Consider the following 70,954-nt stretch of genomic DNA (forward strand, 5'->3'; position numbering starts at 1 on the left):
GGTCACAGAGCTATTAACTGGCAGAGCCACAATCAACATCCTGCTTCCACCACATTGCACCTGCCTCCTGTGTGCCAGGAAACACGCACAGGAGGGTGCTGTTCATCGCACCACTGTCTATAGTAACTAAACGTTGTTAGTTAGCCTATCAGCCCAGTGGTGAGACAATGAAGCATGAGGAAATATAGACCTGGAAGTGGTCACCTGGAGAGATCTCAAAAATAAGTGGAGACAAAGCAAGTGAAACCAAAACCACAGAAAATACAACCATGTATTTTTCATGGAGACCAGCACAGATCGTAAAACTGTAAAAGGATATACTGGAAAGATACCCTCCAAATTTATGATGGTGTTTATTTCAGGGGAGAGAAATGGAATTAGGGAAACAAAGGCAAGAATTTGTTTATCTGTGATGATCTATTAAAAACTCCCCTCCCCCACTTGTTTTTGTTTTAATTTTTTTAAATTGATTTCAGACAGGAAGGGAGAAGGAGAGGGATAGAAACATCAATGATGAGAATCATTGATAGGCTGCCTCCTACTTGCCTCCTACTGGGGATGGAGCCAGCAACCCTGGCATGTGCCCTTGACCGGACTCGAACCCGGGACTCTTCTGTCTGCAGGCCAACACTCTACCCACTGAGCCAAACCCGCTAGAGTTGACCCCCCTCCCCCAATCTTGATTATAAAGGAATCTCTAACCCAGAACATCATTTTATGATTGGATTTACACGTGCATTACTCAAACCTGACCACTGTTATTGTCAAGGCAATACTCAATCAGGGAGATCTCCCCAAAGAGATTCTCTCAAGCTCCCTTCTATAGTATAACTTTAAAGGTTCACAGGTTCCGCCTCCAGCAACAGCGCATCTCTTTGCTTAACCTGCAGGCCTCAGAGGCTGGAAAGAAGGGAGGGAGGCAAGGAGAATCAGTTCTGCTCTGTACTTAGTAATTGATTGGTTTAAGACAGTGTTTCTCTTTAGGATACAAGCTCCAAACAATTGAAGCATTTATTTAAAAAAAAAAAGTTTAAACTATTTCCTTGCTTCACTTTTGTGTGTGTCTGGGAGAACGTAGGGTAGGTTATAATAAAATGTTTAATTGCTCAGGTGGAAAGACACAGCGATTAAAACAAATTACCCCTCTCTAACCCTTTTAAAGCTGGTAGGCAAATTGGTTACTTGGAAACACATTGACCTACGACTAAACCCTCTTCCTGTGTTTACCAGAGTCAACAAATATAAAACCATAGGTCATATGTTCACTCATTTTCCTAGAACTATAATGGGTTTATAGAAAGAAGTTAATATTCTCAGATTAATGGGTATTAATGGCTCTGAGCAAGAGGCCAGGTCTGAGGGGAAAATTAAAAAAACATGTATTTTTATTGATTTCAGAGAGGGAGGGATAGAAATATCAATGATAAGAGAGAATCATGGGTCGACTGCCTCCTCCATGCCCCATACAGAAGATTGAGCCTGTAACCCGGGCATGTGTCCTGACTGGGAATTGAAATATGACCTCCTGGTTCATAGTCAATGCTCAACCACTGAGCCACACAGGTCAGACTGGAAAAAAATTGGCTTAGTACCAGCTTGGAGCTTTGGCAGCTTCATTAAATGCAGTCTTATTAAATGCATTAAGGAAGTGTAGCATTGCAGAATGAAATGCAGCTTTAAATCTAATGGACTATCTCAAAGCTCAAATCTATAAGGTTACCTTTTGTACTTCTGAAGTAACCCCTTCAGAAAGAATGAATCTTTGAAAATTTTTTAATTACAGTGGGGCCTTGACTTACGAGTGTCCCGACTAACGAGTTTTTCGAGATACCAGCCGTCTCTCTGCCGATTTTTTGCTTTGAGTTGCGAGCTAAAATTCGGGTTACTGGCCAGCATCAGATACCCCACCGCTAGTTGGCGCAGAGAACGTCACAGTGAACACATCAGCCCAGCATCACGTGTCTCACTTGTTCACTTTTTGATTTGACATACGAGTAATTTGAGTTACGAGCTCTGTCACGGAACGAATTAAACTCGTAAGTCAAGGCCCCACTGTACCTCAATTTGGAGACTCTCTCATTACAAATCTTGTTTCATTTCACAATTTCTTAGGGTAACAGGTAGCAACCAAAAACTAGTAATATACATGTTGATTCTTTTTTTAAAATATATTTTATTGATTCTTTACAGAGAGGAAGGGAAAGGGATAGAGTGTTAGAAACATGGATCAGCTGCCTCCTACACACCCCCAACTGGGGATGTGCCTGCAACCAAGGTACATGCCCTTGACTGGAATCGAACCTGGGACCCTTCAGTCTGCAGGTCGATGCTCTATTCACTGAGCCAAACCGGTTAGGGCTACATGTTAATTCTTAAAAAGTTATGACTCGTTTAGAAACTCAGATTTGGTTTTCTCCTCTTATACCTTAGTAGTGAAAATAACTTTTTTCCTTATCAACTTTTCCTTCCCAAAGGATTGAGATTTCTTTAATTGGTGAGATGTGAAATTTACCGGTGTAGTGAGAAATTGGGGTGCCCTTATGTGGTTCAGGGAAACCTACCTAGGGATTTACCTTCACTGTTCTACCAACCATATCTTCTTGATTAGACTCTAAGGATATTTAGCTTGGGTCAAAGGGAATTTACGTTAACCCAACAGAACTGTATTAAAATGAAGGCTTGTTGGCTCTGGTTTCCTAAATCCAGGGTGAAACTTATTAGAGCAGCGTGGAAAAAAAAAAAATCTGCTGGTACAATTTTTAATTTTCTCACTTGATTCCTGACTTTGGATATTACAGGTTACAGGAATATATGCTATTTTTAAAAATGTAGATGTGTATAGAGTCAATAAACGGTCACCCACAAGCCTCCTCTCTCCCAACTGAACCTTACTTTCCTTGACAGGTGACTGATTCAGGACACCTCCTTGTATTCATTTACATAAAACACACACCAAAGCTACTGGGCCAGTGGTATAATTCTGAATATAAAAACAAAGTCTAAACATTTTCCAGGTTTGTGAAATTAATCGATAAACACAGAAATTAAAAAACCAAAAACCTCATTATTTTACTCACATCTTGTATTTTATTTATAATTATGGCTAATGAAAGAAACAAATTAATTGTAGCATCCTATGATTTTAAAATGGTAACTGTAACTTAAATGCTAACCCACTCCATAAAATAGGGACCCATCCCCCAAGGCTATAGTGGGGATTTGTTTCCTAAACCCAGTGACAACTAATAGTTTTATTACTTATCAAACACCCCCCAAAAATATATTGTTTCCCACAGCTGAAAAATTCCACAAATGATACATTTTCTCTATGGACATGATTCAATTACTCAAACCAGAATATAACTACTAAAATACCTACAATTACTTCTCGGGGTTATTTGGTGGTATGCCAAGGGGCAATGCCAATGATATGGTGAATATGCTCTATCTTTCTCCAGAGCAATTATTTATTCGAGGCTAAGGAGTCACATATTTCTTTTTTAAAAATGTTAAATGGAAATTTTCGTTCCCAAAGAAATATAAAGAGAACCCCAATATATAAAACAAGTTCTAGGAAACTGTGTTGGCAGTAGTAGTTGGCTGATGTGAGTTCCCCCTCCACACACCCTGGGACTGCCATGCCCCTTCCCTTGTGGTGTAACCCTGGGGAAATGCTTGGCACACCAAGCCTCATTGCCCTCCAATTTTAGTTCAAAGACTGGGCAGGCTGCCCAGGACACAGAGAGGTTCCATGGGGTCCAAGAGCCACCAACACTGCCAATCCTGCTTGACCTTTTTTCAAGTAAATCATAGTCAGAGGTAGCATGGCTGATCTTTTGTATGCTGAAGTCCAGTTTTTTATATCTAAACTTTTCTGGCTTTTCAGTGTTTTTCTTTTTTATTGCAATAAATTTTAACAAATTAATATTTCTGTTTTGTGTTAAAGCAGCTCTCAGATCCTGTGGGACCTCCATCTTATGTCCAGTTAACAGCAATATATTTTCCCAAACTGTGAGAAAGAGCTGAATCCTTCCAAATAGCATCCTGCCCCTAATCTGGTTTCTGAATATTCTGGTTCTTTTCCTTTTTTGTATATTCTTCTAGTCGAAGAAGCCACTTTGTCCAGTACTGGGAACACAGCTCTGTGTCCATGAAATGTGGGTGGGCAGGGGATCCATCTTTGTAGGCCACCACAATTAAACCACACCGAACCTAGAAGAGACACAGTAGGATGAGTGAGTTTAGGTTAATTTCCTTCTTACTCCAGGGCAAACTCAGAACAATCTACAGTAACATCTGCTAACTCAATTTCTAAGATGGGCTGATGGAAGACTGCTCCAGGATACACAAGAACACAAAGATGACAGATAATACTTTGAAGAATGGACTGTCATCATTAAAGAACTATTAGCAACAACAGCAAAAAGCCGCAGAAGGGGAAAAGTGCTTTTTAAAGTGGCAGGTAGACAAGGAACAAAGTAAGCAGTGGGCTACAAACAGAATAAGAGCCATAATGAGTTAAATAGCTTTAAACAAGTGTTGAGCAAAGCTTTGAGCAGAGGCTCAGTGTCCTGACCTGAAAGCTATAGTTGGCATCATGGTTTATGGCACCCATGTATGCCACAACCTGCAGCGGATTGTCAAATGTATTTCGGATAAGAGGTTTTGGTTTTTCCGATGTTTTCCAATCAATCACACACAGGTTGCCTCTAAAGAGAAACCAAAGGAAAATCTTTGTAGGTAATAGTTAAAACCAAAAAGCTCTATTAGGTTAACCCTCTTACATGTAATTTACTACTTGTCACTCAATGACTGTTGCTTCTATTCTCCACTTGCCAAAAAGACAGCTCCTCTGAGCTTTACCTCTTAGGATTAGAAAGATCTGACCTTCTCTTTGCTTTGAGCCCTTTATTCAGTAAATGAGCCTGTCAGGAGTTTGATGAAAATGTTTCCTAAATTGCACCGGTGAGACCTACAGGTGCAGACCCATGGTGGGAGTGCTGGGAAACGTTTCCACAGTTCAAGTTCCTATACATTCTCAAAATGCCTTGGAACATCCAAGGCCTCCTTTCCTTTAACAAGTGACAGGGGAATTGAAGCTACACCTATTATTACCTTAGTTGATTTTGCTTCAAATGTCTATCAGAATGAACCACCATAGACCAGTAGCAAAGTCCTCATCATAAAAGACTAAACATCCTGGAGCTTTAGAAATTCTCTTGCTCATAAACCAAGGCTGGGGCTCAAATCTATCAACACTTCAAAAAAAAAAAAAAAAAAATCTTGGCCCTAGCCGGTTTGGCTCAGTGGATAGAGAGTCAGCCTGCGGATTGAAGGATCCAGGGTTCGGGTTCGATTCCAGTCAAGGGCACATGCCTGGGTTTCGGGCTCCATCCCCAGTAGGGGGCATGCAGGAGGCAGCCGATGATTCTCTCATCATTCATGTTTTTATCTCTTTTTCCCACTCCCTTCCTCTCTGAAATCAATACAAATATATTTTAAAAAAATCCTGCCACTTTTTTTTTTGTGTGGCCCAGCTGGCGTGGCTAACAGATCAAGATGCTATTTTTAGGGGAACAGGAAATAAAATCCAGGAATCAAATTTGATCTCATGGCTGGTACCTGGCTTGGGGGAGGGGAGGAGAACATGCTGGAAAACAGGCCATCCTAGGGATATTGAAAAGTTATCTTCAAAAAAAAATAAAGAGGGAAAAAGTTATCTTTTCTCCACCAAACATTTTGATTTTGGAAAACAGATTTACAAGGATTATGTGGCTCTTCCCTCTGTATCCATCCTTACCCAATTCTCTTACCTATCACACAGGTTTTGACTTAACAGAGGCTGTACCTTGAAGTAGGAGTTAAGAGGAAAAAGTAGGCACCATCTGTCCCACCCTGCATTAATGCACCTACACACTTTCAAAAAAACAATCTAATACTTACTGATACTCAGCCACACAGTCCAGCAGACCTACATACTTTAGGGTCTCATGTTGAACAGCACTTTCAAGAGCTTGAACTCCACTGACATCTTTCAGAATATGCTGGATGCTTTCGATGTAGCCAGACTCAAGATTTTCATCTCCCTCTTTTAAGTTCCCCTGAGGTGAAAGTATGCTTTCCAAGGCTTCATGGAACTGTTTCCCTTGTAAAAATAAGTCTAAAAAAAAAAAAAAGTCAAGGGAAAAGAAAAAAACAAAACAAAGAACAGATCAAACTAGTACTAAAAAAACAAATACTCTAAAAAACTCTGAATAATTAAATTTAAAATTACACAAGATTTACTTTTCTTTAAAACACATGTAACTAGCCGAAACCGGTTTGGCTCAGTGGATAGAGTGTCGGCCTGCGGACTGAAAGGTCCCGGGTTCAATCCTGGTCAAGGGCATGTACCTGGGTTGCAGACACATCCCCAGTAGGAGAGGTAGCTGATCGATGTTTCTAACTCTCTATCTCTCTCCCTTCCTCTCTGTAAAAAATCAATAAAATATATTTTAAAAAATAAAACACATGTAACTACTTGTTTAACATGTGTGCACACATGCACTTTTTTTCTAAGATGCTTCAAAATAACGGCATTACTCTTAAAAAAGTGCTTGTGTACCACCACTTGGGGTAGATATACTGCTCTCTGGGAAGCACAGTTTAAGGCAGAGGTCGGCAACCAGTGGTCTGCGGACCACTGGTGCTCAGTGAGGTCTGAAAGGTTGGCGACTGCTGGTCTAAGGAATGATCAATGTAAAACTTAGCTTTAAGAAAAGACAACTACACAGTCCTGATGAGGATCAGTTAATTCACCTGTGCAATGGTCTTTCTTTTTATCTTGCTTTTGAATGGATTCTGTTTAAAGGAAGTCAGTCTCTTTACTTATCTAGTAAGTTAGGAGTTGAAGGCTAAAGTTTATTTATTCTCAGTTCCTAATCAAGAGCATCTGATTATCTCAATTTACCAAAATCTAAATACAGATGACGTGTCTGGCTTATTGTTTTAATTTCATTAGTCTGGTTTGTCAGTCTACGTTGATAAGTAGAACAAGGGTTATGTACTAGATTCTGAACAGAATGCCTAGCAAACAACTATAATTCCATTATCAGGTGATTGACTCTTTTCCATAAACAAAGAAAACAGGCAATTCTAATACTTAAGTTTGTAGCTTATAAAATAAATTTTACACGTCATTTAGTCAAAATACTTGATCTCTACGCTTGTTTCTTTTGTGAAATGGGGACAATAGTATCTATGCTTTATAGAGTTGTCATGAGGATTAAGTGAGTTAAACACTCAGTGCTATTTAAAGCTAATTATTATCTGAAAGTAATTCCTCACTAGTTAAAGTTTAAGAAAAAAACTTAAAAGAATGACACGAGTGCTGTGTATTCTAGAAAACACAGTAACAATATAGAACCAGGATTAAGAAAATTACTTGAAGTATATTCTGCAAAGCCATCCTCTCCCAGTTCCAGAATCATCCGCTGCTTCCACCTCTCCAAATAGAAAATCTGTTCTGATGTCATGGTCTGCTGAAGGACCCGGGTCACACTTGGTATCTTATTCCTTTGCAAAGGGATTTTCAAAGGAACTGTCGCAGCACTTGTTGCATTTGGTTTGCAGCTTCTCTCTGGATTGAAGAGAGGAAACCAGTTTCCTGGAACTCTTGCTTCCCCATCTTGCTTTGGGGGTTTACACTTACTCACAGGTCCATAGAGTAAAGAATCTTCCTCGAACAACGATTCTGGAGTCTGAGCAGGGCCTCTGGATGACAAGACAGACTGTACTAAATCAGAGTACTTTTCTTGGTTCACCTCTTCATAAGGGTTCACTTTTTTCTTCCGGCCACATGAATAAGAGGACGTGGAGAAACCCAGATAGGGGGAGAGTTCTACAGAAAATAGCTTTGAACTTTTAAGCTGCCTGCAGATGGTCTGAAATGCCTTCATCTTTAGACTTTTCACTTCCCTCTAGTCTCCTTGCAATGCAGAGGGTCTTTTTAGTTTTTTGCATTCCTATTAAAGAGAAAAGTGGTGTTAGGTGCCAAATGTGTTAAATTATTTTAACTATCAATGGGAAAGCTGCATCAGTATGATATTGCACATTTAAAAGCCTATTCAAGAAGCTTTTGCAACATGCTCGGACACAGCTATTTCCAAAGAAAGGTCCTGGTCAATACCAGAAGGACCAGCACCTACTAAATTTGAAATAGCAGCTTGGGCAAGACGTCCCGGATATTCTCTCTGAAGAAATGTGATGCCTAGGAACAGAGGGAGGAGTGTGAGACTAGAGGAAAAAACAACTCTAGAATCCATCCTGTAATAGCCAGGAGTCACAGTTAACAATTAACCACGGATCCTTAAATACCAGGTTGTTTGCTAAGTATTCTGTGTGGAGATTTCTCATTCAACCCTCACACCCTGTACTTCCACCGTTTTACAGATGTGGAAATCAAGCTCCTAAAGGACATGTCAGGTCCCAAGTGGCAAGCAGGGCAGTCAGCAGGGAGCACCACTGTGACCCCCATAAGTCAGCCCCAGGTACCTACAGTAAGGGATAGTCTATTGTAGGTTCCTCGTCCCCAGGGTGACTTTCCTTCCCCTAGCAAAAAGCTGATCGAGCGTTTTGACCCTCTGACCTTTCCTCCCTAGAGATAACATCTGTGCCTCAATTGTATTTCAGTTCCAGGTCGAGAAATGCAGCAAAACCAGACCAGCGACCTCCCCGCCCCCTTGTCCTCAGAACCAGCTGCATTGCAGAATGACCCCTGCCCTGAGACTGGCCAATCGACCAGTGAAGACCACAACCCTGAAAGGACACACCTAGAAAACTGATGAATATCTATCTATTGAGATCTTCCCTTAAAATCTCCACCTTAAAACCATGAGCAGACTTGGCTCAGTGGATGGAGGGTGGGCCTGCGGACTGAAGGGTCCCAGGTTCGATTCCGGTCAAGAGCATGAACCTTGGTTGCGGGCACATCCCCAGTAGGGAGTGTGCATGAGGCAGCTGATCGATGTTTCTCTCTCATCGATGTTTCTAACTCTCTATCCCTCTCATCAATAAAGTATTTTAAAAAATAACAAAAAACCAGGAGCAGGAGGACCTAGTGTGCTCTCCCTCCCAGAAGCGGCCCCCCCTCCCTTGCCATTAGTTCCCTCACTCCCAAGCGCCAAGGGCCCTTTTTATTTTTTTGTTTTGTTAAGCCTCACCCGAGGATATTTTCCCACTGATTTTTAGGGAGAGTGGAAGAGGGAGGGAAAGACCACGTGAGATTGGTTGCCTCCTGCCTGAGCCCCGGTCAGGGCTCCGTGGGGGAGGAGCCTGCAATGAGGTACTGCCCTTGACGGGAATCGAACCGGTCGACCGCAGGCCAATGTTCTATCCACTGAGCAAAACCCGCTAGGGCCAAAGGCCCTTCCTTTACCTCCATAACAAATTCCCTCAGGCCATATCTTCTACCAATTACTTTTCCCACCTCTGTGATTTACCAAGTAAAAATCCTCTTACAGTTTGGGTCTTGGCCCCGAATTCTTTCTAGCCAGAATCCAAGTACCCAGGTTGCTGAAGGAGGGTCGGCCTGACCCCATGGGTCAGACTTCTGGTGCCATTACAGCCGCCAACAACAGAACCATGTTGGCGGTCAGAATGCAGGGGCCCTTACGGTGAGAGTCAGGACTAGGGAGAAGACGGCTTAAGGAGAAGCCTAGCTCGGGGCAGGGGTAGGTACCTCAGCGGCCACCACCCCGCGCTTAGCTCCCGCGTAGCTAACAACCTCTTCGGGCGCGTAAGCTCAGCGTTCCCGCGCTTTGGTCTCGAATTAGGCTTCCGCCCAGGCAAGGCGGTCCCAGCATGCACTGCGCTCCGCGGCGCGCACGCCCCGCCCCTAGCCCTTGGTTCACCTCCGTAGACACTCACGCGATCCCTGGAGAGTCCCGCCCCGCCGGCAGATGCGCGGGCGCCTGCAAATCGCGCCCTTCCGCTCTCACGAGATCTCGCTGACGTCACAGCTCGTGGCCATCTTGGACTCTGGCTAGGTAATAAATTTCGCCGCGCGACAGCACGCTCTTCCTTGAGACGCGCCTGGCGGGGAGTGTTTCTGCCTTCGCGCGCCTCTCGCTGCCCTGTGGTCTGCGGCTCCCGCGTGGCCCGGAGCGAGGGTAGGCCCCGCGTAGCTTCTTTGCCCGGCTCCAAGATGGACGGGGGAGGCAGCTGTGGGGGAGCACGTGGTGTGCCGCTCGCCTTTCCTGGGGCTTCTGGGATGGTGGCGGAGTCCCGTGGCCTCCTGCCGCCGTGGGGCAGGGAGGCTAGCGGAGGCGGGGCCGCGGCCGCCCCTCTAGGCGCCCCGGCGGCGGCGGCCCAGCCTCTTCTTTCCTCGCACAGCCCGGCAGCCCGCGCTCGAGACCCGCGTCGCCATGGCCGCGGTTCCCGAGGTGCTGCAGCAGCAGGACGAGGACCGAAGCAAGGTGAGGCCTTACACTTGCAGGCGCCCGGCGGGAGGCCCGCCGGCCTCGCGGGGCCCCACATTTCTTCCCTCGTCGCAAGGGGGCTTTGGGGCCGCTCGCGTGCCCACGCGGGACGCACCTGCCGGGCCCCGAGCGCCCTTTGTTCTTCCTGAGGCTGAGAACAGACGCGGCACCGTGCCCAGCGGCCCGGTGTCCGGGGCCGAGCGGGCGCGGCGAGCCTCTGGAGCCCCGAGAATGGGTTTTTACGTAAAAAAGTTTTTTAAAACTGAACTTGGCTTCACGAAGACTGGACGGGGGACTTGAAATCCCCTTAATATGCAACTAAATGCTTCCAAACTGCTCCCCCCCTCCACCTTGGTAAAACTCTTTTTTTTTGGCCTAAAATTTAGGCCCTAAATACTGAGGAAATTTCATCAAGTCAGAAATCTGAAGCCTGTTTCTTACAACTTTAAACGCTAAAGGCGTCGCTGCGGGAGTTGTGTGATTGTTCGTAGGTGCTCTAATAGTTGTTGAATTCGGCTTTTATTTTTAAAATGTGGATGTTTATGTAAATTACCCCCATGCCGCTTAAAGCTTGAGGTCTGGTAGGTAACGTGCAGTAAAATTAGTTTGCCGTAGCCAATTAAAGATTTAGAAACAAGCCTCTGCTCTTTTTTATTGACCCTTTACATTTGAATTAGTGTCGCACAATTCGTATAAGTTGCTAATGAACCACAACGTTATGTGCAGAATCGTTAACACAAGTTTTTCTGACAGAAAGGGGGGGAAAACTTTAAAGATACAAAGCATTCTTAGATTTAACCTGGAAGACGTCTTAAAATGCCCCGTCTGTGTTAGCCGCCTTTGGGGAGAGACTCTCTTATCCAGTCCAAGTCCCACACTGTTCCACCGAGGGCCTCATGCTGTGTTGGTTACTCAAGTGCAACTTGGTGATGGGGGTAGTCAAGTCTTCCTGGGAGTATTTTTACTTGTAAGTTGAAAGAAGGAACTTGTTCTTTTTACTAAAACTGAAAGTGGGAACTTGAGACTACGATTCTTACCAGAACCTTCCAAAGGTAGATTTCTTCCTACAAGTTTAGATGCTGAATAGGAATTTTGATAGCAATTTAATACACACACACACACACTTCGTTGACCCACTGTTTGAGAGTCTAAAACATTAGCTGTTTAAAAGTGCTCGACTGCTTCAGCGGGCCTTCCTGTTTGTTAGTATGGTATATGGTAGCTGGAATTTAAAGTGCCCATCATTCTAACCCTCCAGCAAAATTGGAGGATTATTAAGGCTATTTCCTGCCTCCCCAACCCTTGTGGTGGCTACAGGAAAAGGATTTATGTAGAATCATTTTCCTTCTATTTTTTTTTAAATGAAGAAATAAGGGAATAATAAAACTTACTAAAATATTGCCCTAACACGTGGCTTCATTTTGCTTCCTGATCTAACTTTCATCCTGTGCTGTGTATCTTTAGATGGTTTTTACTGTTTGTTAACTTAAAGGACGTTTTTTATAGAGAGGACGGGAGAGAAACTTGATCAGCTGCCTCCTGCATGCCCCCTATGGTGAATGGAACCCGCGACCTTTTGGTCCATGGGAGACTGCTCAACCCACAGCCAGAGCCCGGGCAAGCCTCATAGATATGCCCTGACTGGGAATCGAATTATGACCTGGTTCAACTCTACTGATGGTTCTCTACTGATGGAAAAGATTGTATTTTGATCTTTAAATTTGGAAAAATGGGATTTTTACCAAGTGTCCTCCATGAAAAAGTTAAGGCATTAACACCAGTGGCTCCATCGTTATAGTTACCTAGTACTGTGCCACCGTCCATGGGACGTTCTCGGGTGTCTGGAGTTTTTAATGGGTAGGGGGGAAATGAGATCACGCAGAACCTCGTTCCCATAAAATAAGTTACCCTGGTCTCTAGTCATTTTGCACCTTACAGGTTCTCCAGGCCTTCTGTTTGCCAAAAAGCCACTTAAATAGCTGGCATCGTGGTTAGGTTCCCACTCCCAGATTCAGTGTGTATCCTCTGTGGTGATGAATCTCTTCAATATTCCAGCAAACCCACCGCAAATAGAGTATGGGTCCTGATTGCCTACCAAGACTTTTTTTTTTTTAATGATTCTTAAATTGCTAATAGACTGAAGTAAATTTAGCAAGTAGGAAAAGTTTTGCAAGGACACTAGATGGTAGCCCTTCCTAGCCTCGTGGATGATGTCACCTTGGAGCCACATTAATTATGCTGCTGCTTTGGTTTGCAGTTTTTTTGTTAACTTGTGTGGAAATTGTCTCTAGGGACACTTGACTCCCAGCTTGAGTGGAAAAATGTCCTAAAGTTTGTTAGTGTAGGAACAGTACTAAACTTTGACTACTATGACAATTTCAAAATGATTAATTTTTGTGGACTTTCTTAATTTAATGGCTTGACTTCGTTTTTCTTTTTAAACTCTGGAAGTGTAGGACTTATCAGAACTGCCCACATCTTAGTTCTGGATCAGTAACTTGTACACAGTGTCTTAAGATGCCCATAATCTCACATTTTTGGGGCTGTAGGAAGAAATGGCCAAGGGAAACTATTACAGAATTTTCTAGGTCCTGAGATCTAAATTCTCATTTGGTGTGAGACCTGGTAAATAACCAACATCTGATGTAGAGTTTGAGTTTAAACCAGGGTTTTACAGCCTGAGCATTACTGACATTTTTGGCTTTTGATAATCTGTCGTGGGGAATTGTCTTGTGCATTGTAGGGGTTTAGCAGTATACCAGGCTTCTGGGTGACAGTAGGTCCCTTTCCTTCAGTAGTGATAGTCAAAAAATATATGCAGCCATTGTTAAATGTTCCTTGGGTGGGAATCACTGGTTTAAACTTTCCTTTCAAAAATGATGTGTATGAGTGGGTGAAGGTTGTGTTACAGAGGCTGATCTTCAGTGTGCCAGTTTTTTTTTTTTTTAATATATTTTATTGATTTTTTACAGAGAGGAAGGGAGAGGGATAGAGAGTTAGAAACATCGATGAGAGAGAAACATCGACCAGCTGCCTCCTGCACATCTCTCACTGGGGGTGTGCCCGCAACCAACGTACATGCCCTTGACCGGAATCGAACCTGGGACCTTTCAGTCCGCAGGCCGACGCTCTATCCACTGAGCCAAACCGGTTTCGGCCAGTGTGCCAGTTTTTACATTTTTTGCAAATCTATGATTGATAAATTAGAAAATACATGCTGTATCGTTGACTTTGGGGGAATTAGCTCTCCCCACCCCAATATTGAGGAACCTTATCAAAAGATGGTAAAAGGGTTTCTTCAGTGGGTTCTGGGGGCAATTTAGGATTGCAGAGAGGCAGCTGTGTGTTCACTCTTGAAATGTAGTGCCTGCTTTGTATTGTGGAAACCTGAAGCTCTGATGTTACAGCACTCAAAACGTTGTGGACTAGAATTGAAGTTCACTAACAAACGTGCTGCAGAGTAGAACTTAGTTTAAAATCTTAAAAAACATTTTGCTCTATTTATTATCAGGGCCTGGTTGTTCGAGGAGATAAGGCAAAAATATTTCTGTAGCTTAGTACCCTTGAGATAGCCATAGCCATTGATGAAAGGGCATGAGTGAAGTGAGGTGGTAGGGAAACAACCCTTTAATGAACCCAATTTGAGGACAGTTGTTAAGTTCTGCCTTTTAGAAGCAGTGAAGGAAGATGGCTGTGGAGGACATCTTGTCTCATGCATGTGGCAAACTTTACAAGTATAAATGGAAAGTTTCTCTGCCTGATCTCTCTTTCTAAAAAGCCTCCCTCCGACATCTGTTTATTTTCTGATTGGCCACTGAGTTAACTCTTAGGAGGTAGCCCTTCTAAAAGAGGGACATGAAATTCATCAACTGTTTCATAACCAGAAGGCAAAAGCCAAGAGGGAGGAGAGTGTAAGTGCAGTTAGAGGCACAGAGGAAGGACTGCACTTCCTCAGTTCAGATACGGGATTGTTGGCTTGACTCTCCCCTCCTTCCTTCCCTTTTACAAATTTGGTATAACTTTTTCAGGCACTGCTATGTGGTCTGGAGAGAAAAGTGTAATGTTCTCAGAATAGCTACTTGTGGTATGCATTTTCTGCTTGAAGAGTATAGTTTACTTGTTTTTGAGGGGCAGGCCTCTAACCATTCTAGTCACTGTTAATGGTGAGTACAAATGCAGAAGCCAACTTCTTGGGCTTTCACTTTATATTTCTTTTTTTAAAAAAATATATTTTTATTGATTTTTTACAGAGAGGAAGGGAGAGGGATAGAGAGTTAGAAACATCGATGAGAGAGAAACATTGATCAGCTGCCTCCTGCACGCCTCCCCACTGGGGATGTGCCTGTAACCAAGGTACATGCCCTTGACCGGAACCGAACCTGGGACCCTTGAGTCCGCAGGCCAACGCTCTATCTGCTGAGCCAAACTGGTTAGGGCTCACTTTATATTTCTTGAAGAGCAGTACAAAGCTACTGGTGAGTGATGAAATTAGGTAATGGAATATTTACATCTAAATGACTTGGGAAATGTGTGGTACCTTTGACTCAAAGCAGAGGGAATCTCATCAGGAAGCAGGCAGCCTTCTCTTTTCTCCATGCTGCCATTTGTGTCTCAAACTTATATAAGCTTAAGCTCAGATAGCTCTCTTGTGTTGCTGAATAATCTGGTGGTGGTGAAGGTAAATTTGTGTATTAAACCTATTTCCATTCATCTTGGTTTGATCATAAAGGTCAGGCAATGAATGTTCTTAAATATCCTCATCGACATGTGTACTAGTAGTATGTAACATGTCAGGCTTGTAGCAGAGGGCTGTGGACTTGATATATCAAGGAACTTTGGGGAGGGAGCCTTGATAGAATTGGGTAGTAGTAGATAAAGGGCTTTAGCTTTGAATGGAAGAAAATTAATTTTTTATTTGTTTAGCTGCTTCCTCCGTAGCACCGCTGTGTTGATTCCCAGTAGAATTTCTGTGCTAGGAGTTCCTTAGATCATACAGGGTAACCCTTTCATTTTGTGAGCTCATTTGAAAATAATCCAGGTATCTAGTAATTAGATTTCTTGTAATGAATGTTAGTTAAGCCAATAATTCAACTTAATCTTTCTGGTTCCATGTTGGATTTGACTAGTTCATGGGCTTTGCAGCCTTGTGAAATGATGATTGAGTTTATCCATTCGCTGAGTACGCTGCACTGACCTTCTTCCAAGCCTTGGTTCCTGTTCTAGGAACTCAGGGTTCAGTAGCCTCCAAATGCCCTGCAGTCTGTGGTGTTCTACCATGGACAGCTTGTGTGTTGGTAGACTACCCGTAAGAATGGTTGGTGTCAGCAGGGATGGGTCCCTCTTGGGCCCATCTCACCAAGATGAGTGGTGGAAATCTGATCACTTGCTGTGGCCCTTTATCTAGTTTTTTTTTTTTTTTTTAAAGCTTATGGCTAACTTCCATAACTTTTATCTGTATTAGTATACTGAGATCTAGAAGACTGGTTCTGTTATGATTGATACTGGTAGACCAAAGTTATATGAAGAAGGGAAGACTCTATTGTAGGTTGGGGAGAGGGGCAGGAAATGAGAAACAAATAGGTTTAAAAGCAGAGCTCATTGCTTATAGTCAGTTCAGTTGTTTTCATGCACCAGTGCTATAAGGAAAAGCTGGGATAGAACAGATAAGCAGGTTTTGGAAGAAAATGGTAACAAAAAATTTGAGTACCAGTACTTAGAACCATAAAGGAGGGATTTGGAGAAGGACATGGCATTAGAATTTCTTATAGAGCACTTCTTTCCTGTGACTTGAAACAGTAACAAAGTAATATATATATCTGCTGAATGTATCTTCTCTGTTCTCCCTTGTAGGTTCTGAATTTCAGAATCTAGCCTTCCATGTTGTCCAATCACATAGCTGCCCTTTGCCACCTGTGAACCATTAAATCTTTTGAAGAGTGAGCTTTGTAGATGGTGGTAAGCCTTGCACCAAAGTGAGTCAAAGTGAGATTTGGATCACAAGTGGTCTTTAGCTCTAAAGTCTGCAGAGTTGTCCTGCAGCCAGTAGTATCATGTTCCCCAGCTGGGTTGGCTGATGAAGGGGTGAGGAAGTGCATAGGGATTCTGTATCAGGTTTTCTCCTTTTCAGGCTCTTACCAAGTATTTAGAGTTTTTAAAACAGTTAAAATTTTGCTTTCTAAATAAAGCAGTGCTGTTTATCTTCCCCTCCCCTTCCGCCCCCCCCCCCTTTTTTTCTTGTCACAAGATCATTGTAATCCTTACTATAAGGATTAATCAGGAAGGAAAGTACATTGGGGGCTGAAACTCCATCTAAAACTTTTGGGTATATCATGCAGTGGTTTCTATAGAAATATACAAAAGAAAGTCAGTTTTAAAACTTACATTTTGTTGTTTGAAGATAGGTGTTTTAAATTTGATTCTCAAGTGACCTAAGGGAACTGGGAAATTGAAAAAGTAACATGACTTGGCTCTGAAGCCTGCTTTTCTCCATTGATTTAAACAGCCATTCTTGGCATTTTGACATCAGTAGCCCAACTTGGTATTGGCCATCAGTGCTAAGCAGTACTCTGGATGCTTATTTAGGGTAGGGGATAGAGCTGGGTGAATGGGGTACAACCCAGTTCTTATACTCTACATCAGTGGTTCACAAACTTATTTGGCCTACCGCCCCCTTTCCAGAAAAAATATTACTCAGCCCTTGGAAATTAATTTTTTTAAAATTTTAATAGCAGTTACTCATCGCCCCCAAATGCACCTGTCGCCATCACTGCCCCCCTGGATCGCTGCAGCGCCTACCAGGGGGCGGTAGCGCCCACTTTGGGAATCACTGCTCTACATCCTGCTGATTTATTTAGCAAGTACTATGGCGGAAGGCTGTGGGGTTTGGGTTTTGTTGACTAAGCAGGAGAAAGAATGCTGAACTTTTAATCATACTTGATGCTTCCGGAGTAAGGATTCTGTGCTGACTTAGAAGTTTTAAGCATTTCACAACTTTTTATTGATTTATTTGCTTCATTTTCTGGAGGATTATATGCTAACTGTAGGTTATGTGTGTCTTCATTGCACTCATACCAAAAACCATATTTCTATGGTAACAAGAAAGGAAGATAGTAATATAGTAAATAATCTAGGCTATTAATTATATGGTTAGACTTGTGGGGAAAGAGATGAAACCAGAAGATAATTGTTCGGTGGGATAAAAGCAGCTGGTAAAGTTCATTTTAGCTTTGATGCTTAAATAAACTATTTCTCTATTACATTCACCTTGGTCCTTCAATACCTAATTCTAAAGCTAGTCCATGTGGAGATCACAGGCTCATTAAGTTTGTCTTATAGTGAGCTAAAATGGAATTGTCGGCCTGTTTAGAAATTGAGAGATGGCTAGAAACCAGGATTTGAGACTTCTTTAGGAAATGGAATCTCAGGAAGCATCACAGTTGTTGCTGAGCTCAGGGAAATGTACCTTAAACCTGCCCCGTCTTTCTACCAAGGTCTGTTGGCCCTTTTACACCTGCCCACTTTGTTCCTGTTCTGATTGACAGATACAAACATAAAATAGTATTCTCTGCAGTCAAATTTTAGTGTATATTTTGAGGTCTTTTGAATTTTGTATTTGCCCAGTGGTAAGTTATCGGAAGGAAGCTTTTATCAGAAATACGTCAGGAGAGTCACAGTTATGACAAAATGAAGTACCCCTGACCTTGAGTCTTATCTTTGTTTGTAGAGATCTCATAAATGGACATAGGAAAATTAAGTCAAAATAAGCAAGTATTTCATAGGAGTCATCAGGAATTAATTTGGGAGAAGTATTTAGGTTGAAATGTCAGGGACTTAAATATATTGTGATCTTACTAATATACCTGATGTTAAAATCAAGTTCTGGCAGAACTTGAAGCTTGTTTCTTATTAGAAAGCCATTGTTACAGGACTAACTCTGGTTTTTGCAATTTAAATTTTTTCTTAGAGCTTAAGGGAAAATGGGAGGTAACTGACAGTTTCTAAGATGTAGAAATAGAAGTTATGCATTTTTTTAGTGGATATATTTAGTCTTTTTATACCTGATTGAACCCGTTTTTCTAGTTTCAAAAGTTGTTTATCAGTCTTAGGTCTTGAACTTTTTATTTTGAAGAAAAGAATTCAAAATGAAATTTAGGGGGAAATATCTCAGTATTCCTTGTTCCCTCATTCTCTTAACTCCAGTCTTCACTTGGCATTCTTCCTGTGTGCAATAATCGAGTGTTACGACATCTTTACTTTAGCTCTGGGGGGTGGAGGTGGGAAGACAGATGCTTATTTCATGCAGTTTAATGCCTTGTTTGTGTCAGACCTTCACATTGACCTTTACTCAGCTTGTCTGCTTTAAGAATTAGGGAATTTATCATACTTTAAATTCAGGACAAACACCATTTTAACCACTTCTTTTTCTTAACAGTCCATTTCTTCCAAAAATTTTTTTTAAACGGACAGACATGGAGTTGGGTGTTATTTTCCTCTGAATTCCTCTCACAAAATCTGTTGCTCTTGCTTCCAGGGCAGTGCTCACACTTGTCCCCTATGTGTAGCTAACGATGAGATTCTGCTAAGTAGGGCCTTTGTTAGTTTTTCAGTTCATTTCTCGGTGTCTAGATGAAACAATCCCTGGTAAGTAGCTCTACTCTTGAGCCAGGTTTTTCTTATCTTTTTGACCTAGGATCCCATACCACATAACTGTTCTGTTTTACTAGTCTGGTCTTTCATATGAATGATCTGGTTAATGCCACTTGAGTATTCCTTGTAGTTTAGGCATTTATGTGAGAAGTTCACGATTTCATCCTGTCTAGTTCAAGCCTTCTTAATAATGGTTCTCTAGGTGTTTGATTAAAGAAATTTTTCATGCTGATATAAAATGAGTAATGCACATGATATTAAAATTATAGTTGCTTTTTCAGATCACAGGAATACTTTGTACCCATCCATATATTTAAGAGAAGATTTCCCTACAGTGTCAGATAAACTTAGATTTATCTCAGCTGACTTTGTTCTAAATGATCTCGTACAGGCTGCTTTTTAATTACTAGCTCCCATTTTTGGAAGGATACTTTTTAGGACTAAGATGAATTTGAAACTAATGACCAAAAAATGTATTTCAGCTGAGATCTGTATCTGTGGACTTGAATGTTGATCCCTCACTTCAGATTGACATACCTGATGCACTCAGTGAAAGAGATAAGGTCAAGTTTACAGTACACACCAAGGTAAGTGGTGGAATGGCTTCAATAATACAAACAGTGCTAGTTTGCAGCCTTGTTTTTTACAGTGGCTGTGAGAACAGACTTCCTGAACTGAAATGGTTGCCATTTGTTTGCAATGTAGCACCACTGCTAAGTGAGCACCTCCCTCATCTTGTAGTGAGCCTCTAAATAAGTGCAATTGCTGCAGTGTTTTCCACTGTGGTGGAACCCTAGGGCATTGCTGATGTTAAATGTGGCTTGTACACTGCTCTGTGAGGAAGGTAAATCAAGCAAAGTGAAGTAGGCTGAACCATCTTCCTACACAGCTGAAGTCTTCCACCTTTGTTTTTTGTTTTTTAATTAGATTTTTTATTGATTTCAAAGAGGAAGGAAGAGGGAGAGAGATGGAAACATCAAACAATGAGTGAGAATCATTGATCGGCTGCCTCCTGCACACCCCCTACTGGGGATCGAGCCAGCATGTGCCCTTGATTGGAATCGAACCTGGGAGCCTTCAGTCTGCTGGCTGACGCTCTATCCACTGAGCCAAACCAGCTAAGGCCACCTTTGTTTTTAATTTGCATGTGTGGGAAGTGCTTTCTCATGTTTACCAAGTTCTTGGCCTTTGTCCCACTTATTTCTTGTGATTCAAAAGAGCTTTTTAATTTTTTTGCCGCCAAATTTTTATTTTTATAAATTTTAATTTTTTAAATTGATCTTAGAGAAAGGGAAAGAGAAACATCAATTTGTTCCAATTATTTATGCATTCTTTGTTCCACTTATTTATTCCTGACCAGGGATCAAACAGCCTTTGGCATATAGGACAACCAGCTGACTACCAGGCCAGGCCTGTCTCCAATTTTTTTTTTTTAATCCTCACTTGAGGATTTGTTTTATTTGTTTTAGAGAGAGAGAGGAAGGGAGAGGGAGGGAGAAATATCAATTAGTGGCCTCCCATACATGCCCCAACCAGGGATTGAACCCCAAACCTAGGTATATACCCTGACCAGCAATCAAAACCACCACCTTTTTGGTGTAAGGGAAAAGACTCCCAACTGAGTCATCCGGCCAGGCTTGTTTCCATATTTTTAATTTGACAAAAAGCAGTATCAGTTCTTTCAGGAACACTTCCAGCCTCCTTTTCTCCTTACCTAGTAGTTAAAATGTGTTGAATACTTTTCCTATCCCATGTGCTGTTGTAAAAGGTTTACATGGATTTGTTTTTTTATAACAACCTTATCGTGGTGTTTTATTATCCCCACTTTACAGGGCAGGAAACAGGAACTGATTTAAATAAAGCAAATAAGTATCTATAAGGTCTTTTCCCATGTCTTTTTTTCTCTTAATACCTTGGTAGCTTGATTGGCTTACCTCAGTTAATCAAAAGGCAGTGTGAAGACTACATAATTATATCTGAGTTGACGTACAAGGTGGAAATTTGTGAAGAGAATTCCTTAAAGAACATGTTTAATCTTGGCTATGGCTTTTCATAGTGGTGGAGAGATTGTGTGTTGCTGCATTTTGTTCTTTAGTGGATCTCATTGTGATGTTTTATTTAGGATTTTCCCTTAGTGCAGCTCAGGAAATTCAAGCCACTTTATCTAAAATAAATGGTAGTTACCAGTTAACTTCTCTTTTATTTACAGACCACACTGCCCACATTTCAGAGCCCAGAGTTTTCTGTTATAAGGCAACATGAAGACTTTGTATGGCTACATGACACTCTTTCTGAAACTGCAGACTATGCTGGGCTTATTGTAAGTGCATTTTGGAAAATAAAATAATTACTGAAGCATGTTTCTTCTACCTTGCTGTTCATTCTGTTTAAAGAGACTTTTACCCATTTTTCATCATGGATTATGAAAGTCTGATTTCACCTGCCAACTAGAGTATGTGCTAATCATTACTGTTAAAATCTAAAATATGAGAATAGTGTTGTAGCTGTGAATGAATGGAAACATACAGTCTTACATTCTCAAATGTTGTAGTCTGCTTAAGGGATAAAGGAGGCAGTTCTTGTGTTCACCTCTTTAGAGTTAATGTATGGCTGCAGGAAGAGACCTTCTGATTTTATAGGAGTGTGGTTTGTACTGTCGGGCAGACTGAAGAATCTGGCAAAATAATTAAAATTAGTACTGAAACTTATGTTTTAGAACGTTCTGTTCACTCAGTATTAGAATGTATTTGTCCTCTGGAATTAAATTCTTTTTAAAGTCTATAGACTATTATCTTGATGTTTCCTCATCAGCTCTATTTTAGTACTGATTGTTAATGTTTAAATTTTAAGCATAAACACTATTGTACCCTACCAATTGTTCATAATGGATAAACTGAACAAGTGAGTGCCCATTTTTTGGGAGGACACTTTTAAACGGCCAAAACCAATAAGGTTAAAAGAAAGACAGGTTGACCACAGGACTGGTGGCCCGTGTATAGGCCCTAACTAGAGAATGTCACTGCTGGGACAAGAATGCTCACGAGTTACCTGCTCTGCTGCAGATTCCACCTGCTCCTACAAAGCCTGACTTCGATGGCCCTCGAGAGAAGATGCAGAAACTGGGGGAGGGCGAAGGGTCTATGACCAAAGAAGAATTTGCCAAGATGAAGCAAGAGTTGGAAGCGTAAGTGGATCTTCTTGATGGGATGAGTATAGTAGTTACTAGTGCTGTCCTTTAAAACTGCATTTTGCAGAGTGTTGGGCATAGTCTTGAGCTTTAGACCTTGACTTCCTTGGGCCACAAGCACTGGTGAGAGTAGTTTTCCCCTATGTAGACCGTACTTGTTATGGAATGCTGGTCTGGCATGGTGAAGTAAACCTTTGTGTTTTCATATATAATTTTTTCAAGCTGCTGATAGTGTACAGTTGTTCTCTGAAGTTTGATTACTGGAAACATAGTTGAAACTAGATTGCAGTGAGTGCTGTTACAGAGAAGCATTCTGAATGATAACCACATTGCAGGATCGGAAGAAGTCCACAGGAGGTTTATTTTTCTTTGATTGTAATTTAATCCAAACAAAAATGGTTTTTTAATTCTGTATCATAGTTGGAGATTTGCACTAAAGTTTCTTGTGAAAACATCCTTGGGCTTTATATTGACTTCCTCCCCTCTTCTACCATCAGTGTATTGAACTTAGGTGCTCATTTCAGCACTTCCCATTGATGCTCTGCCCCAAGTCCATATTGTCTAGGGCCAGTGCTCCTAAACATCCAGGTCCTGAATTATTCATGCATTTCAGTGACTATCATGACCATTGATGAGGGAAAGTACTGAACACAGACTCAAGTTCCCCTTTGGGAAGTTTAGAGTGATCTTTAATGTCTAGATTGAGATAGATCCACTTGGTAATTTTTTGTGTATGTGATTTTGAGAGTATGTTTATTAAAGCTGGGGGACAGTGCTCTGGCAAGTGTGGTTCAGTCGGTAGGAGCATTGTCCTGTACACTAAAAAGTCAGGGGTTCAATTCTCGGTCAGGGCACATACCTGTCCTTTCCCCAAAAAACAAACAAACCATGAAAATATCCTTGAGTGAGGATTTTTTTAAAAAGCTGGGGACAGCGAAACGAGGGGCTTAGAAGAAACAACAGGAGAGAGCCAGAGCCTAGGTGGGGCTGCTCTGGCTCTAGAAATGTTATGGGAAAGAAATAAGCTGCTTTGGCTCACTGAGAAATAAGTCAGTGCCAGAAGTGAGCCAAGGTGGGGCTGCTATTGGCTCACTGAAAAGTCAGAAGAGGGCCTTGGAGACAGGTTCAAGGGGTTAGCCTTGGACAAGCTGCTACAGTTAGTTGCTCCCCTGGTGGCAAGTCTCATGGACACCTTTATCTTAGTTTATTTTTTAGAGAGTGGAAAGAGAGGGACAGGGAAAGAGACATCAATTGGTTGCCTCCCACAGGTGCCCTGGTTGGGGATCAAACCTGTAACCCTTTGATGTGGGGGCTTATGTTCTAACCACTGAGCGAGCATACAAGCTAGGGCTCTCTGGGACCTTTGGATAGGAGATGTATGCCTTAGTGGGAAAGAGGGGTGGGGGAGGGTTGAGATGAGGGAGAGTGCTGGGTCCTTTAATCTTGAGGGCTTTTAAAGGCTGGGAGTTTAGGGGAGGATCTCAATAGTATATTCATCAGTTGTATTATACTGATGCACCAAAATGAGATTTATTCCCTTAACTTTATCTGTCCTTAGGTGTCGTATAATTTCTTATGATTCTGAGCCTTTTTAGTCTCCATGCTGTCTATATAGCTGCCAAATTAAAGGTTTTTTTTTTGTGTGTGTATGTGTGTGTGATTTTAAAGAAATCAATGTTCTGTTGGCTGCTAAATACCAGCAGTGTTTGCATGTAGATTTCAGGCTTTGTAGACTTGCTCCATCAACCCCAGTTATAATACCACTTTCCCTCTTTTGTTCATTCCATAGATTTCAAAATAGCAACTATCTTATTACTGAATTAGATATTAAGTTACACCAAAATGTTTAGGCCTTATTCAGATATTTTACTTTGTGGCATGAGCAGTAATTGGGTGGGGTAGTGCTTGCCAGTTGAGTGGTGCCAACTAAAATGTCTTGTATGCTTCTTTTAGTGAATATCTAGCTGTCTTTAAGAAGACTGTGTCCTCCCATGAAGTCTTTCTTCAGCGGCTTTCTTCTCACCCTGTTCTCAGTAAAGATCGCAACTTTCATGTTTTCCTGGAATACGATCAGGATGTAAGGCTTTTTTTTTTTTTTTTTGAGATTTCATTTCCATGATCCAGGAAAAATGTACAAGACTATTCTTTAAAGATATATCTCAGTGATTCCCAAAGTGGGTGCTGCAGCGATCCAGGGGGGCGGTGATGGCCACAGGTGCATTTGGGGGCGATGAGTAACTGCTATTAAAATTTAAAAAAAATTAATTTCCAGGGGCTGAGTAATATTTTTTCTGGAAAGGGGGCGGTAGGCCAAATAAGTTTGGGAACCACTGATATATCTCATGCCCGGCTGGTGTGGCTCTATGGTTGAGTGTCTATCCATGAACCAAGAGGTCACCAGTTGGATTCCCAGTTGACACGTGCCCAGATTGCAGGCTCCATCCCCAGTAGGGAGTGTGCAGGAGGTACCTGATCGATATTTCTCTCTCATTGATGTTTCTATCTCTCTGCTCCTCTCCCTCTTTCTAAAATCAGTAAAGACATATTTAAAACAAATAAGCTATAGCCTTGTTAAAAATAAAAATACTTGATACATATTGTCCAAAATTGACTTTTAGTGTTCTGAATTTCTTACCAGCACAATGGAAACCTTTAGTATATGCCACTTCCTCTCCCTGGCAGATCAATTATGTAAGACATTTTTATAAAAGGCTAAAGATTATGACCTTTTTCCCCTTCTGAAGAATAGTTTTTCTCTCTCAGTTAAATTTGGGATTATTAGAAGAAACTTAAATCACTCCAAATTTGTTTTTTTCTAGGCTACCTTTTTGTTGACAAAAGACTTGTATATTTGTTTTTTTAATGTTTCTGTTAATATGTATGAAGCAAATCCCAACTTAGAAATTTCCTCAGTGTCTTCTAACCAGTGAAGTTTAATAAACATAGAACAGAACAAATTTTACCAAAAATTTAAAAGCCACTGGGATTTGGTGCCTGGCCAGTGGATGCCTAGCTAACGTGGCTCAGTTGGTTGGAGTGTCATCCTGTACACAAAAGCAGCGGTCGCCCACCAGTGTTCCCTGAGGTCCAAAAGGTTGGCGACCGTTGCACTAAAGGATCACAGTTCAACTCCCAGTGAGGACACATATCCAGTTGAGGATTCTATCCCAGGTCAGGGTGCATGTGGGAGGCCACTGATTGATATTTCTGTCTCTCCCTCTAAAATCAATAAAAAAGGTAAGGGGGGGAAAAAACCTATCTTGTTGCCCAGATAGTTTTCAAAATATCTATTACATCATACTTTTAGAATTGTGACCTGGATTTAGGTTTAGCTATATATTCAATATCTTAGATCTGGTGGTTAAGATGGAATTTGTCTTAATGTCTTTATCTTATGCGTGTGCCTATACTAGTAAACAGTCTTATTTGGAAAGTATTTAGGACTTACCCAGAAAAATATATTTACCATAAACTTCCTTTGACATTCTCTTTCTTCAGCTAAGTGTTAGGCGGAAAAATACCAAAGAGATGTTTGGTGGCTTTTTTAAAAGTGTGGTGAAAAGTGCTGATGAAGTCCTTTTTTCGGGAGTTAAGGTAAGTGGCTTTTAGCTGTTTAAGAAAATTCCTGACTTTGCATTGATAGGTGACCTTTTATTTCTTTAGAAAAGATATTTGTGAAATGAGTTTTTCCAAAATATCCTGTTCTCTCCCTGGAGAAGGGATAAGAACCTTCTCACACTTAAGTCTTCATTTTCTTCTTCTTTTTTTTTTTTTTGTAAGGAGAGAAGTGAAATTATTTAAAAAAAGAAAATTAGCCACAAGGGCAGTTGTTCATGACGGTCTCCAGAACTACCCAGCCCATTTTGGTAGGCCCAGACACTTGACATTTTTAATTTTATTTACATGCTGGATTCCAAGGACTTGATGTGAAGAAAAGAATGTATTATATCTCACTGATAGTTTTGTTGTAGATAATACTGAGTTAAGTAAAATATTTAAAGTTAATTTCACCTGTGGCTACTAGAAAAATTTTAATGGCACATATGGCTTACACATTTATACTATTAAGTACTATTCTAGAAAATCAAATTAATATACAAGTCTCTCATTAACCTCATAGGTGTGATTTATTCCTTTATTCCCCATCCACCCTTTTAACTGTGTTACCTTAATAGCTACTATTTGGTATCTAACTTTGTCACTTGCGGGCTTGAGTAAGTAGCCTAGAATATAGGTGCTGAGTACCAGGGGCCTTGTTAGAAATTTGGAAGCTCTTTGGTGATCTCAGTGGCACAGTTTAAGGTGTGTGGGACTTAATCTGTACCTACATATTGCAGGGTGTTTAGTGTCCCTGGCTGGTGCCCACCAGATTCCAGTATTGCCTTTCAGTCTGAAAGCAACCGAATTCATCCCTCTACACACACAGTATCTAAAGCTAGGTGGTAGCAAATCACTAAGCAGAACTATTGCTCTCGCAGAATTGCTAGATCTTAGGATACCAGAGTGTTACTTGGCTTTGTTAAATGGTTCTTCAAAATGGTTCTCTGTTGACATTTCCTGCCATCACTTGACTTCTGCTGGTCTTAAGTGTGAAATGGTATTTTATCAATTTGTATTTCCCTGGTCTGTAGAGCTTAAGCTTATGCATGAGTTTATTTCCTTAATGTTTCTTCTAATTCAAAACACATATTCATATTTTTAAGTTTTGCTTCTTAAATTTTTCCCCCCTCTCCTTTTAGGAGGTAGATGACTTCTTTGAGCAAGAGAAGAATTTCCTCATTAACTATTATAATAGGATCAAGGATTCATGTGCAAAAGCTGACAAAATGACCAGATCTCATAAAAGTAAATATCATTCACCCACTAGCCACCTACATTTGCTAATGTGCCAGTTCTGTTCATATAAACAAGGCTATTCTTGTTTCTACAGATGTTGCAGATGACTATATCCACACTGCAGCCTGCCTGCATAGCTTGGCTTTAGAGGAACCCACAGTCATCAAAAAGTAAGTTTTTGTTGAAAAAGCTTTTCCCTAAATTCTCTAATCCAAAACTAGTAGGTGGTATGATTGAAACTATAGTGATTAGTGACTACATAATTTCAGTTCTCTTGAGTACAAGCTTATCAAAGGTAGATAAGATAGTTTCTAGTAGCTAAAATCTTACACACTCTCTGAACACACAGACACTTTGTAGCAGACTCAGAGGGCACTTCTGTACCAAACGTGATTATTGAGTCTGTATTACATGTCTCTACTACTTTTTGTTTTCTTTTTTTTGAAGTTTGCCTTGTATGTTCTGTTCCATATAGTTCTTGGCACTTTACTTGACAATATCTTGGAAAGAGATTTGATGGAAGTGGTCATAAGGATAATGTAATGATCCCAATCTGATCTTGAGTTTTTTTAAAATTTATATTTTTCAGTTTCTTTAGTCTGGCCATTTTTGGTGTGATACAGTATTCTATTTAACACTTGGAGTGCGGGAAACGAGTTAAGTCGGCTCGCGTGAATTGCGCGTACTCCGCGGGAGCCGTCTTAACTCGGTTCATATAGATTTGCGGTGGAGTGCGGGAAACGTGTAAACTCGGGCCGATTGTAACTGCGTATTACCAAATATTTGTTTGTTTGCCGTTCACAAAGATACCTACCTGCGTATGCGAACCGTTTCATACCCATTGGGGTAATAGGTATCATAAAAATCCCTTGTAAGTAGAGAACACTTTATGGCGCTGGTCGAGTACAATACCGTTAGGGTACCAATGTATTGTTTTCTCATTTTATAACCGATATCCCTGGATATCTCACCATGCAAAGAGAATAGTTATTGAGAAATACTTCTTGTGTCCGGACGTCTTTAGTTTTGAGTTTTGTGAATATTATTACGTGTTTAAACTAACTCTGATTTTGCGCGGGAAACCTAAATAATTGCCCGCGCCTTCTTATATTTTGGCGGGAAATTCACCCGACACCGTAGTGTTAATACCTAGGCTTAGTATAACACGTGGCAGTATTTCTGATTTGAAAGTGGAAGTCAGCTAATGGCAGAACCAAGATGAAATAGTTTATACTTAATGGCTTTGGGGCACACCTGATGGTTCATTAGAACCTGACCTTGGTTAACACAGATTTAGCATTAGATAAAAATTGGGGACACACCCTGGCCAGTGTGACTCAGATGTTTGGGGTGTCATCATGTACACCAAAAGGTGGTGGCTTCGATTCCTGGTCACAGCTAGATTGTGGGTTTGATCCCTGATAGGGGCTCCTGGGAGACAACCAATTGGATGTTTCTCAATCTCTCTCTCTCTCTCTGTCGCACGCACACACATAATATCAATAAATACTGATAATTAAAATTGGAGCACAGGTTCTTCATGGCAATATGGCTGAAGGGGGGTAGTGTACCAACAGGTTAATACCCATGATTGCGACACTATAAATGTGTTGAACTTTATAGTCATCTTCTCTACTAGAATGGGCCAAGTCTAGTGATGAAAACAATACTTTGATATGTTAATTCTAAAGCACCAAAGGCTAAGACTCCTGAATTTACCCATTCCTGTATATATTTTAGGTACCTGTTGAAGGTTGCTGAGCTGTTTGAAAAACTTAGGGTAAGGATTTTATTTTGGTTTTCATTATATATTTTATAATCTGTTGATATCTACTCTGATGATGATCTTTATTTATTCTAAAAGAAAGTAGAGAGTCGAGTCTCCTCAGATGAAGATTTAAAGCTGACAGAGCTCCTTCGATACTATATGCTCAACATAGAGGCTGCTAAGGTAAGTTCTTTACGTCTGCCTTGCCATGACTTTTAAGAGGTGTGATGTTAGAGAGGTATTCTTTTTGTTAAAAATGAAGGAAGATAGGAATTTGTCAGGATTGTTATGTAAGTGATGAGGATCTAAATAGAGATGTAAATTGAGGCAAGCTTGAGTTATCAGAAATTGAGTTTATTGAGGAATGGCAATTTGGAAAAGGCATACAACAATAGTAAGCTACATGTGAGGGTGTGGAGCGGACTTATGGGCAAGGAGGGTACAAAGAGTGGGAAGTCCATCCAGAGTTCAAGCAGTAAGTTCATGGGTGGATGGATGTTCATTGGTCAGGAGATTCTTCTGTAAATCAGGCATTTACAGGAAAGTAGCCTGTTAGTTCTTAAGTTCTGTTCTGCGGGCACATGCATGAGGTTCTTCATTTCATGTCTTTCAGTCTCGTTTTAGATTGAAATTTTCCCACAGTTATGTATCTTTTTGTGGCATTGTATCCTTACCTTGTATTACTTGAGATCAATAGCGGTTGTACTTGAGAAGACAGATACATAAATAGATTGGGGGTTACGAGTTATTTGATGCAGTGCATAACTGAAGACTTTCTGAAGGGGCTATTTCTGAGGCAGAAAAGGTTTTAGGATTTCTGAGTTTTATTGAATTGCAGTTGTCATTAAGCATTATTTATTAAAAAAGCAAGACTAATTGGGAGCAGAACGACCTTTTAGAATGAAACATGCATTCTCCACTGTCTTCTACATAGCCCTGAACAAAAATGTTTAAGTCATTTTTGTGTGAAATAATGAATCAGACATAAGATTAGATAGGGAAAATATGTAACAGAAAAATGCTGTCAGGATGTAGAAATTCATTATTTTCCCCTTAGTTTAGTTTTATTTAAATTAATTTGTCATTTGGCATGTTTCTTTAGTCTTATATTTGGATTTTTTTTTTTACACATTCTTGACTCTCTTTATATGAATTTAAGTGCTGATGATAAAAAAGTTTTTTTGCATATATACAAAGAGGGACATAATTGAATCTTAGATGTCTGTCATACATGCATACCTTTCCATTTTATTATAATTATTTTTAAATATATTTTTATTTCAGAGAGGAAGGGAGAAGGAGAGAGATAGAAAGATCAATGATGAGAGAGAATCATTGATTGGCTGCTTCCTGCATGCCCCCCAATGGGAATTGAGCCCGCAACCTAGGCATGTGCCCTTGACTGGAATCGAACCTGGGACCCTTCAGTCTGCAGGCTAATCCACTGAGCCAAACCGGCTAGGGCATAACTTCCCATTTTAGATACTAAGGTAACTTTTACTTTGCTGCAACATTGCAAAGAATATTTCAGATTAGGTCTTCAGGGTAGACTTCCAGAGGCAGGGTTCTCTGGATAGGGTTATAAGAATGTTCTAACTACCTCATTGCCCACTTTGCATTCTATCTGCATCATTTGACTCACCTTGCAGTAATTGCACATGCTCAATACACAGTGATTAATTTTCTGAAATTACTTTCCTAGAAAAAGAAATCCTTCAGTTTTCACTTTTTTTTTTCTTTTGACTCACATGAACAATTCGGAAAAAATTCTCTGTAATGCCATAAGAGTTCTTCCAAGACTGATCTTGGAATTAAAAAAATAATGGGGGGGGGGGTCATGAAGTAGACTAGATGTTGACATTTCAGGTAGTGCATTGGCACTAGAGTACTTGGGATATTTTACAATGTTTTTATCTGTTAATTTTCTTCTCAGGATCTCTTATACAGGCGTACCAAAGCCCTCATTGACTATGAGAACTCAAACAAAGCGTTGGATAAGGCCCGGTTAAAAAGCAAAGATGTCAAGTTGGCTGAGGCACACCAGCAAGAATGCTGCCAGAAATTTGAACAGCTTTCTGAATCTGCAAAAGAAGGTAGAGCAGGGCCACTCTTTACCTTTACCTTTTACTTGTAAACTAGAGGCCAATGCACGAAATTCATGCAAGAATAGGCCTTCCCCCAGCTGCTAGCACCAGCTTCCCTCTGGCACCCAGGACCCGGGCTTTCTCTTGCAGCCCCAGCTTCCAGAAGGATGTCTGGTCTAATTAGCATATTAGGCTTTTGTTATTATAGATTATTTCAACCTCACTGAGAGAAGTTGCACAAATAGTGCAAAGAACACCATACATACATCCTTTAGTTGTGGACACCTACCTGTCCACAGTTTGTTCTTTCAGTTTTCTAACTTGGCACACTTGCTCCCATGTGTGTGTTTTTATAACTGCACTAGAGGCCCAGCACACGAAATCACGCGAGTTCCAGACCTAGCGCTCTGCGGGACCCATCAGTGCACCTCCTGGTGACCGGTCTTTGAGCATTATGGCGTTTTGGCCACAGGCCAAATATAGATTGGTGCTTTTGTTTTTTTCAACCATTTGAGTTTGTGGTTAAGTTTTATGTATTATGGTCTTTTTTTCCTAAAAAAATGTTTGTGCATTTTTTATTTTATTTTTAAAAAAATACATTTTATTGATTTTTTACAGAGAGGAAGGGAGAGGGATAGAGAGTTAGAAACATCGATGAGAGAGAAACATGGATCAGCTGCCTCCTGCACACTCCCTACTGGGGATGTGCCCGCAACCAAGGTATATGCCCTTGACCGGACTCAAACCTGGGACCCTTGAGTCCGCAGGCTGATGCTCTGTCCACTGAGCCAAACCGGTTAGGGCTGTTCATTTTTTAAAAAGATAATTTGCCTTTTTGAAGACCATAGTCTCTTCTTAACAATAGAATGCTTCTTTTTGGTTGGTTTATTTTCTCGTTAGATTCCAGTTACCCATTTCCAACAGAAAACTATATAAATAATGTGCTTCTTAGGGTATGGTATCTGAGGGTATTAATTTTTATTACCTAGACATGTGTTGTTACATTTCTTCACTGTATAGTTGATATTTTTTTTTCTATGCCACTAATTACTAATTCATGGGGAGACAATTTAAGACCATGCATATATCTTATTCATCAAACTTTCCCCCTTAAAAGCTTATGTTGGTTCTTGCCTGAACCAACCTCTACCCTTGTGGTTGTATGAGATTTGGGAGGTGATTTCCCCCTCCCTCCAATTCTAGCATTCCCTTTCCAAATTAGCACTTGACATCAATTTTTTTTTTATTGCTAAATTGACATCAATTTTTAAAGTATAAGCCTGCCCTTTTTCCCTATTTCTTCTTTAGATGGACTCCTATATTCTAAAATAATTTTGAATTTTATTATACTAGCTATTTTGGTACTCATTGTTCAGCCAGCCAGTGAGAAAGTGCTTTTAAGCTGACATGCTCTTATGACATACCCCCCCATTCTTTTTTTAAAATTTTATTGATTTCATAGAAGAAGGAAGAGGGAGAGAGAGATAGAAACATGAATGATGAGAGAGAGTCATTGATTGGCTGCCTCTTGCATGTCCCCTAGTAGGGATCGAACTGTGACTTCCTGTTTTATAGGTCAATACTCTACCAATGAACCATGCTGGCTGCCCTCCCCCCACCCCCCATTCTTTTGAACAGTTAGATGTCCTATGTTAATCCTACATCTTTTCGTCTCCAGGCCTGGAAACTGCCATTTCTTTCAGAAGCCCAAGCTCTTGTTACTTAAAGAATTAGTAACAAGATTGGGTGCTAAATATGCTCATTGATTCTGGAGAATCTCTGCTTCGGGGCCCTTGTGCTGACAGCGAGGAAATAATAGGGATGTGTGCACACATCCCTATTGGCTTCTTTCTCCCCTCAAAATTCATAAATCCATGTTGATGATGTAGTTCCAGTCCATGTCCACAGGGCTTTTCTTGCCTTCCCCCATTTTTGCTTTGAGGGGAGATGGTGCACCATGTAGTCTTTTCCTTAAGGGATCTCATGCCCTATAGTTCTTAGGGGCCATGGATACATGCCAAACCAAAAAGTAAAGAATGTGTCTTTTAGAACAAACTTAATTATAGTGAGTCTATACTTGACACAACCTCAAAACATGTTCCTACCCCCCTCAAAACTCAGGTTCCTTTGAGAAATCCAAATCTCATTTTAAGAATTTGTTTTCTCAAAACTTTCCTTTCCTGTGGTTTAAAAAATCTAGGCATATTTGGAAGTGTCCTGATAGTAGCTGTCCATGAACGGTAGTACAATTCTCCTTTGTCTTGGCTCATACGTATTCAAGACTGTAATGCCTTAACTATAAGGAGCAGAACCTCTCTGTACAAAAACTGCAGATGGCATGCAGACACACAGGTGGCTGTCTTTTAAATTCTTTCAAAAGGAACCTCCTTTAAAAAAAAGTTCCATTGATTTTAGAGAGAAACAGCACTGATGGGAGAGGATCATCAAACCTCCTTATTGCCCTATTCTTCTTGCCCATTTTAGCAGCTAATTTAAATTTATAAGGAACACACTTTAAAATGACTTGAGTTAAAATCTTAGATTATTATATAGGCCAGTGATGGTGAACCTATGACATGCGTGTCAGAGGTGACACGCGAACTTTTTTTTGGTTGATTTTTCTTTGTTAAATGGCATTTAAATATATAAAACTAGAGGCCTGGTGCACAAAAATTTGTGCACTCGGGGGGGGGGGGTGAGGGGGGGGTCCCTCAGCCCGGCCTGTGCCCTCTCGCAGTCTGGGACCCCTCAGGAGATAACGACCTGCTGGCTTAGGCCTGCTCCTGGGTGGCAGAGGGCAGGCCCAATCCCTAGGTGCAGCCCCTGGTTGGGCTCAGAGCAGGGCCGATTGGGGTGTTGGGGCACCGCCCCCTGTCACACTCAAGGCAGGGTCGATGGGGAGGTTGCGGCGCCACCCCCTGTCACAGAGCAGGGCCAATCGGGGTTGGGGCGCTGCCCCCTGTCACACACAGAGCAGGGCAGATAGGGAGGTTGTGGCCCCGCCCCCTGTCACTCACAGAGCCACAGGGCGATCAGGGGGTTTGGGCGCTGCCCCCTGTCATGCTGATCCGGTGCCAGGAGGCCTCGCGGCTCCGCTGATCCCGGTGCCAGGAGGCATATTACCCTTTTACTATATAGGATAGAGGCCTGGTGCACGGGTGGGGGCTGGCTGGTTTGCCCTGAAGGGTGTCCTGGATCAGGGTGGGGGTCCCCACTGGGGTGCCTGGCCAGTCTGGGTGAGGGGCTGAGGGCTGCTTTCAGGCTGGCGATTGACTGAAGCTCCCAACCGCTCCTTTTTTTTCTCTTTTTTTAATTTTATTCTGGGCCAGCTTTAGCTCTGGCTCTAGCTCTGAGGCTTCCGCTGCTGAGCGTTCTATAATCGAAACAATGTATTAGCTTCTATATTTGTTAGAATGTTTCAAACTGCCAGCTCAGAGGCCGGCAAGTCAGGCGGGGAACGTTGGAGCCCGCAGTCACTGGAGCAAGCAAGCCTTATGTTCACTTCCAGCTGCCTGGCTGCCGGCCGCCATCTTGGCTGACAGTTAATTTGCCTAAGGATATGCTGATTAGCCAATGGGAAGGGTAGCGGTTGTACGCTGATTACCATGTTTCTCTTTTATTAGTGTAGATAAATATCAAAAATATAAATCTTTGTTTTACTATGGTTGCAAATATCAAAAAATTTCTGTATGTGACACAGCACCAGAGTTAAGTTAGGGTTTTTCAAAATGCTGACACGCCGAGCTCAAAAGGTTCGCCGTCACTGATAGAGGCCAAAGTTTAGCGGCTCTGAGAGTTTTCGAGAAGGGGATTAAAGAAAAAAAGTTTTTAAATGGTGCCAATTGAGGCCTGTCCTTATTGCCTAAGGTTGTTTCTGTGTTACAGATTTTATCCTCTTTATTCAAATTACTAGTGGCCTGGTGCACGAGGGGTTCCCTCAGCTCAGTCTGCACCCTCTCCAATTACACCCTGTGGGATTGGGCCAAAATGGCGGTCGTACAGCCCTCTCGCAATCTGGGACCACTGGCTTCTAACCACTCACCTGCCTGATTGCCCCTAACTGCCTCTGCCTGCCTGCCTGGTCACCCCTAACTGCCCTCCCCTGCTGCCTGATCTCGACTGTCCTCCCCTGCCATCCTGGTTGCCCCCAACGGCCCCCCCTGCTGGCCTGATAGCCCCTAATGGCCTCTGCCTTGTCCCCTACCACCATGGCTTTGTCTGGAAGGAAGTTGGATGTCTGGAAGATGGCAGGTAGACCCGGTCTAATTAGCATATTACCCTTTTAGTATTGTAGGTAGATTATATAGGATAGGATTGCTTAAAAAGGGGGAAAGCCTTTAAAACCCTCAGCCCCCACTACCTTCGCAGTTTACCCAGATTTGGTTCTGATTGGTTGGTTTCTATGCCAGTCGGCATCTCCAGGCATATCAACGGGCCTGATCAGAGAGGCGGGGCTGATTAGCAGCCCCAGCAGAGGCCTCAGAAAGAGGCTGTGTGGCTGCTGGCCAGGCCTCGAGAGAAAGAGAGGCAAGGGCTGATCAACAGCTGCCACAGAGGCCTCTCTTTAGGCCTCTCTCTGGGCCTGATGCGCAGCCCCTCGGCAGGCAGTGCTGGGTCGCAGCAACCGAAGCAGCGCAGTCAGTGCTGGGTCACCACAGCAACCCAGCACTGACTACAGAACTGACTTCCAGTTGGTCGAGCCTTTCGTCGTTTTGGATGTTACGGACCCTGGATTTTTATGTATTAGGATAAGCCTGGGTGTATGATATTTAAAAGTACCATATTACAGACCATTCAGAGATGAACGGGTCTTAACTTTGGTCCCAGTTCTTTGTAAGATTTGTGGCTGAATGGATTTGAGTTAGTTGAATGAGCATACAGAAACAATGGTGTGGGGAGACAGAAGGGTTAGTGTGTAGAGTCTTGGTCCTGGGGAGCTTATCTTGACATCTGGGAAGACCCATTTAGCCAAGATGTGTCTATTAACACATCAGTATAAAAATTGTGTGTATGAGTTTTTAGTTTTTAATGTGGCTGCTTGCATTATATTTCCGTTGGACAGTGCTGTAAAGACATGGTACGAGAGGATAAATTTGCTCCTAAGTACCCTACCGCACCAATTTGAGCAGGGAAGGGTTTTCAGAATTAAAAAAAAAATGTCCTTACACCCTAACTGGTTTGGCTCAGTGGATAGAGCATCGGCCTGCGGACTCAAGGGTCCCAGGTTCAATTCTGGTCAAGGGCATGTACCTTGGTTGCAGGCACATCCCCATTGGGGAGTGTGCAAGAGGCAGCTGATCGATGTTTCTCTCTCATCGATGTTTCTAACTCTCTATCCCTCTCCCTTCCTACTCTGTAAAAAATCAGTAAAATATATTTTTAAAAATGTCCTTAAAAAAGCCGTTGGTTCAAGTATGTGTGGCTCAACACCTCCCAACCCTCTGTCTACAAACTTTGGTTAAGGACAGAGCTGCTCATCTCAGAGATTCTCCAATAGTCCTCTGAATTTTGATTCTTCAGTGATTGAGTGGTGTTGCTTATTTAAAGGTAATGGCAAGCATAATACAGTGTCCATAGAATGGGATGTGTACTAATTGCAGAGATAATAGAAATGTGAGAAAATATGGCAGTGCTTCAAAGCTTTGGAGATCATTTATTTGTAAGAATGATATTTGGAAGTTAAAGATGAAAATTGTTAGCTTTTTTTGAAACTTTCTCTTTTGTAGAACTAAGCAATTTCAAACGAAAAAGAGTGGCAGCATTTAGAAAGAATTTAATTGAAATGTCTGAACTGGAAATAAAGCATGCTAGGGTAAGTATTCAGATTAAGCCAACAACTTTTTCGGTTTTTTTTGTTGTTGTTTGTTTGTTTTTAATTATTTTCCAGTTATCCCAATATCATTAAGCAGGTGGGGTTTGCTTTGTGGCTTTAATCCCCTGTAGTGTAGGTGGGAGCCAGTTGTTACAGTATGTTTATTCTACTGCAAAACAAATTCATAATGTCTTGGTGAAACACTGCTTTTGAAAAGAGCATTCTTGATGGTGGCTACCCTGCCTCCTTCTCAAAGTTCTGTGGACCACACTTTGAAGAATCTGTTCTAATAATTTGTGAACACACCTATCATACCATTTTACAGCTCTTAATTATCTGGAGTTTTCATGGAAAACAATTTTTAAAATAGTCATCTAGTTTTGCTAAATGTCTTCTGATACTCCTTTTTGGTTTAGAAAGGAAGAAAAATATATATTGATATCTAGCTTAATTTGCACAGAAAAGTTGGAGAACAAAGGTTTTCAATGGTGGGTGCACATTAGACTTTACTAGGGAATTTTAAAGACTTTTTGCTGCTCAGGCCCATTCACTCAGAACTTCTGGGTATGGTTTTCTTGGGAGGTTCCGGGGTACAGCTGAGATTGGCCCCCCAAAAGTGCTGTCTGGTCCAGGGCCCCCTGTGTCAGCCCTTGGGGCAGTAGGGAATTGGAGGAGGGAACTGTCACTAGCCATCAGCATTGGTTAAAGCAAGAAGACTTTAAAATTCGACCCATAACTAATTTTTAGCAACGTTTAAAAAAATATATATATTTATTTATTTAAAAGTATTTTTTAAAAATATTTTTATTGATTTTAGAGAACAAGGGAGAGGGAGAGATAGAAGCATCAATGATGAGGGAGAATCATTGATCGGCTGCCCCCTGCATGCCCCCTAGTGGGGATCGAGCCCGCAACCCAGGCATGTGCTCTTGGCCACAATCAAATCTGGGACCCTTCAGTCCACAGGCCTATGCTCTATCCACTGAGCCAAACCGGCTAGGGCTGCAACTTTTTATCTAGTCTTCTCAAGGCCTTTATCTTCAAAGAACAACTTATTTATGTAGTAGTTAGGTTAATTCACTTAAGCAGAATTAGCATGACTGCGTTTGGTGCAAACCTGGGGCTGGGATGGTGGAAGTGCTGGAACTGCATCCACTAGCTCTTTAGCTGTGATCAATCCCAGACCTCTAAGGGAGAGGATCTTAACAACATGAAATCGGGCGAGAAGGACTGTAGACTAATTCATTTGTGATTTTTTAATTTTTTAAAAAATTGATTTTAGAGAGAGGAAGGGACAGAAAAATTGATGTGAGAAAAATATCGATCATTTACCTCCCACATGCACCCCAACTGGGAATTGAGCCCAGCACCTTTTGGTGTATAGGACGATGCTCCAACCGACTGAGCCACACCAGCCAGGGCTGATTAAGTTGTGATTTAATGAAGTAAAACACCAACCAAGTTTGACTGGCTTTAAATCTTGTGAAAACCTAGGTCGGTGGGTTTGAGTTTAATTCTTACAGACGTGTAGGAAGTCTTGGATTCGATTGGCTCATTGGTCTACCTTGACTTGTTTTTCTTCCAGAACAATGTCTCCCTCTTGCAGAGCTGCATTGACTTGTTCAAGAACAACTGATCTGCCTTTTCTCTGAATGAAGGATATGAATGTGAAAGCCAGCATCACTTGCACTTAAATCATTACCACAGAAGATTTATTACCTTTGACTTTACTTTAAAATTATGTTAATAAACATTTTGATTTCTAAAAATCTTAACACTTTAACCATGTTGGTTTAAAAATATTTCTGTTACATGCTCCTTCAACATAACTGATCTTTTCTTTACGCAGTTAATAACTCAAAATGGGCAGAATCTAAAAGTGGGTTCTCTAATTTGTCTTTACTTATGAAGAAAGGGTGCAGGAAATATGTGCCTTCTGGAAACAAGTATAAGCAATTGCCTGGCACATGTAGTCTCACTATTTCATGTGCCCTTGTCCCTACAAACCAGTTATTTTAGGGTAGGTGCCAGTTACAACAAATAATTCAGCTATACTTGTCCTAGGTAACAAACATTCCATTCTTTAATTAGGTAACTTTCCCCCTTACTCACTTCTTTAGTAGTCATGTTTGTGCTATAACCAGCAAGAATGCCTCATTTATCTTTCTGTACCCTTTGCAGCACCATTTTTGTAGTTGGGATATAAATATTTGAGAGAAATATCTTAAGGGTATAAAAATCAATTTGGTTTGCTTTAGAAAAAGGCCAGATCATCTTGTTACGAAAGATGTGGGCGGTGGATGTTTGTGTTTGGACATTTTATAAAGTGTATAATAAAATAACAAACTATGATATATGGAGTGTTTTTGTGGAAAATAAAGCCCAAGATTGCAGTTGCAGCTCAGTCTTGGCAGTGATGAGGGGCTTCCGTGTCTGTCTAGTCCTCATGGCCTCCGTTCTAATCTTAATATCAACAGTTCTGAAGACTTAATGTGTCAGAAGGTCCCCAGATCTGGGTTTGCCTGCTTTTGGTTTGCAGTTTTGACAGGCTGTATATGATGCTGTGTCCTCAAAAAGGATATGCCTGGCTCATTGGTGGTGAATGAGCCCTAAAGGTGGTGCTTTCCAGGTTTTCTCTGAAGTTTATTTTTTTGTTAATCCTCACCTTAGGGCATTTTCCAATTGATTTTTAAAGAGAGTGGGCAGGAGAGAGAGAGAAACATTGATGTGAGAAAGACACCAATTGGTTGCCTCCCACATGTGCCCTGACCAAAGCTGGGGATAGAGCCTGCAACTGAGGTATGTGCCCTTGACTGGAATCTATCCACTGAGCCAAATGGGCTAGGGCTCCTGGAGTTTTACCTCTTATCTATTACTATTGGAAAGATACTTTGAGACAGTGTAAAAAATACCCACCCACCACTTTTAGCCTCTATTCTTGACTTTAATCAGTTGTAACTGGTTTGTAGGGTTTCAAAACATTGCTAGTTGAATACCACAGGTAGCATTTTTTTTCCCTAATGGTAAACTGCTTTGAAATCTTAACCTCCCCAGCCAGTTACACGTAGCTGAAATTTACTGAATGAGCTATACAGTAGCTCCTACTTTATTTACATATTTTTGGAAGCATGGTGCTGGAAATGAGTGGATTTAAATGGTGGTCTGGGTTCCTAACATTTCCGTCTTGCTTACCTGTCTCCCCCGCCCCCATACTATCTATAGTTGCACGAACATTACGTATGGTTGGGCTGGGTAACTAGGTGGGCTGCAACTGGTCCAAGGAGCTCTGACTATTGGACCACCTTGCCTCAAGGCCTGACCGGCTTTGTTGCACCTTGTTCTAGATGTGCTGTGTTCTGAGTCCTGGCTCTGCTTACTGCGTGGTCTAAAAAGGCACCCCCTCTGAGTCAATTGCATCTGTAAGCTGCCACAATATTTCAGGTGTCCTTCAAATTATTTTAAGTAACTAGGTCTGAAGGTCATTCATGAAATTTCATGTGGCTCTTGGTGAGGGAGGGATGTTTGTAGACCTTTTCCTACTCATGCCAGTTAACAGCGATGTATATAGCCCTGTACTCTCTTCCTGAGAAACCATCAGAGGGGAGGCAGTGGGGGAGTAGAAGCTGTGTTGTTCTACATGCCACCGAGCCTGTGGGGATTGTGGGGGGAAGATAAAAGGAAGGCAGCTTCCCTGTGGGCTTCAGCAGGAGGAAAGCCAAGCTGCTGGGCAACTTCGCAAGAGTGCAGGTGGGCTTGGGTAGAGCATTTTGAAATGTTTTCTCTAAAGCCAGTCGGTGAATATGGGCCATCTCAGAACGATATGGGAACTTTTGTAGGGGTGTCTGTTTTAAACCTTAGAGTGCAGTTAAGTGGATTGCTTTGAGAGACTTGACAGCTCTCTCAGGAAAGGTGCATTGTAGCACAGAACCACAGTTCTTAGGTAAGGCATTTTACCTAAAGGAAGTTAAGGGATGCAGATCAGCAAGGGAAGGCCACCTCTGATCTGTAAAGCTTTGGTGGAAAGTGAAGGTTAGTGGTGGCAGCCATGCAGTGAGCCAGCATTTGCCTTGCCTGCCTTTGAGGTTGTGAGGTTTGAGATAATGCCTACAGCTCTCTTGAGTTGTGATTTCCATTTGGGAGCTATTTCTAGCAGACAAGTGCTTTGCACCATCAGCCTTCCACCTATAGGTGGCAGAGGCACCAAGGGCAGCTACAGGCACTCAGCTTCTGGAGCCTCTTCAGGAACAACTGAGGGGGTAAGCCTGGCATTCTTGCAGGGTTGCTCAAACGATCATCTCGTAACAGAAATGTCCTGGGATCTAAGATTCCAAGTTTTTTTTTCTGGATGGTGTCTTCCCATTCCAGCAGCGCTCTCCAGGATTCATGAGGGCCTCCGATGCTTGGTGACCCAAGATAACCTGTGTTGCTGAGGCTGCGCCTTCTGTTCTGGGAACTTAACCTTTTCTGGCACTTAAATAGCTAGCTGCAAGGTCCTGGGGGTTCAGACCAGGGCCATGCAGCATGCCTGGAAGGAATGTGGGCAGAGCAAAGATTCCTCATTGTCATTTGGTTTGTTGTTATTCAAGGACATTTTAAAAAATCTTTATTTCTGACTCTAAAAGCAGTACATTTAAGGAATTGAAACAATGCCGATTTATAAACTAGAAAGTAAAAGTCCTACCACATTCCATAAAAATCAGTTATTAGAAAACTTTTAAAGGGAAAAAATAAAAATCAGTTATTGTTTCTTTTTCCTATCCTTAGGTATAGTGTATTTTATAGAAAACTTCAGGATGCCAGAGTTGGGGGTGGTATCAATTTCTGGAGGTTCTTAGTTCTTGAGTGTCTCTCCTGGAATGGTCTCCATGATCCAGGGGCTCGAACACTTCTGCACCTCGTTCTTCCACCGCCCATCCCACTGGAAAGGGCAGAAGACTGGAGGGAGGCGGGAGGCCCTCCCAGCCTTGTCTTCCCTTCAGCAAATCTGGCCACCTGCAAAGGTTTCATTAGTTTGAATGACTTACATAGTTCTTTTAGGAGGATTTTATTTACAATATACAAATTAAATCTATTACCAGATTGTAGGTACAAAATAGCCATTTACATGCAATAAACTAACATTTCAAGAAAAAAAGATTTTAAACATATTACCAAAACACTACTAACATAGTATACCACAAAAGTTGTGGGAAATAATAAAAATCTGCAAATAACCGGTTTACTTCTAAAATATTTTTCCCCTCTGGCTCTTTTTGTCCCATCAGTTTATGTTCTTTACATTCCACAAATGAGTGAGGTCGTGTGATACTTCTCTTTCTCTGACTCATTTAACAATGCTCTCCCGCTCCATCCATGCTGTTTCGAATGGTAAGAGTTCCTTTTTTTTTTTTACAGCAGCATAGTATTCCATTGTGCAGATGTACCACAGCATTTTTATTTATTTATTTATTTTTTAAGCAAATCTTTTTTTTTTAATATATTTTATTGATTTTTTACAGAGAGGAAGGAGGAGAGATAGAGAGTCAGAAACATCCATCAGCTGCCTCCTGCACATCTCCTGCTGGGGATGTGCCCGCAACCCAGGTACATGCCCCCGACCGGAATCGAACCCGGGACCCTTCAGTCTGCAGGCCGACGCTCTATCCACTGAGCCAAACCGGTTTCGGCAAGCATTTTTATTTCTGATGGTTGCCTTTCAGCTCTAGCCCACAAGCATTAATTCGTCTGGTACAACTCAGCTAACGGGGAGTTTGGGGTTCAGGGTGTAGGATTTCCACTGAACCTTGCTGCAAAGGTTACACAGTGGAAGTCTCGCCAGCTGCTTATGTTTCAAGAACTGTTTATTACTGGCCTTATTTTTTAACTGCCACATTGTAGATCCTTTCCTGTCATTTTGGTGTAGTTTGGAGATGGAATGGAGATCATATGTCTGTTCTTTGCCATGTTGCCTCCAAACTGCAAAGCACAGGAGGGGACTATTCATGCCTCAAAGATCAAACTAAGACAAGGCAAGATTTGGGAACAGAAAGTAAAAACTGCTGCTGGGGTATGAGGCTAGTACTAATTACTCTGGATTTGGGCCTGATACTCATGGTAATTTGGGGCCTAGTTGATGGAAGTTCCAACTCCCCGTTGCCTTGTCCTGCCAGAGTAAGTTTTCTGCAAAGCTGTTGAGCTGTTGAAACTTCAAGCTAGAATCAGCCTTTGAGATTCCAGTTGGCTCCAGCTGCGGCCCAGGCCTCTCTGCTCGTGTTTTTATTTTATTTTATTTTTTAATGCTTTGATTTTTTAAAAAATGTTTTTATTGATTTTTAGAAAGAAAGGAGGGAGAGGGAGAGTTAAAAACATTGATCAAAGAGAAAACATTGATTGGCTGCTCCTGCATGCCATACTCCTTATTCTGGGGACTGAGCCCACAACCCAGGCATGTGCCGACTCAGAATCAAACCTTTGACCTCTTGGTGCATGGGATGATGCTCAACCAACAGCCACACCAGCCAGGTTCCTTGGAATTGATTGCATCATGAGCCCGCAGTTGAGCTAGGAGGTAGTGTGGGGAGGCAGGCAGCCTGCCCCGGCATGTATTTGGGGGCAGAAAAAGTGGCAGAATGAAGGGTACAGAAAAAGGACCCTTGGGATGAGAAGAGGAGGAGCCAGTGAGCAAATAGGTGATGCAGGAAGCCCCACTCCCTTCTGTGAAGCTGACCTGGGCCTGCTCAGCAAACGCCCTGTCCCAGAAGAAATCCCAACTGGGTGTTCAAGAGGGAAACAGTCTGATGGGAAGGCAGAGGCCTGGGGCTGAGCCCCCTGGGCTTTGGGAGGGGCGCTCTGTCTCCCAGGAGACACCGTCTGCAGGGCCTCTTACCATAGCTCATCAGGCTAATGAGAGCTCTGGCCTCGCCCACTCCACCTCTGTAATTTGCTCACTGCCTTTCCCCTCTCATTTTATTGCCACCTCAGCAGTTTCCCAAGACCTGGGGGTGTTGGGGTCCAACCCCAACGGGTCCAGGGGTCCCCAAAGGTGTGGACGGAGTCGGCGAAGAAGGAATGACATGGAGACAGCCTTCAGTTGATCAGCAGCCTAGCCAGGATCTCCAGCCAAGTTCTGGTCAGGATCTCCAGCGAAGTTCTGGTTAGGATCTCCAGCCAAGTTCTGGAGTCAGGTTCTGTTCAAGTTCTCCAGCCAGGTTCTGTGTCCATGTTCTCTCGCTAAGTTCTGTCTCTAGGTTCTGTCTCTAGGTTCTCCAGCCAAGTCCTGTCTCTAGGTTCTGTGTCTAGGTTCTGTGTCTAGGTTCTGTCTCTCTAGGTTCTGTGTCCTTGTCTTGTTACATCTGTATTTATACCAGTTGATTTTAATCCTGTCAATTTCTATTCCAAAGGTTAGGGCGTTTCTTATCTCCATTCCAGGGAGTAAAGATTATGTAGCTTAAGCCTGATTGTTTGTAGTTAAAGTGATTAACTACCCGCCTGGCACTTAGTTAAGGGGTTTTATTCCCTCCCTAACTTCAGGGAAAAATCCCTACCTGGGGAAACAACCTTTCTTGGAGAGGTGACCTTGGTTAAAACACATAGCGCCAAGAAGGAGAGCAAACATATTAAGAACAGTATGCCATATACGCCAGGTCCCTTGAAACATATGCTGTGCAGATGTTTCTTCTCAGCAGCGACTGTGTCAAGCAGCAAGGATGGACCGGCTCCCGGCATGGGGGCTCATTTTCAGTGGAAGTCCCCGCCCTGGGTTAATGAAAGGGGCTGCTTTCCTGCAGCTAGCCAGCTCTCCTGGGGGTGGGGTGGGAGAACAGCTTCTTTGCAGAGCCCCACAAGGGGTGGGAAAATCTGTTGGCAAATGTTTTAGAGTAGGAGGTAAACCCTTCTTTTCACCAAGTGCCACTCGGTACTTTTTCAGACACTTTTAGAAACTTCACAGTAAAGAGGCAGAGGACAGACCACAAGAGGAGGAGCGGGCAGGACACCTGGGTGCCCAATGTCCAGCTCGAGGTGGCAGCCTCTCTGGTGTCACTGCCTTGTGTGGAGTTAATGTCTGTTCAAGTTCCTCTAGCCTTGTTTCCCCATGGACTGTGGCTACTGTAGGAAAGGCCCGTGTTTTGGAATCATCCAGGCCTTACAGGCGCTGGTTCCTATCTCAGTCCATGGACAGATTCCTGAAGCTCATACATTCCTATATTTGTAGAGTTGGGCGGGGGAGGGTACCCTAAACACAAAAGGAGGGTGTAGTTGTTGATGCTTTTGCCTCCCTGCACCTAAGAGGCATTTGGAATAGCAGTCCCACCTAAGATGAGAACGGTTCAGACTGCTTCTAGGGGCTGTGAGGACCAAGGGAAGCAGTCTATGCAAAGCCTTCATGCTCACCACAGAGTAAGTCCTCAATAAAGTGTCATGTCATTGGTCCCTGCCTCTCTCTGGGCTGTGCACACTGTAGACTTAATGTTTGTTCCATTGGTTTGGAGCCTTTTACCTAAGGGCTAATTCTAGGAGTTCCATCTCTGCCAAAGAGTTCATATCTCAGGTGTCTACAGGGTGATAGGTTGTGGCTTTATATGGCAGGCAGGCAGGCAGGCTGATCCTGCAGCAGCCTGGACCTTGCTCCCCCTGAACCTGGAGCTGTCCTCCAAAAGACCGCATTTGCACAGATGCCTTTGCCGCAGCCCTTAGCCAGGTGGGCTGGGAAATTCAGTGCCCAGCCTAAAAGTGAGTCAACAACACAAGTCCTCTCACTCAGAGCCACTCTTTGATCTCTGTCCCTTGTAGATTCCTTGGTTTACACAATGCTTTATCAGTTGTCCCTAGGGCCCTGGCCACTAAGGCCACCTGCCGCTCCTTCCCAAACACACACACACACACACACACACACACACACACACACACACTGACCCTACCCCAGGACCTGCCTCTGGCCCAGGGCATGTGTGCCTGTAGGGGCCACTGCCAGCCCAGGAATACTCTCAGGTAGTGCCCAGCAAGGGACAGGAGCTGGAGGGATGAATAGAGGTGGGTTACACACAGCCTGTTTAATGACCCCATTTCACTCCCACACCCCCTGCTCCCGCTTCTTGGGGCCACCTCCCAAATAAAACCCTATGCACAAATCCTCAAATTGGTTCGCTCTTGGAGGAGCTTTGACTAAGGCAAACATTATTGAGCAGTCAGCAGTGGACTCCAGAGACTTGCACTGTGTTTTTTCTCCCAAATTATCAAAAATCTCCCCAGCGTCCCTGGAAGGGAGGGAGGGCAGCAGGGAGGTGGAGGTGCAGATGGGAGCACCTTTTTGCCCACACCCTGAGTCTCCCGATTCCCTATGCAAGTCACAGCCTCTGACTTCTCATCTGAAAAATAGGGGTGGGAGTATCCCCACTGGTGGGTCCAGGGAAAGGAGGATTCAGTAGATAAGTGTGAAAGTCCCTTTTACACTTTAAAGGGATTATTCAAATGTAAGGACCACCAGGATTCAGGGGAGTGAGGGCCCAGAGCAAGGCAGGCAGATGGTGGGATGCCTGGAATGAATCTACCAAGTGGTGGTCCATGACCAGCTGGCCAGGGATCACTAGGGTGTGAAACGAACTCATTTATTCATTCCACAAACGGCTAAACCCCTCTAGGTGCCAGGCACCGGGGAAAGCAGTAAACAGAATGGGCAGTCCTTGCTCTCATGGAGCTTATTCTGTGGGACAAGAGAGACAATAAACAAATTAGTAGATACATAAAGAGGTAAGGTGAAGAATGCTTTGGGGAGATGTATATCACAAGAGCAAATGGGAGTGGAGGTGTTATTTTTATATAGACCATCCAGGGATGGCCTGACGGAGCAGAGACCTGGGAGCAGTGAGGGAAAAAGGCATATGGATGTTTGGGGGAAGAGGGTTCCAGGCTGAGGAAAGAGTGAGGACAAAGATCGTGAGGTAGGAACATTTTAGTGTGTGTATTAGTTACATAACAAATTACCAACACTTAGTAGGTTAAAATATCAGTTATTTATTTAAAAATATTTTTATTGATTTCAGAGAGGAAGGGAGAGTGAGAGTGAAATAGAAACATCAATGATGATCGGCTGCCTCCTGCATTCCCCACACTGGGGATCGAGCCTGGAACCTGGACATATGCCCTGACCAGAAATTGAACCATGACTTCCTCCTGGTTCATAGGTCAACGTTCAACCACCGAGCCATGCCAAATAGGCATCAGCTATTTATTTATTTATTTTTTCTTATTTTATTTTTAAAAAATATATCTTTTTATTGATTTCGGAGAGGGAGGGAGAGGGAGAGGAAGAGAGAGATAGAAACATAAATGATGAGAGAGAATCATTGATTGGCTGCCTTCTGCATGCCCCACACTGGGGATAGAGCCCAAAACTCAGACATGTGCCCTGATGGGGAATTGAACTGTGACCTCCAGGTTCATAGGTCGATGCTCAACCACTAAGCCACGCCTGCCGGGCCAGCTGTTTATTTTTAATGGCTGGGCCCAGCTGAGCAGTTCTGGTAGCTGGGCTCACTCAATTGTCTGAGGTCAACTGCCAGGTTGTCTGGGGCTGGTGGCTTAGAATGGCCTCAACTGGAATTGTTGTTCCATGTGATCACTCATCCCCCAGCAGGCTAGACCAGGATGATGCGTATGGTGGCCGGGCAAGCATCCAAGGGACAAGGGAATCTGCAGGTCCACGCTGGGCACACCATCACATCTGCCACATTCTATTAGCCAAAACACCTTACAAGGCCGGCCTAGGTTCCATCTTTTTTTTTTTTTTTAAGCTAATAAACCCTATTTTTATTTTATATTTTATTTTTTAATCCTCACCTAAGGATATTTTTCCATTGATTTTTAGAGAGAGCGGAAGAGAAAGGGAAAGACAGCGAGAAATATCAATGTGAGAGAAACACATTGGTTGATTGCCTCCTGCACGAGCCCTGACCAGGGACTGGGCCAGGGAGGAGCCTGCAACTGAGGTACATTCCCTGGATCGGATCGGAATCAAACCCAGGACACCTCAGTCCGCAGGCCGACACTCTATCCACTGAGCCAAATCAGCTAGGGCTCGACTCCATCTTTTGATGGGAGGAGCTGCAAAGACTGCAGCCACTTTTGCAACTTTCTATAATCTCCCATGTTGCAGGTGAGAAACCAGAGCTCAGAGAGATAAAGGCCACACAACCCCTGAGATTCAAACTCATGCCTGTTTAACTTCAGGGTTGGTGCCTTTTCTAATATAAACTGTCTCTTGTCCATTGGTTTTCTTAAATTGATTGATTAGTTTTTCCTAATGACATGGTAAGGTAGAAAATACAAAAACGACAGGACCAGTTTGGCCCTAACCAATTTGGCTCAGTGGATAGAACATCGGCCTGCGGACTGAAGGGTCCCAGGTTCGATTCCAGTCAAGGACATGTACCTTGGTTGTGGGCACATCCCCAGTAGGGGGTGTGCAGGAGGCGGCTCATCGATGTTTCTCTCTCATCCATGTTTCTAACTTCCTATGCCTCTCCCTTCCTCTCTGTAAAAAAATCAATAAAATATATTAAAAAAACAAACAAACAAAAAGAATGACAGGACCTGCCCGGCTGGTGTGCCTCAGTGGTTGAGTGTCGACCTATGAACCAGGAGGTCACAGTTCGATTCCCGGTCAGGGCACATGCCGGGTTTCGGGTTCACTCCCCAGGGTGGGGGCATGCAGGAGGCAGCTGATAGATGAATCTCATCATTTATGCTTCTATCCCTCTCTCCCTTATAAATAAAATATATATAAAAAAAATATATATAAATATATTTCAAACCAAACCAAAAGGCAGGACCCAGAGGTGATAATGCTGAAATTTCCTTCCAGCCTTTTTTCCTGCACATTAACTGTGAACCTCTCTACCCCCCACCCCAAATCTCTCTCTATTTGTCAAATACTTTTTTTCAGGTGGTTTCTTCTTTTTTTTTTTAAGACATTTTTTAAGAGTAGTTTTAGGTTCACGGCAAATGTAAGGGGAAGGTACGGTTGATGGTATCTTCTTTATCCCCCAGGGGAATAATGTAGAAGAACGAATTGTTCATAAGTAGGTCAACTTTATTGTTTAAAGTATTACATTTTCCCCCAATGACCTCCTCCACCCTGCACCCACCCCTCCCCAGGCCTTCATCGCACTGTTGTCTGTGTCCATGGGTTATGCATATATGCATACAAGTTCTTTGGTTAATCTCTTCCAGGGGTCAGATTTAGATGGACCTAAACACCAGAGTGAGGATTCTTTTTTAAAATTCTATTTTTATTGATTTCAGAGAGGAAGGGAGAAGGAGAGAGAGAGAAACATGAATGATGAGAGAGAATCATTGATTGGCTGCCTCCTCCACACCCCACACTGGGGACCGAGCCTGCAACCTGGGCATGTGCCTTGACTGGGAACTGAACCGTGACCTTCTGCTTCATAGGCTGATGCTCAACCGCTGAGCTATGCTGACTGGGCCAGAGTGAGGATTCTGAGACAGGTAATGGGGAACTATTGAGGGTTTGAAGAGAGGAGTGGACCACATGTGATAAATAACAGGTATCCATGCTGGGCAGTTAGCTGGCAAGGGAGAAGTTGGGGAAATTACCTGAGCTGTACCAGATCCAACGTCCAAGAGACCGGAAGAAGAGGCTGACAACTCCAGGATTAGAATTTATTCTGCTTAAAGGGGAACTTTTGGACAGAAGCTGAGTATTGGGCAGCAGCAAGAAAGTGAATCCCTGAACAAAAAGTGGAGGAGGCTTGATATACTGGTATACAGCCTCCAGGAACACAGGCAGCTTGCAGCCATGCGGTACGTGCTTGTTAAGAACTATATGTCCCAAGTGGTAAACAATGTAATGGCCCTACTTCTCTATGCAAGAACATTCCTTTCAGGTGATATGGACCCACCCCTCCCAGGTGAACTGGTGAACACTGAGAGCAGCCTGCTTCTTTTTTTTTTTTTTTAAATGTATTTTTATTGATTTCAGAGAGGAAGGGAGAGGGATAGGAAGATAGAACCATTAATGATGAGAGAGAATTATTTATCGGCTGCCTCCTGATTGCACCCTACTGGGGATCGAGCCTGCAACCTGGGCATGTGCCCTTGACTGGAATCAAACCTGGGACCCTTCAGTCCACAGGCTGACGCTCTACCCACTGAGCCAAACCATCTAGGGCAAGAAGCCTGCTTCTTAAGATGGTGTTGGTCCCACCAAGCACGAGAAACCATTTTGGCTAACAGGAGTCTGAAATTCTGGGCAAAGGGAGTGGGAGTCCTGGGCTAGGGATGTGCCGACTGAGGGAAGTGGAGCCTGAGTGGTTCGTGGGGGATGTGAATGCCATCCGCAAACCCTTTAAGGGCCCTCAGGCGAACAAAGGGCAGGGTTGTGATGGGTAGGAGAGACAGGGGGACAGGATTGGCAGCCCTCGGGAGGGGTGAGCCCCTTGTGAGGTGGAGTGGGGCTGGTTGGACATGTGCTAGGTTTTGCTCACTCAGCTACTCTCCCTCCTTTGGGTAGAACCCCTGATATTTCTGTGGGCACCTCTCTCCCAGCCCTGCCCTTCTGGCGTTGCTGACCCCACCCTCTGCTTTCAGGGGTGGGTGGCCAGAACTCTGAGGTCTGGCCCAGGAAAGCCTTCTCCCGCTCAGGAACCTGGCTCCATCAGGGACTTCTGCTGGGGCCGTTGGTTTGGGAACACACTCCCAGGCTGTTAGAGCTGCCAGGGGGTGACGTGGTGCTGCCGAGAACCCAGATGGCATTGCTCCAGCACCTGTGTCCACGTGCCAGGCACCATGCTGCTGTGGGGCACTTGAGGGTCGGTGGGTAGTCACAATCCAGTGTGGCCAGTGCCAGGAGAGAGAGAGGCCCAGGGGCCGGACTGGAGGTGGGGGCCAGGGAAGCCTTCCTGTAGGAAGGAATTGAGACTCCAAGTGTGGCCCAGAGGGGTGATCTGGAGGGAAGAGTGTTCCCATCCACAGGCACAGAGGCAGGTCTGCCGGCAGCGTTCTGCGAGACTGGAGAGGCGGAAGCCAGGACACTGGAGCTCTCCTCACTCCCTGTGTAGCTAAAGAAAGGCGCACGCCCTCGCTGGGCCTCAGCTTATTCTCATTTGTCTGGGCCTCACACCTGGACAGAATCACCGGAAGGTGCTAAAAATGCACATTTTGGGGCTTCCTTCCTGATTGTCTCAAGTGGGATATGTGATGTGTGTGGCCCAGAAATGTACGTATTTACCCAGCACGCCAGGGGCCTCTGATGAGAGCCCTGTACCCACACTTTGAGAAGCTCTCCCTGAGAATGCCAGCAGGCGTCTGGACCAGGAGATCCACCAGGTACCTGCTGAAGCAGGAGTTACCCCAGGACCTCCCAACCTGGCACTGGTCAGACTGAGGGTGCTGCCTTTGGGCCACACCTTTGCCAAACACAAGGTGCTGAGCCCCTGGCGTTGCTCACCATCCTGGTGGCTTGACTCCAAGTACCCCAGGGTCCGTGAGAGAGGCCTCTCCAAGGCCCCTGAAGAGGCGATTCCCTGGAACCGGTTCTAGGCCATGCTCTCTCTTTGGCCTCCGCCACCTGGCCTTGTGCTACTCCTTACCTTTGTCAATATTTATTTCTTGCCTGGCCTCAGTCTGGTATTTGCTCGAAAAAGCAGGAACAGACGTGGCAGCCTTGCCTCCTTGTTTTGCACTCTGCTTCCTGGCATTTCTGTGCAGGCTGCCTTGTTTTCTGCAAGTGGACTCACCCTACAGCCTTGCCTCTGCCCGGCTCCAGCACAGAGCCCAAGGCCTGAGAGCTTTCTCGTGTCACTCTTGACTCCACTTTCCCTCGGAGGCACCTTGAACCTGTCCTCTGGCTCCGCACACAGCTTATCTGGCCTCCAGGCCTAGAATTGAGGTCCTGAGTTAGAATCAGAACATTCTAAATGTTCCAAAGATACTCCTGGCTACTCAGCAGCCCTGGCTCCTGATCCAATTTTGAGTAAGCCACCAAGAGGTTGAGGTGAAAGGTCAGGTTGTTTGAAACAGATGTGCACATCATTTTCTTTCTTTTTTAAAAAAATTATTTTACTTTTTCTATCACCATTTATCCCTTCTACGGCCTCTGACTATCATTCTTTATGAAGTAGACCCTGGCGTTGGCTGATGCAACAGAATGGGCCTGGGAGACCCGACTCAGGCAGGGAGCTGTTAATGCTGCTGGTAAATGTGACCAGCCTCAGGTCACTGGACATTTTTTCTGCCAAATCTATTCAGATGGGACCTTGTAATTTTTGCCTCCTTCGAACCTCAGCAGCACGTTTCAGAGAGAGAGAATGCCTCAGCCCTGACCTCCCCATTCCCACATTTCAAAGTATTTTGAGATCAGTTGTTTGAGTTTTGAGCATTGCTCAGGTCAGTGCAAGTGTGGTGAGTATTCCTGTTCTAATAAAGAAACTGCTAACAAAGTTGGACGTTTGCTGCTGTTTCTTTTCTTTTCTTTTTTTTAAAAAAATGTTTTATTGATTTTTTTACAGAGAGGAAGGGAGAGGGATAGAGAGTTAGAAACATCAATGAGAGAGAAACATCATCAATCAGCTGCCTCCTGCACACTCCCTGCCAGGGATGTGTCCACAACCCAGGTACATGCCCTTGACCGGAATCGAACCCGGGACCCCTCAGTCCGCAGGCCGACGCTCTATCCACTGAGCCAAACCGGTTAGGGCTGCTGCTGTTTCTTTAACTTTTTATTTTGAACTACAGTTAGAAAAGTAGTGGCAAAAAGAATTAGTAAGCGTAGTAGGAAAGTTGGAAGAATAGTACAGTTTCCCTATATCCCCCCCCCTACCTCCCCAACCTCACAAAACCATAGCACCATGATGAAAGCCAGGGCATTAGCCTCAATACAACACCCATAATCCAACTAAAGACCCTGTGAGAATCTCAGTGCTTTCCCAGGAATGTCCTTCTCCTGCTCCAGGAAGGCATTCAGGATCCCACATTCGCATTCACTTGTTTTTCTCTCTCTGGTGTCCAGCTGTCTGCAATAGTTCCTGGGTCATTCCTAGCCTTTCAGGACCTGGATACACACGAAGAGTGTTGGTCAGTGACTTTGCTGAACATTCCCCAGTTTAGGCCTGTCTGGGTCTCCTCATGACCAGGTGGAGGTCGTGCATCCCAGGCAAGGACATCACAGATGTGGATATCTACCCTCCATGCTAACATCTTCGGAGAGATAACTTAAGGGTAAGCCACTCCCTTTTCTCCTCAAACCTTCCATAGATTCTAGCATCTGTCAGCAGATCTTGTCTGCAACAGTCACCTCTGTGCTGTTTGCCTAAAGCTGATTTTTCCCTTCCCTCCTTCCTTCCATATTTATTGACTGGATTCCCATTGCAAGAAAGAGCTGTCACTTCTGCTCCATTAATTTATTTAATCAAGTAGTTATATCAATATGGACTCATGTATATTTTAGTCTATGGGTTATAATCTAATACTATTATTAATTTATTTTGCTGTTCAAATTATTTTAACCCTGGTCATTAGGAGGTTCTGTGTTCGTTGTTTCTTTTTTGTTTGTTTGTTAATCCTCACCTGAGGATATTTTTTCCATTAATTTTTTTTATATATTTTATTGATTTTTTACAGAGAGGAAGGGAGAGAGATAGAGAGTTAGAAACATCGATAAGAGAGAAACATCGATCAGCTGCCTCCTGCACATCTCCTACTGGGGATGTGCCCGCAACCCAGGTACATGCCCTTGACTGGAATCGAACCTGGGACCTTTCAGTCCGCAGGCTGACGCTCTATCCACTGAGCCAAACTGGTTTCGGCAATTTTTTTTTTTTTTTTTAGATAAAGTGGGAAGGGGAGAGGGAGGGAGAAGGAGAGAAACATTGGTGTGAGAGAGACACATCTATTGGTTGCCTCCTGCATGCACCCCAACTGGGGCAAGGGATTGAACCTGCAACTCAGGTATGTGCCCTTGACCAGGAATAGAACTGGTGACCCTTCAGTGCACGGGCCAATGTTCTAACCGCTGAGACACACCAGTGGGCTACTCTGTTCTTTCAATAAGCCCCCATCTTTTTCTGCTTTCACACAAATTCCAGAATTTGCTGCTGGCCTCACTCAGCTAATTGTTAGATATCCTTTTTGAGTTCTGCATAGATTATGAGTTCCTGAGGCCACAGACCACCTCTTCAGTATGCCAGATTATGCCCCAAACATATTCCTTAGTTGATTGGTGTGCTGGCAGAGCTGGTTCTTTGGGAGAAATTCCCACTATTTGGAGGTTAGAAGTTGTGATTGTTGTGCTGGGAGCTGGTAAAACCAGGTAGAACCCAAGTAGGCACCAATGCTACTGTCTTTTACAGGTTATGTTCCTTCTACCTGAAAGTCTCCACAGTGAACACCTGGAGTTCAAAAGCTCCAGAATACCCAACTCCTGTAGCTCCCTTTGCCTGGCACACAGAAGGGTGCCAAGATTTCATGATGATAACCTTGACCTTTGACCAAGCTTTACCTGATTTTACCAACAACTGAGAAAGTTGGGACATTTCTTAGTTTGGGTTCCCCCAGAAACTGACCTTATTATAAGTCTACTAGAGGCCCGATGCACGAAGGTTCGTGCAAGAATGGGCCTTCCTTCCCCTGGCTGCTGGCACTGCCTTCGCTCCGGCCCGGAGCTGCCTTTCTGCCTTCGTTCTGGCCCGGAGTGGCCTTTCCGCCTTCCCACGCTGCCCAGAGGCCCAGAGCGGCTGGGGCGGTGCGGAATGCCTGCATCGTCGCCATGGTGATGACGCAAGTGTCTTGCCCCGCCCCGGCCACTGGGCGCCTGTGTATGCAAATTAACCTGCCATCTTTGTTGGGTTAATTTGTATACACACTCCTGATTGGCTGGTGGGCATAGCCAAGATACAGTCAATTTGCGTCTTTCTCTTTTATTAGTGTAGACAAGTGCAAGTACTTTCTATGGGAAGTGATCTCAGTGGGGAATGGAGAAGTGAGACAGAGGATGGAGGGCAGCCATGATTTCGTTATTATACTATCAAGCACATGTACAGTTGGAGCCTGGTCCTGCTGGAGAACCCTGGGCGAGAGTGTGGAACATGTGCCTAAGAGTTCTACCCCTCAGGAGCTGGGGTGTTTATGTACCAACTCCCATTAGTTTGTGGTTGAGGGCTGCTCCTGGGCATGTTAATTCTCTAGCTCTTCTAAGCACACAGGCAGGGTGGGCTCTTGCCGCTAGAGCAAGGGGCTCAGAAATAGGAAGTGTCTACAGGATATAGGGAAAGGCATATCTGCATTTTACAGATGAAGAAACTGAGGTTCAGAGAAGCTATGTGACTCTCCTGAGGTCTAGAAATGGTACTGAGGGCTAGTACTTGAGGCGATGAATTTGAGGAAGGACTGTGTTAGATGGTCCTCTGAAATCTTCTCCCTTTGCCTCTGCATCTTATGGCAGGTTCTTCCTCCGTTGCCTGCTCGCTGGCCTGAAAATGACCTCCAGGCTTGGCAGGGAGTGTATTTGCACAAGGCACACCCCAGCAAAATGAGTGATGGTTTGGCCTAATGTCTTGTAGTTGCAAGTTCATTGTTTGAGTTGGATGGGGCCAAGCCCCTGTATTATTTCAGGAGGCTTGAGTTATGTCAACCCCACCAATAAGCAGTGTTGAAAGATTAGGCAAATAGGTGGAAGAAACTCCTGGCTTCTTGTTTGCTTACACTGTTGGGCTGACAGAGAATTTGTTTATCTCCGACACCAGGTTCCTCTGGGCTGCACGTGGTGTATCCCAGTATCTCACTGAGCCCTGTCCTCTCCTGAACTTCCAGACCTAGTTGTTGGCTCTTTTTCTGACTACCCTCTCCCCACAGCCTCTCACACATTCCCAGCCTGCTCCCCTGGTTAGCCTTTGGACCTGGGCTATCCTTAGGAGTCTGGAGAGGGAATCTTGTGCCAGGAGACCTGGGCTCTGCCAACAAGTAAATGGGTGTGTGGGACAGATGTACTTGCCCAGCCTCAGTTTCCCACAGAAGGAATGGAATATTTAAAGAGGAAATTCCTTTTGCCTGGTCATCTCCCCAGACAGCCCGGAATGCCAAAGCAGATGAAATTACCAAAGGATTGTCACATCCCAGGGCCTGACTGACTTCCTGGGCTCCAAGAAACATTAAAACAGTTTGCAAGCATGTAAAAAAGAAGTTCCACCTCACCGGTGTTCAGGAACATGTGAATTCAAACAAGATACTAGTGGGGGTGGGGACGGGGAAGTGTCTAGCCTCCATGGGGGCAAATTGACACTATCTGTCACAACAAAAAAGCCCACGTCCTATACCCCAGAGAATCACTTCTTTTTCTTCCTTTTTAAATATATATTTTCATTGATTTCAGAGAGGACGGGAGAGGGAAAGAGATAGAAACATCAATGATGAGAGAGGCTGCCTCCTGCACACCCCCTCCTGGGCATTGAGCCCTGACCAGGAATCGAGCCGTGACCCCCTGGTTCATAGGGCAACGCTCATCCTCTGAGCCACACCGGCCGGGTGAGAATCACTGCTTTAAATCTTCGGCAGAGAGTGCCTGGCACAGATGCACAAGCACGCAGGTCCACGTGAGGCTGTTCACCAGAGCAGTGCTTCTCCATACCCAGCAGGCTCAGTCTTGATTTCCAATCTGTTGCAAACCTGTACATTCTTACTAAAATTCATTACTAGAGAAATGAAAATTTTAAAACGGAAACTTTCAAAACACAAGCCCCCGACTTTTATTGTGAAATCTGACAAAACATTACTCTGGCCAGTTTCTGTAAAGGGTCCTCAGTGTTCACCCCAGTGTCTGTTCTCCTCTCATCATGGGCTGCTGACAGCTCACGGGCCGCACTAGGCGTGCAACCACTACTGTGCTGTGTTGCTTGCAAAACAAAACAAAACACTGGAAAGAGCCTAAATATTTACCAATCGGAGAATGTGCACATAGACATATCATGTCCATACTATAAAATCCATGTACTAGTGAAGAATCAAATGGGAGGTTTGTAAATCCTGACCTAGAAGGGTGGCTGAGAGACATTGAGTGGGAGAAAAGAACAAAAACATACAAGCTGCTAAAGGATACAGTTTTCTCGTGTGTTAAAGGTGAAAAAAAAATCCACAAAACATTATATATTTCCTATCTACATATATAAAAGCCTAAGCAACCAAACAACTGAACGACCAGAATGACCGGAACTACTGGTCAGCCAGTCACTATGACACGCACTGACCACCAGGGGGCAGATGCTCAATGCAGGAGCTGCCCCCTGGTGGTCAGTGTGCTCCCACAGCGGGAGCGCTGCTCAGCTGACTGACTTGTCCTGGTGGCCCACCAGCCCAGCGGTAGCCACTCACTCCATCGGTAGTCCTGCAGGTCCAATCTCTGGAGAATGGGCCAGGCACTGATGGACCAGCACCACGGGCGTGATCTGAAAACGCCCCCAGCTTCTTGGAAATTGGCCTCCGGCACCGCAGCTGCTTCTCCTCCCTAGACCTTCTGCAAGGAAGAAAGGATATAAAAGTGGCCGCCAGGTGGCTCCTGACAACTGGCGCGAACCTCAGCAGGACGGATCTGGATCCCGAGCCAGCAAGGGCATTGCACAGCCCACCCGGAGGGCTGATCGTGTTCTGGCCACCCCCTCCCCCACCTCGGGACCCCACCCATGCACGAATTCATGCACAGGGCCTCTAGTCTGTGTATAAATATGTATGAACATACATAGAAAAGATACTGGAAATGCTATTGAGAATGGCAATAGTTTCATTTTTTATGGAAAGACGGCATTCAAATAATACTTGTATAATAAAAAAAAAAACCCACACTAACATCTAAGCAAGGTTGATCTAAGTCAGGTAAAGCCTCTCCCTAGTTCTCAGGTTTCATTGGAAACCGAATTTTTGCTGCCTGCCAACCAAGGGACACACCACACACTGCCACGTAGGTGAAATATGGATTAGAGTCCAGGGGTGGGCAAACTTTTTGACTCGAGGGCCACAATGGGTTCTTCAACTGGACCAGAGGGCTGGAACAAAAGCATGGATGGAGTGTGTGAACTAATATAAATTCAAAGTAAACATCATTACATAAAAGGGTACGGTCTTTTTTTTTTTTAAGTTTTATTCATTTCAAACGGGCCGAATCCGGCCCGCGGGCCGTAGTTTGCCCACAGCTGGATTAGACGAACAATCCGTATCAAGGACAAACTCACGGGAGAAAGGAAGACACCCTGGCCCCAGTTGTGGCCTGAGAGGCTGGGAGGGGGCCTGGCTGGTTGGTTGATAGCATATGAGCCCCCCGTGAGGTGGCCAGAGGCAGAATAATGAATTTGGACTTTAGATTCAACCGCAGAGTGAAGTTCTAGGACCTGAGTTCTGAGGTGAAGGTAGATTGAACACAGGGATTTAGTCTTGGCTCCTTCCTGAATCCTGGCTCTAGTGATGGTCAAGGGAGACAGAGCCCTACAAAGATGAAGAAAACGAGGCTGGAAGACAGGTGAAGGAATGTTAACGAACTTAGCAGGAGAAACACTGGCATCCTCAGTGGGCAGTGAGAAGGGGAAGCTGCAGGACTTTCACAACAGAGCCCCCAAAGCCCTTTTGTTCTCTCCTCTCTGGGTTCTTTGACTCTACAGTTCTGACATTCATGCTGATTTACCTTGATATGAATCTTGTAATATGGAAAGTTACTTCCTTTGATTCTGTTAGGTTTATTGTATAATTTCCTTGATCTTTTCCTCTGTTCTTTTTCTGGAACTCTTTCTAGCTGGATGTCAGACCACCTGAATTCATACTGTATTTTTTTTTTCCTAGTTTCCATGTTATCGTTTTTTGTTGCTGATCTACTTTTGAACAATGTCATTGTCTTTATCTTCTGAATGCTCCTATTGGATTTTTAAAAATTAAACTTTTAATTTTGTAGATGCACATATAAGAAACAATACAGAGAGATTCTATTTACCCTTTACCCTCCTCCTAGTTGTGACATCTTGCAAAGCTATAGGACAATATCACAGTCAGGATATTGACATGGATGCAGTTAAGATACAGACACTTTGGTCACCACAGGGACCTTTCACGGTGCCCTATCACAGCCACACTTGCTTGCCTCCTGAGCGGTTCCCTCTCACTTATTTCTATAATTTTGTCATTTCAACAATGGACTCAGAAATGGAATCACACAGTATGTGACCTTTTGTGATTAGCTTTTTTTCACTCAGCGTAATTCTTCGAGATTCATACAGGTTTTTGCTTGTATTGATAGTTCATTCCTGTTTATTGCTGAGAAGTATATTCCATGTTACTGATGTACTACCATTTCTTTAACTATTTGCCACTTAGAGAAATTTAGTTTGTTTCCAGTTTTTTTGGCTATCTACACTAATAAAAGAGAAACATGGTAATTAGCGTACAACCGCTACCCTTCCCATTGGCTAATCAGGGAGATATGCAAATTAACTGTCAGCCAAGATGGCGGCCGGCAGCCAGGAAGCTGATGTGAACAGGGAGGCTTGCTTCCAATGTTCCCCGTTCCCCGCCTGCCTTGCCGGCCTCTGAGCTTCAGTTGGAAACATTGTAACATTTATAGAAGATAAACAAAACCCCAGAAACCTCCTGTCAGTCAGCCAGGATCTCAGAGCTGGAGTCGCAACATTGTTTCGAATACAGAAAACAAAGGCCAGCAACCTGCTTTCAGCCGAGCCTCAGAGAGAAAGCCGGCTCTCAGCTCCAGTGACAGCCATAGAAGGTAAATAAATGCCAGAATAAAAAAAAAAGAAAAAAAGGAGAGGTTTGGAGCTTCAGTCGCCCGCCAGCCTGAAAACGGCCCTCAGCCCCTCACCCAGACTGGCCAGGCACCCCAGTGGGGACCCCCACCCTGAAGCAACAAGATGGCGGCTAATTTGCATACTGAAGGCAGGTGGCAGCAGGCAAGGCTGTCTGCGGTCTGGGACCCGGATCTGTGACCCTGCCGGGCGGGATCAGCGGAGCCGCGAGGCCTCCCGGCACCGGGATCAGCATGACAGGGGGCAGCGCCCAAACCCCCTGATTGCCCTGCGGCTCTGTGTGTGACAGGGTGCGGCGCCCCAACCCCCCCCCCCCACAGGCCCTGCTCTATGTGAGACGGGGTAGAGCCATAACCTTCCCATCGGCCCTGCCCTGAGTGTGACAGTGGCGGCACCCCAAACCCCTGATCGGCCCTGCTCTGTGTGTGACAGGGGGCAGCTCCTCAACCCCCTGATGGGCCCTGCTCTGTGCATGACAGGGAGCAGCGCCCCAACCCCCTGATCAGCCCTGCTCTGTGCATGACAGGGGGTGGCGCTGCAACTTCCCTATCGACCCTGCCTTGAGTGTGACAGGGGGCGGTACCCCAACCCCCCAATCAGCCCTACCCTGAGCGTGACTGAGGGTGGCATCGCAACCTCCCAATCCGCCCTGCTCTGTGCATGACAGGGGGCGGCGCCCCAACTCCCCTATCGGCCCTGCTCTGAGCCCGACCAGGGGCTGCACCTAGGAATTGGGCCTGCCCTCTGCCACCCGGGAGCAGGCCTAAGCCAGCAGGTCGTTATCTCCCGAGGGGTCCCAGACTGCGAGAGGGCACAGGCCAGGCTGAGGGACCCCCTCTCCCCTCCCCGAGTGCACAAATTTTTGTGCACCGGGCCTCTAGTCTATATATATAAAAGCCTAATATGCAAAGTGTCCCCCTCAGGAGTTCAACCAACTGGGAGATCGATTGACTGGGAGATTGATATGCACTGATTCCTGGGAGTGGTGTGGAATGAAGGGAGGCTCTGGCTGGCAGCCAGGGAAGGGAGGCCCCAGCTGGCAGCCAGCAGCCACTAGGGACCCTACCTGAGCACGAATTTTGTGCACTGGACCTCTAGTTACAAATAAAGCTGCTATAAACAGTCACATACAAGTTTGAATGTAAGTTCTCATATACTGAGATAATTGCCCAGGAGTGCAATTGCTAGGTCATATGAGAGTTGCATGTTTAGTTTTTTTTTAAAAATATATTTTATTGATTTTTTACAGAGAAGAAGGGAGAGGGATAGAGAGTCAGAAACATCAATGAGAGAGAAACATCGATCAGCTGCCTCCTGCACACCCCCTACTGGGGATGTGCCCGCAACCAAGGTACATGCCCTTGACCGGAATCGAACCTGGGACCCTTCAGTCCGCAGGTCGACGCTCTATCCACCGAGCCACACCGGTTAGGGCATGTTTAGTTTTTTTTAAGACCCTGCCAAACCAATGTATGAGGGATTCATTGTCTCCAGACCCTTGCCAGCATTTGGTATTACCAGTTATGTATTTTAGAAATTCTGATAATCATCTCATAGTGGTTTCAATTTGTATTCTCCTGATGACCAATAATGTTGAGCATCTTTTCATATGATTATGTACTATTGGTATATCCTCTTCAGAAATGTCTCTTCGTGTCTTTTGCCATTTTCTAATTGGATTGTTTGTTTTCCTACTGTTGAGTTTATATATATATTGATTTCAGAGAGGAAGGGAGAGGGACATAAAAACATCAATGATGAGAGAAAATAATTGATTGGCTGCCTCCTGTATGCCCCCCACTGGGGGTCGAGTCCGCAACCCGGGCATGTGCCCTTGACCAGAATCAAACCTGGGACCCTTCAGTCCACAGGCTGACGCTCTATCTACTGAGCCAAACCAGCTAGGTCCCTACTGTTGAGTTTTGAGGGTTCATTATATAGTCTAGAGATACTAGTTCTTTGTTGGATAAATGGTTTGCAAATATTTTCTCCCAGACTATAGCTCATCTTTTCATCCGCTTAAGAGGGCCTTCCACAGAGCAAAAGTTTTTAATTTTGATGAATACAGTTTACTAGTACTGATACTCCTTTTATGCATAATGCTTTTGGTATCAAGTATAAACCCTAGACCCCAGAGATTTTCTTCTCTGCTTATGTGGGGGCTAAAAAAATTAATACTTTTCCTTCTGTCTTCTAAATTTTTCTAGCTGGTTTAATAATTAAATTTACAGAGACAGATTAACAGGAGAAAATTAACGTTTTAGTTCATACACATGGGGAGTTCACAGAAGCATGAAATTCCAAAGACAGTGAAGCAACATTGGGTATATTTGTTATTTGTGGACAAAGGAGAAGCGGTGAATGGGGCATTAGATTTCAGAAGTGAGAATGGGCGATTTACAGGTAGTTGAGGAAGAACAGAACATACACGGCAGGAAAATTCTTTCTAGGCAACTCAGAAACAATGAGACATAGGGGGTATCCAGCAAACAGACCTCTGACTGAAGCCCTCTTATTTACGTACTTAATTCAAATTAGGTGAAGAATATCCTAAAATTTCCTTCCTGAAGCAGGTTTGTCTGTCTGAGTCCCTTGGGCAGGAAAGGGAGGAGGGTCGAAGGTTCTTCTGAGTCTTGTTTTTTAATAAACAACTTAAAACCAATATCCCAAAGAGGCAGCTTCGAGGTGGCAAAACTTCAGTTCCCTTCACTTATTTTTTAACCTTTTGTAGCTTTACATTTAAGTTCATGATCTATTTAGAGTTAAATTTTATATTAAGTCTGAGGTTTAGGTTGATGTTCATTTTTTTGTGTGTGTGTGTCTATGGATGTCCAATTTCTCCAGTACCACTTGTTTGACAAGGCTCTCTTTCCTTCCTTAGATCAACTTGGCACCATTGTAAAAAATCAGTCTGGCCCAGCTGGTGTGGCTCGGTTGGTTGAGCATTATCCCATGTACCAAGAGGTTGCCGATTAGATTCCCAGTCAGGGCACATGCCTGGGGTGTAGGCTAGATCCCCAGTAGGGGGTGTGCAGGAGGCAGCCAATTGATGTTTCTATCTTTCCCTTCCTCTTTCTCTAATGTCAATAAAAACATATTTTTATAAATTAGTCTGATCAGTCTTTGTGCACCTATTTTTGAGTTCTCTATTCTGTTCCATTGACCAATAATCCATCCCTCCACCAATACCACCCAGCCTTGGTTATTCTAGTGTTATAGTAAGTTTTGAAATCTGATAGGCTAATTTCTCCCTCTTTCTCTTTCTCAAAATTATTTTAGATATTCTATATCAATTTGTGGAGAATTGACATCTTTACTATGGGGTCTTCTAATCCATGAACATATTATATCTCTACGTTTGTTTAGATCAGCTTTGATTTCTTTCATCAGCATTTTGTAGTTTCAGCATACAGATCTTGTATAGCTATGCATATGCCTGCTTTATTTTATTTTATTTTTTATATTTTATTGGTTTTTTACAGAGAGGAAGGGAGAGGGATAGAGAGTTAGAAACATTGATGAGAAAGAAACATCGATCAGCTGCCTCCTGCACACCCGCTACTGGGGATGTGCCTGCAACCAAGGTACATGCCCTTGACTAGAATTGAACCCGGGACCCTTCAGTCCAAGGCCAACGCTCTAAACACTGAGCCAAACCGGTCAGGGCTATTTTTTTGTGTCCAATTGTAACTATTGATTTTTAATTTTGGTGTCCACTGTTCATTACTAATTATAGAAATACAATGGATTTTTATATGTTTAACTGGTATCCTGAGACCTTGTTGAACTCACTTATTAGTTCTTGGATTTTTCAGTTCCCTTGGGATTTCCTACATAGACAATTATGTTATCTGCAAATAGAGACAGTTGTATTTCTTCCTTTCCAGTCATATGCTTTTATTCCTTTCTTTTTTGATTGTTTGTTTTTGCTTTATTGCACTGGTTAGAACTTATTGAATTAAGAGCCATGAGAGCCTTGACTTGTCTTTTTCATGATTGTGTTATTGTTGTAATTAGCTAGTTATTAATAACAGAAAAGGAGCAAAGAAAAGGCCGGACATTATAAACATGGCCATTTGAGCAGCTTCACCAGGAAGCTACAACTTTACAGTCCTCAGGGAACCACGGGCCCAACAAAGGGGAGATGGACACATGTGCGGTGAAGTTGTGGTAAAGTAAAAAAGGTGCCTGTCAGTCTAGCCCAGTGGTCAGCAAACTCATTAGTCAACAGAACCAAGTATCAACAGTACAACGATTGAAATTTCTTTTGAGAGCCAAATTTTTTAAACTTAAACTATATAGGTAGGTACATTCTTATTAACTCAATTAGGGTACTCCTAAGCTGGCCTTTGCTAAAAATGTCCTCAATCTGATTGAGGTACGTTCGCTGAGGTCGACCCCTTCCAACTCTCCCATCCACACTCGTCTTGTATACTTGTTTCGTCTATCTCCTTTCGTTCATCCTCTCTATATGTCCAAACCATCTCAACATACCTGTCTCAGTCCTCAACACTACATCTTCTTTCACTCCACAACGTTCCCTGTATGTGCGGGCCCGCACGTGGTATTTTGTGGAAGAGCCACACTCAAGGGGCCAAAGAGCCGCATGTGGCTTGTGAGCCGCGGTTTGCCAACCACTGGTCTAGCCTGAAATAAAGATAATTGGCTAACGAAGGCAGAACCATTGCAAACTCACAAAAATTTAGAAATACATAATCCCCCAGAGAAAGGAGTTTGCTCTTGGTGCTTTCGGCTCTCTGTTCCTCTGGTTTTGTTTCTGCTTTCTTATGTTTGCCTGTTTTCCCTCCATAGCTATGTGTTTGTAGAAGCTGCATGGCTCATGGCCATGTGGACCCCATACGCAATGGACTGATGGACTATAGCTCGGAACACAAACTAAGCTAGCCCGATGCTGGACTGAAGGGTGCAAATGTGGAGCAGAAACTCTGGGAAATAGCTTTAATCCTAGCTCGGCTGAAAGCAATGGGCCTTTTCCTTGGCAGAATGTAGAAAGATGGGACCTTGGAAACTAAGGAATTTGATTTCACAGAAATAAAACTCTCTACAATATCTCATCCTCCTGTGCAAATCTTAAATAATTTCTTTTCTTGTGACATCGCAAAAATCCCCATTCCACTAGCAAAGTTGGGGACACTAAGAACTCTCCATTGATAACAATTTTATGGGGAAAACATTCAGTGTTTGCCATTAAGTTTAACATAACTGATAGATTTTGTGGTAGATACAACTTATCTAGTTAAGTAAGTTTTCCTCTGTTATTTTTCTGGGAGTTTATTTTTAAAATCATGAATGGATATTGAATTTTGTCAAATGCTTTTTCTGCCTTGATTGATATGATCATGTGATTTTCTTTTAAATGGTGTTACTATTGATAGATTTTAAAAACTACCAAATAAGCTATGCATTAACATATTTTTATTTAAATAAAATCTAGTTGGTCATTGCTGATATTTTGATAAGTGTTGTATAAGTGTTGTTGCATCTGAATATTAAATATATTTTTACTGACTTTAGAGAGGAAGGGAGAGGGATAGAGAGATAGAAACATCAATGATGAGAGAGAATCATTGGTTGGCTGCCTCCTGCACGCCCCCTACTGGGGATCAAGCCCACAACCCAGGCATGTGCCCTTGGCCGGAATCAAACCTGGGACCCTTCAGTCTGCAGGCCGATGCTCTATCCACTGAGCCAAACCGGCTAGGGCTTGGTCTATAGTCTTTTGTTTTGTTTATTATTTGTTTGTTATTTTCATTCAATTCAATAAATATGTTAAAATTCCCTTGGGACTTTCTCTTTGATTAGTGGATTATTTGGAAGTGTGTTATTTATTTTCCAAGTATTTGGAGATTTTCCTGTTATTTTTCTGTTCTTGATTTCCATTTCCATTTCATTGTAGTCAGAGAACACACTTGGTGATTTTAATTCCTTTAATTTGTTTGGTTTGTTTTATGGCTCAGTATATGGTCTATCTTAGCATATATTCTGTTTCCACTTGAAAAGAATGTGTATTCTGCTATTGGCAAGTAGAATGTTTTATACATGTCAATTAGATTCTGTTGTTTGATGGTGGTGTTGAGTTATTTTATATCCTTGTGATTTTCTGTTTAGTTGTTTTTTCAACTGTTTTGAGAAGGATGTTGAATGTGCCAGCTCTAATTGTGGATTTGTCCTTTAAGTTCTGTCAGTTTTACTTTATATTATTTTTTTAGCTCTGCTGTTCGGTGCATGCACATTTAAGATTGCTGGCGAATTGACTCTTTTATCATTATATAATGTCCTTTTCTGTCTTTGGTAATATTCTTTGCCCTGGAATCTACTTTATCTAATATTAATATAGCCACTCCTGCTTTACTTTGATTGGGGTATGCATGATATATCTGTTTCCATTCTTTTACAATCTGCCTATATCATAGTTGAAGTGAGTTTCTTGTATACAGCATATAGTAGGGTCACATTTCTTAATTCACTCTACCAATCTCTGTTTTTTAATTGGTATATTTAGACCATTTACATTTAATATTATTATTGATTTATTTATAGTATTTTTGAGTGTATCTCTTTGAATAGATTGTTTTGGTAGTTGCCTATTCTTCCTTAGGAACTTTCATTGAAGGGACATTTGTTCCTTCATGCTACAAACACAATGACGACAACAACAATAATTATGGTTTCTTTCTACCTTCTGCCATGTGCCTGGCTCTCTATAATTGATCTCCAATCCTATAAACCAAGCATTATTATTTCAATTTTATGATGTGAAAATTAAGGAGACTCAGAGTACTAGAGTAATTTGTTCAGGGCTACACAGTAAGAATCTATTTGCCACCAGGCTCCAAGTTGTTCTAACACAGTTAAAAGCAGCTGTAGCCTGTGGGATTTGTTTTGAGACAGCCTTTTTAGTTAATACCTAGGCTATTCTCCATTTATAATGAAGGCTCTTGTCTACCTTGGGGGAGATGTACTCTTCCTTCTCTCGCTTTTCTTTTTCTCAGTTATGTTTCTGGAGACTGCCTGCATCATAGGTTCTGGAAAATAAGGAAGTTTTCAGCAGCAAAGAATCTGCAGCTATTAGGTGGCAGTATAGCATCCAATGATTCTAAAAACACCATGAGATGATCTGTCCTAACTTTGGACACATCATTGCTCTCAAGGGAAAGTTAGTGCTGCTATTTTCTCCCTACCAATTAAAACAGACTCATTCATGATGGGTAGATCTTGTGGTCAATCATTTATTTCAATTTAAACTCCAGCCTAAAGAGATAAATCTTTTCAACCCTGTCAGAATTTCCTTTGTCCATCTCAGCTGCCCACTATTATAATCACACCCTGGACTTTGTCATCACTAGAAATCACATCAGGGCTGAAATCTTGTTTTCAAACATTTTACCTCTCTGACAACTATTTATCCTCCTGGCTCACTTGTTGGAAATTTTCCCATTTCCAGAAACCTATTACTTCATCAAGATTTCTAATAGCTTTTTGCTATCATTACTTTTCTTCCTTCCCTCAGTAGGTTTATCATTATAATCCCTGTATTAGTTAGTCTTTGCTGCAGTAATAAATCTCAGTGGCTTACACAACAAAGCTTACTTCTTACCAATAGTTTTCCTGGCTTAAAAAAAAAAAGCAACACATGGACTTTAATATTACAGAATTTGGCCTTTATTAATGAGCTTACACATAAACAAAGCTACTCTTTGCTCATCTGTCCTAACCTATGAAGTATGGCACCAACAGACCCCCTTTCATAGCTTTTTACTATGTAATCAGATGACTCCTCCCCTCAAAACATGGTGAAAAAAAGTTTCTGGAATGCTAACCAGAAATATTAAATTCTAAAGTTTCAGCAGATGCAACACCAGAAATAGGTTATGGACAGCTCTTACTTAAGTCTTTTACCTAAATAGTATAATAGAAAGTTATGGTGTTAGCCAAAAGAACACACAGGTTTCCCACAGAACTTTGTTCTAATGGGTTTCAATGTTCTGTGACAGCTTTTGGCCAAGTTGTTTTTATTAAAAAGTACTGATTTTAAAAACTAACTTAAAAACTGCCACACAAAAAACCCCAGATGGTCCACCAAACATTCTCCTTTCGTTCTTTTTTTTTTTTAAATTAAATTTTTATTGTTCAGATTATTACATTTGTTCCTCTTTTTTTCCCCCATAACTCCCCTCCATCCAGTTCCCACCCCACCCTCTGCCCTCACTCCCCCCGCCCCACTGTCCTCATCCATAGGTGCACGATTTTTGTCCAGTCTCTTCCCACATCCCCCACACCCCTTTCCCCCACAAGAATAGTCAGTCCATTCCCTTTCTATGTCCCTGATTCTATTATAATCACCAGTTCATTCTGTTCATCAGATTATTCACTTGATTTTCAGATTCACTTGTTGATAGATGTGCATTTGTTGTTCATAGTTTGTATCTTTACCTTTTTCTTCTTCTTCCTCTTCTTAAAGGATACCTTTCAGCACTTCATATAATACTGGTTTGGTGGTGATGAACTCCTTTAGCTTTTTCTTATCTGTGAAGCTCTTTATCTGACCTTCAATTCTGAATGATAGCTTTGCTGGATAAAGTAATCTTGGTTGTAGGTTCTTGGCATTCATCACTTTGAATATTTCTTGCCACTCCCTTCTGGCCTGCATAGTTTCTGTTGAGAAATCAGCTGACAGTCGTATGGGTACTCCCTTGTAGGTAACTGACTTTCTTTCTCTTGCTGCTTTTAAGATTCCCTCTTTGTCTTTTGCTCTTGGCATTTTAATTATGATGTGTCTTGGTATGGTCCTCTTTGGATTCCTTTTGTTTGGGGTTCTCTGGGCTTCCTGGACTTGTAAGTCTATTTCTTTCACCAGGTAGGGGAAGTTTTCTGTCATTATTTCTTCAAATAGGTTTTCAATATCTTGCTTTCTCTCTTCTTCTGGCACCCCTATAATTCGGATGTTGGTACGCTTGAAGCTGTCCCAGAGGCTCCTTACACTATCTTCATATTTTTGGATTCTTTTTTTCATTTTGCTTTTCTGGTTGGGTGTTTTTTGCTTCTTCATATTTCAAATCGTTGACTTGATTCTTGCAATCCTCTAGTCTGCTGTTGGGAGTCTGTATAATATTCTTTATTTCAGTCAGTGTATGCTTAATTTCTAGTTGGTTCTTTATCACAACATCGAGGGTCTCATTAGATTTCTTGTAGATCTCATTAAGTTTATCGGCAGTTTCTAGAAAATTATTGAAAGACCTTAAAAGTGTGGTTTTAAACTCTATATCCAGTAGTTTGCTTTCCTCCATTTCTGTCATTTGTGTCCTTTTTCTTTGTCTCGGCATTTTTTATGCTTCCCTGTGTTGATACAGTGGTTTTCTGTGCTAAGTGTCCTCTAGGGCCCAGTGGTTCAGCTTTCCCAATTACCTGAGGAGGACACTCTTGGTGCACCCCTTTGTGGTCTTTGTGCACAGTCTTGTTGTAGTTAAGCCTTGATTGTTGTAGGTATCACTGGGAGGAATTGGCCTCCAGGCCAATTGGCTGTGAGAATCAGCTGTGTCTGCAGTGGGAGAACTTCTGTGCTGGAGACACCCCTCTGGGGCAAGACTTTCTTCAATGGGGCTTTGGTGCTCACTGAGTCTGCCCCCTGAGTGTGTCCTTTATGTTTCCACGGAGCTGCAAACTGGATGATCCCACTCTGACCTCTGGGCTTCCTGGCTCCTGGATCTCTAGGGAGGTGCTAATCTAGCCTTTGCCTGAGGCTATCCAGCAAAAGCCTCCCTGCAGGGCTTGGGTAGGGCGGGTCCCACGGGATCAACAGGGCGGGGCTAGAAGTTATGGCTGCTCTCAGTCCTGCCCTCTGAGACTTTGCTTCTCTATGTCCTGGTAATCGCTGCAAGCCCCTCGGAGAGAAAGCTGCCCTCCAGTTTTGACCGCTGCCAGATAGTCCCGCTTCTCCTGTATGAGTCTGGGTCCCTAGAGACTCGCCCGGAACTGGAGCTCAGAGTCTGAGACTCCCTCCCGATTGAAAACGACAACCGCGCCCTCAGCCGCCAGCCCGCTCCGCATGCACCTCCGCACGTTAGTATTTTACTTCCGCACTGCGCCTCCTCTGAGTCTTGGTATGCTTTTCTCTTTCCTTCTAGTTGTAGATTTTCCACTCAGCCAGCCTTCCTGTGGTTCTGGGTGATGTCCGTTCCGTCTTTTAGTTGTATTTTTGAAGTGGTTGTGCGAGGCAGCAAACTCCGGTGTTTATCTATGCCGCCATCTTGGTTTCTCTCAAGAGCCACTTTTTCCTCCTTTTGTTCTGAAGGTTTTACAGTGTATTGTAATCATTAACCAGTCTTTATACTATTAAACTTCAATGGCCACTTGAGACAGTTTTGAGATCATTCTTCCACCACTGACTAAGACGGGGTGGCAGGTATTGGGGCTAATACTCATTTGGCCTCCTGAGCTTTCTGGGCAGACTGGTGACTGCCAGCTCCAGCTGTCTCCTTGTCCACTGTTTTGATGGCACCTGTGTGTCTGTCTCATGTCACGAACAGCAAAATGGCTGAGAGGAGGACAGTCAGAGAAGCTTCCAACACACACGGGCTTGCCAGGAACCTTATCAATGATGGCAGCAAATTTGTAGGCAATGTGAGCTGCGTGACAGTTCAGCACAGGTGCATGTCCAGCACTGATCTGGCCTGGATGGTTCAGGGTAATCACCTGAGCTGTGAAGCCGACTGCCTCCATTTCTGGATCATTTTGCTGTCACCAGCCACATTGCCATGACAAACATCTTTGACAGACACATTCTTGACACTGAAGCCCACATTGCTCCCAGGAAGAGCCTCACTCAAAGCTTCATGGTGCATTTTAACAGACTTCACTTCAGTTATAACACTGACTGGAGCCAAGGTGACCACCATGCCGGGTTTGAGAACACTAGTCTCCACCCAGCCCACAGGGACAGTACTAATACCTCCAATTTTGTAGACATCCTGGAGGGGCAGATGCAGGGGCTTGTCATTTGGACAATCTGGTGGCAGGATGCAATCGAGAGCTCCAAGCAGCCTGGTCCATTGGCATTGCCATCTTTATGGGGGACTTTCCACCCCTTGAACCAAAGGATGTTAGCACTTGGCTCCAGCCTGTTGTCGCCATTCCAACCCGGAACTGGCACAAATGCTGCTATGTTAGAGTTGTAGCTAATTTTCTTAATGTAGGTGCTGCCTTCTTCAACAATCTCCTTGTATCTCTTCTGCCTTGTAGGGTGGCTCAGTGGAATCCATTGTGTTAACACCAACAATCAGTTGTTTCACACCCAGTGTGTAAGCCAGAAGGGCATGCTCACAGGTCTGCCATTCTTGGAGATGCCTGCTTCAAGTTCACT

General features: G+C 43.3%; 2 protein-coding genes and 1 non-coding gene across 5 annotated transcripts; 2 read left to right on the plus strand and 1 right to left on the minus strand.

Moving 5' to 3' along the window:
• Positions 1-3,969: 3,969 nt before the first annotated feature.
• MGME1 (mitochondrial genome maintenance exonuclease 1) lies at positions 3,970-10,005 on the minus strand. Of its 2 annotated transcripts, none has more exons than XM_070419873.1 (5): positions 9,907-10,005; positions 7,424-8,003; positions 5,944-6,160; positions 4,577-4,709; positions 3,970-4,212 (listed from the first exon to the last, which is right to left on the minus strand). In XM_070419873.1, exons 2-5 carry the CDS (start codon positions 7,935-7,937, stop codon positions 4,051-4,053), a joined length of 1,026 nt encoding a protein of 341 aa, XP_070275974.1. In that variant the 5' UTR covers positions 7,938-8,003; positions 9,907-10,005; the 3' UTR covers positions 3,970-4,050. The 2 variants fall into 2 exon arrangements, with proteins under 2 accessions (XP_070275974.1, XP_070275973.1); XM_070419872.1 differs by lacking the exon at positions 9,907-10,005 and adding an exon at positions 9,719-9,827.
• Positions 10,006-10,264: 259 nt separating this feature from the next.
• SNX5 (sorting nexin 5) lies at positions 10,265-38,573 on the plus strand. 2 transcript variants are annotated; one of them, XM_070419870.1, is made up of 13 exons: positions 10,268-10,454; positions 19,586-19,690; positions 21,313-21,423; positions 22,166-22,287; positions 24,244-24,367; positions 25,789-25,884; positions 27,030-27,135; positions 27,221-27,296; positions 28,867-28,906; positions 28,991-29,077; positions 30,828-30,987; positions 36,705-36,790; positions 38,376-38,573. In XM_070419870.1, the coding sequence occupies exons 1-13, from the start codon at positions 10,404-10,406 to the stop codon at positions 38,424-38,426; spliced, it is 1,215 nt and encodes a 404-aa protein (XP_070275971.1). In that variant the 5' UTR covers positions 10,268-10,403; the 3' UTR covers positions 38,427-38,573. The 2 variants fall into 2 exon arrangements, with proteins under 2 accessions (XP_070275972.1, XP_070275971.1); XM_070419871.1 differs by lacking the exon at positions 36,705-36,790 and having other exon boundaries at positions 10,265-10,454.
• Positions 15,604-15,840, plus strand: LOC139014787 (small nucleolar RNA SNORD17). Its single transcript, XR_011472334.1, has one exon. It is a non-coding gene; the product is annotated as a small nucleolar RNA SNORD17 (small nucleolar RNA).
• Positions 38,574-70,954: the final 32,381 nt, after the last annotated feature.

The sequence above is a fragment of the Myotis yumanensis genome, unplaced genomic scaffold, assembly GCF_028538775.1.
Source record: "Myotis yumanensis isolate MYYU_CA2020_CCGP unplaced genomic scaffold, mMyoYum1.0.hap1 SCAF_7, whole genome shotgun sequence".
Lineage (NCBI taxonomy): Eukaryota > Metazoa > Chordata > Mammalia > Chiroptera > Vespertilionidae > Myotis > Myotis yumanensis.

Coding starts and splice junctions, on each gene's coding strand:
- SNX5 (XM_070419870.1), top strand. CDS start 10,404: ATGGCCGCGGTTCCCGAGGTGCTGCAGCAGCAGGACGAGGACCGAAGC. Junction 10,455..19,585: donor AGGACGAGGACCGAAGCAAG/GTGAGGCCTTAC, acceptor AATGTATTTCAG/CTGAGATCTGTATCTGTGGA. Junction 27,136..27,220: donor AATGACCAGATCTCATAAAA/GTAAATATCATT, acceptor TTGTTTCTACAG/ATGTTGCAGATGACTATATC.
- MGME1 (XM_070419873.1), bottom strand. CDS start 7,937: ATGAAGGCATTTCAGACCATCTGCAGGCAGCTTAAAAGTTCAAAGCTA. Junction 6,161..7,423: donor CTTTGCAGAATATACTTCAA/GTAATTTTCTTA, acceptor TTTTTTTTTTAG/ACTTATTTTTACAAGGGAAA. Junction 4,213..4,576: donor ATGCCAACTATAGCTTTCAG/GTCAGGACACTG, acceptor TGTCTCTTCTAG/GTTCGGTGTGGTTTAATTGT.